This window comes from Dioscorea cayenensis, chromosome 6 (genome assembly GCF_009730915.1).
Source record: "Dioscorea cayenensis subsp. rotundata cultivar TDr96_F1 chromosome 6, TDr96_F1_v2_PseudoChromosome.rev07_lg8_w22 25.fasta, whole genome shotgun sequence".
In the NCBI taxonomy this organism is placed as follows: domain Eukaryota; kingdom Viridiplantae; phylum Streptophyta; class Magnoliopsida; order Dioscoreales; family Dioscoreaceae; genus Dioscorea; species Dioscorea cayenensis.
This window is the reverse complement of record NC_052476.1, coordinates 2,296,648-2,368,736: the sequence shown is the minus strand read 5'-3', so window position 1 is coordinate 2,368,736 and position 72,089 is coordinate 2,296,648. Positions and strand designations below refer to the sequence as shown.

The 72,089-nt window shown below is 34.7% G+C and overlaps 5 protein-coding genes and 1 long non-coding RNA gene across 7 annotated transcripts in view; 2 read left to right on the top strand and 4 right to left on the bottom strand.

Moving 5' to 3' along the window:
* The window catches only part of LOC120263783 (probable bifunctional riboflavin biosynthesis protein RIBA 1, chloroplastic), a 6,417-nt gene extending 3,895 nt beyond the window's left edge, over positions 1-2,522 (bottom strand). The window contains exons 1-2 of the mRNA XM_039271759.1: positions 2,395-2,522; positions 1-374 (exon numbers count right to left, since the gene is read on the bottom strand). The exon at positions 1-374 is cut by the window's left edge and continues 26 nt beyond it. Coding sequence (XP_039127693.1) covers positions 1-374; positions 2,395-2,444 — 424 coding nt within the window. The 5' untranslated portion in view covers positions 2,445-2,522. The remainder of the gene's footprint in view (positions 375-2,394) is intronic.
* A 453-nt stretch (positions 2,523-2,975) lies between these two features.
* On the top strand, positions 2,976-9,563 carry LOC120263023 (2-carboxy-1,4-naphthoquinone phytyltransferase, chloroplastic). The gene is given in 11 exon segments (XM_039270947.1): positions 2,976-3,226; positions 6,842-6,945; positions 7,102-7,173; positions 7,266-7,404; positions 8,148-8,260; positions 8,347-8,449; positions 8,528-8,566; positions 8,662-8,697; positions 8,699-8,773; positions 8,874-8,939; positions 9,023-9,563. Coding segments are annotated over 11 exon segments (1,074 nt in total). The 5' UTR covers positions 2,976-3,001; the 3' UTR covers positions 9,125-9,563.
* A 137-nt stretch (positions 9,564-9,700) lies between these two features.
* LOC120263895 (40S ribosomal protein S6-like) lies at positions 9,701-12,619 on the bottom strand. Its single transcript, XM_039271874.1, has 6 exons — positions 12,506-12,619; positions 12,297-12,361; positions 11,306-11,363; positions 11,071-11,179; positions 10,552-10,824; positions 9,701-10,129 (listed from the first exon to the last, which is right to left on the bottom strand). Exons 1-6 carry the CDS (start codon positions 12,509-12,511, stop codon positions 9,891-9,893), a joined length of 750 nt encoding a protein of 249 aa, XP_039127808.1. The 5' UTR covers positions 12,512-12,619; the 3' UTR covers positions 9,701-9,890.
* Positions 12,620-22,326: 9,707 nt separating this feature from the next.
* On the bottom strand, positions 22,327-25,148 carry LOC120263791 (serine/threonine-protein kinase SAPK2-like). The gene is given in 10 exon segments (XM_039271767.1): positions 22,327-22,725; positions 22,727-22,882; positions 22,956-23,054; positions 23,121-23,225; positions 23,306-23,398; positions 23,476-23,568; positions 23,654-23,707; positions 23,795-23,896; positions 24,023-24,097; positions 24,812-25,148. Coding segments are annotated over 10 exon segments (1,023 nt in total). The 5' UTR covers positions 24,932-25,148; the 3' UTR covers positions 22,327-22,599.
* A 13,437-nt stretch (positions 25,149-38,585) lies between these two features.
* Positions 38,586-44,136, bottom strand: LOC120263549 (O-fucosyltransferase 7). Of its 2 annotated transcripts, none has more exons than XM_039271499.1 (12): positions 43,848-44,136; positions 43,077-43,166; positions 42,751-42,860; positions 42,600-42,667; positions 41,590-41,678; positions 41,330-41,510; positions 41,094-41,222; positions 40,847-40,980; positions 40,551-40,764; positions 39,268-39,452; positions 39,080-39,175; positions 38,586-39,002 (listed from the first exon to the last, which is right to left on the bottom strand). In XM_039271499.1, the coding sequence occupies exons 4-12, from the start codon at positions 42,609-42,611 to the stop codon at positions 38,861-38,863; spliced, it is 1,182 nt and encodes a 393-aa protein (XP_039127433.1). In that variant the 5' UTR covers positions 42,612-42,667; positions 42,751-42,860; positions 43,077-43,166; positions 43,848-44,136; the 3' UTR covers positions 38,586-38,860. The 2 variants fall into 2 exon arrangements, with proteins under 2 accessions (XP_039127433.1, XP_039127432.1); XM_039271498.1 differs by having other exon boundaries at positions 42,751-42,851.
* Positions 44,137-64,910: 20,774 nt separating this feature from the next.
* On the top strand, positions 64,911-67,623 carry LOC120263901. The gene is made up of 3 exons (XR_005537166.1): positions 64,911-64,982; positions 66,791-66,964; positions 67,175-67,623. It is a non-coding gene; the product is annotated as an uncharacterized LOC120263901 (long non-coding RNA).
* The last annotated feature ends 4,466 nt before the right edge of the window (positions 67,624-72,089 follow it).

Here is a 72,089-nt window from a genome sequence, read left to right as displayed (position 1 = left end):
CCTCTTGTATGGAAGAGAAACCTGCCGTTGGCAGATCCAAATCACGTTCATCATCATCAGGAAAAAATCCATCACTTGCGGGTGCCATATCTGCAGCAATTGTTCCAAGCACCACAGATTCTGTTTGAAGTGAGGCATTGGTAGTTAACCGTTCCAGCTCATCATTTGTACTATGCCCCACAGATGAACCATCACTAGGAAAAGACACATCATTGTCATTCCCAGCTCTTAACACAGCCCTAAAGCCATGATATCCTTTCAGATTCAAAGAAGAAGATCTTCGGTGACTATTGAATGGCAAACCCATTGTGTTACTTCTCTCTGCATATGGATTGATAAACCGCAACCCCTTAACTTTCAAGTCATTTTGTCCCCTATACATAAATGCACCCATTAGTCGCTATTAATAAAACATAGAGAAACTAAGGTAGCGTTTGGTTAGATGTAATTGAAAATACAGTAGATTTTCAATCACAATGTAGTTGTAAATTCTGGAGTTGAAAATGCATGAGAGTCAAATTTGGTGTTTGACTGACTGTAATTGAAAATGCTGGATTTCAAAATTGTGTTTGTTTGGGAGGATTTGTAAATCTGGATTTTGAAAACATGTGTTTGGTTGGATGTATTTGTAGGATATAAACACCCTTGCTAAGGATACTCGACTTTGGTCATTATTAAATTTAATTAATTATAAATACACAATTAATTGTTATTAATAGTAACCAAAATAATTATGCATATAATTGCTTAATTTAATATAAATTTATGGTTTCATTACAAATTAAGGATACACTATTTATAATTTTTTACATGTAGTTTTATATCCGGCCAAACAAACACACCCTACATTGCATTTCCAACTACTTTTCAAATTTTCAAATCCAACCAAACAAATACCAGATTTTGAAGTTTTTTGTAATTACAATTACATGTAGTTTTATATCCGGCCAAACAAACACACCCTAAAGCAGTAAGGAAAGTTTGCCAAATAAGTTTCTCAGTACACCTGAGGAAAACCTAAACTTTTTAGAGAAAACATATACAAACTAGACATCATGCAACATTTACCTCCAGAGTTAGACTAGTCTGGACCAAGTGTACACATACACATAGACCTACAAATATAATTTTATTTATAGGACAAACTATCATACGTTGCTTAACATACATAGACAAAACCTTAAAGTTTAAAGAAGACAAGAGAATATACATCAGAAAAACATTTCATTCTGGAATTAGACTTTGTGGAAAACAAGAGCACATAAGCACACTTCTAAATTCTAACTCTATAATAAAAACTTAGGGTGTGTTTGTTTGGCTGGATATAAAACTACATGTAATTGTAATTACAAAAAACTTCAAAATCTGGTGTTTGTTTGGTTGAATTTGAGAATTTGAAAGTAGTTAGAAATGCAATGTAGATGGATTTGGTTGGTTTTGAAACTAAGTCCAAATTGGCCTTAGTTTAATCTTCCGCATTTGGGATTTCCATAGAAAGTCTCGCACGTGGTGTCCCGTGAGACTTTCTAATAAAAATATATATAAATAAAATAAAAAATAACAATAATTTGTAATGAAAACATAAATTTATATTAAATTAAGCAATTATATGCATAATTATTTTGGTTACTATTAATAACAATTAATTGTGTATTTATAATTAATTAAATTTAATAATGACCAAGGTCGAGTATGTGTTTATATCCTACAAATACATCCAACCAAACACATGTTTTCAAAATCCAAATTTACAAATCCTCCCAAACAAACACAAAATTTTGAAATCCAGCATTTTCAATTACAGTTAACCAAACACCAAATTTGACTCTCCTGCATTTTCAACTCCAGAATTTACAACTACATTGTGATTGAAAATCTAGTGTATTTTCAACTACATCTAACAAAACGCTACCTTAGATGTTTTGTAATATTGACAAGAAATTCACGCTATAATAAACAATTCCCGTTTCTTAAACAGTATCACTATGCAAAAAATCCCTAGAATTAACAGAAAAACACAAACAAAACCTCAAGTTCATGCAGAGATTATCATCAATAGGAAAGACAATCCCATCAACACATCAAAGCAACAAACAAACGAAAATTAAAATTTTTTTCTTTTTCCTTATTGGATATAACTCAATTCCAGACAACTCGAGACAAAACAGTAAAAAAAAACATAAGTACTTCCGCTAAAAATCCCATCTTTTTTTCAGAAATTTCCTCTTCTTATAACAACGAAACAAATGAAGAACTCCAACGATAACATAATAACATCCACTCCCACTAAAAATCAATCTTTCCCCAAAACAAAAACTCAAATTCAGTCTCAAAAAAAATTTCCAATCGATCATATCCACCAAACACACAAAATGAGAAAGAGAGAGAGCGTACGGTGGGCAAAGAATGCCGAAAACCAACGAGGCAGTGGCCGGAGGAGCCATGGTAGAGGTCTCTGCGGAGCTGGTGAGGAGACGGAGGCCAATAAAGGATTTCGTTTGGTGGACAAGAGAAAAAGAGAAAGAGAGAGAATGATGGAATAAGCATTCCTAATTAAATATAAAAATTAATACTTTATGGAATAAAAATTCCTAATTAAAAATAATAATTAATATTTAACCTTGAATAAAAATAATTTAAAAATATAATTTTGTCATGAAAATTATCCATCTAAAAAGAATAATTAAAGTTTGACATGAAACTTGCCTTCTTGTCTCCGCATAAATTAGTGTTTGAAATCATGTCACAATTTTTGTAATAAGAATTATAAGTATAATTGTTGCATTAACTATATTTTATTTAAAAATATAATTATATTATATTATGGATTTTTTAGAAAAATATATAAATAATTAGATTTGAGGGGATTGAATTGAAAAACCAACATCCATATGTACTTAAAAGTAAATATATTTTATTTAGGGACTTGCATGAAACTTGCAACTGGAGATGTCATCTCTTTGAAATGTCAAAAAGCTCGAGCTTTTGAGTATTAGTGGCTATGGTTCTCGTCGCGGCTTCGTCCCTCTCGTTCGCCGTCCTCCTCTCGGCGTCTCCGCCACCGAGGCCGAACCGAATAGTATTGAAGATGAGCCGGTCGCGCTGCCTTGCGGTGAGCCGGAGTTCCGCGCCTGGACCAGCGCCGGAGGCGGAGATCTCTAGAGCCACGCTGCTTTGGAGAGCCGCGAAGCTTCCCATATACTCCGTGGCCGTCGTTCCTCTCACCGTGAGTGTATTTAGGTTTTCACTTTCATTGCGAGTTGATTTTGAATCCAAAGTTGGGACCTTGTTGAAGAATATTGCTCTTTGCTAGTTCTTTTAAAATCTTGTTGAGAAATTGATAGGAAATGCATGTTGTTTTTGGTCCTAAAAGTGAATGAGAAACGTACATTCATCTTTGTGAAATACAGAAACTTTGTATCTGAAAGGGATTGACACGAAGAAAGGGATTGACACGAAGAAGATAATTAAAAAAAAACAAACTCTATCTTTTCCTAAAGACTAGAACTTTCTAGAGATAAGGACAAACAACTCAAAACAATTTATTCAAAGTAAATAACCAACAATCCCTCCCTTAAGCTAATTCGTCTGAACTTAGCTTACTTCAGCAACATCAACCACTCCAAGCATATTACGAAGCCGCTCGAATTGCTCCTTTTTCAATGGTTTTGTCATGATATCTGCAATTTGACTCTCAAAGGTGCAGTAGTTTAGCTTGACAACTCCATCATTCACCAGATCTCTAAGAAAATGAAATTTCACATCTATATGCTTACTCTTTCTATGGAAGACTGGATTTTTGGACAGCTGTATGGTAGAGCTATTATCACACATGATGACAGTTCCTGACTTCTCTGCAACTCCAATTTGTTCTAACACTCTTTTGAGCCAAACACATTGACATGCACACAAAGCTGCTGCTATACATTCTGCCTCCGTGGTGAAAAGAGCGACTACTGGTTGTTTCTTCGATGCCCAAGAAATAGCTCCTGACCCCATCTTAAACACAAATCCAGAAGTACTTCTTCGATCATCTAAATCTCCGGCATAATCACTATCAGTGAAGGCCAATAGCTTCAAATTGCTTCCTCCTTTTCTATAAAAAATTCCCATATTAATTGTACCTTTTAAGTATCTTAGGATTCTTTTTGCTGCAAGCCAGTGCGACATTTTGGGACTAGCCATGAACCTGCTTAATAAACTAATACTGTACATTAGATCAGGTCTAGTTATAGTTAAATACATGAGACTTCCAACCAATTGTGCCTGGTACAAAGTTGTGTAAAGATGAAAATGGTGTTAGAGTTGATGAAACTTTATTTAAACAATTGGTTGGAAGTCTCATGTATTTAACTGATATTGTACATTAGATCAGGTCTAGTTACAGTTAAATACATGAGACTTCCAACCAATTGTTTAAATAAAGTTTCATCAACTCTAACACCATTTTCATCTTTACACAATTTTGTACCAGGCACTATTGGATTTTTCACAGCATTGCAATCCTCCATACCAAATCTTGTTAATACTTCTTTAGCATATCTCCTTTGACAAATAAAAATACCATCTGGACACTGCTTTAACTCTACTCCAAGAAAATGCTTCATCCTTCCCAAGTCAGTCATATCAAACTCCAACATCATTGATTTTTTAAACTCTTCACACATGCTTCTATCATTTCCTATAAAAATTAAGTCATCAACATAAAGGCTGACAATTAACAGATTACCTCCTTTTGACTTTGTGAACAGAGTATGTTCACTGGGGCATCTTTCGAAACCTTCTTGTATAAAATAGGCTTCAATTATGCTGTACCAAGCTCGCGGTGCCTGTTTAAGGCCATAGAGGACCTTTTTCAGCTTGTAAACTTTATCTTCTTCTTCTTTCTTTATAAATCCCTCAGGCTGCTGCACAAACACTTCTTCTTTGAGCTCTCCATGAAGAAAGGCGCTCTTTACATCAAGTTGAAAAACTGCCCAACTAAACTCTGCAGCTACAGAAAGAATTGCACGAATGGTGTCAAGTCTTGCTACTGGATCAAACACTTCAGTGTAGTCTATTCCATGGCGTTGAGCATATCCCTTTGCTACCAATCTCGCTTTAAACTTTTCTACATCTTCATTTTCATCAAGTTTCGTTTTGAATACCCACTTGACTCCAATGGGTTTGATTCCTTTAGGCAAGTCGGCTAGCTCCCAGGTTTGATTCCTCTCAATGGCTTCAATTTCTGATGACATTGCTTCTCTCCATTTTTTGCATTTTACTGCCTCTTCAAACGAAGTTGGGTCATCTTCAATCATCATCATCATCACATTCAAATTTTCTTTTTCAGAAAAAACTTCACCTGTTTCATAATCTTGCATCCATGCTGGTGCTCTTCTTTCTCGCACACCTCTTCCTAATCTGTTATCATCAGAGTCTGGATCATTTGGAGTTGAGTTGGAGCTGCTGTTTGAACTGCTTGAGCAGTAGTTTGGATTGCTTGCAATATCCGAACTGCTGCTTGAATTAGTTCCTTCTTCATGCTAGTGATTAGCTTCATTATCATCCTTTCCCCATTCAAGTATTTCATGCCTTATTTCTTCATCAGATCTGCCCCAGTCCCAGCTCTCAACATGTTTCGACCCTTCCTCTGCCTGATCTAACGTCTTGAGTCACTTTTAACACTTGTTCCTCTTCTTGGTAGCTTCGCATCCTTTGTTCATGAACAAGGAGACTCCCATGTACTTCATCAATGTTCATGGTTCTTAAATCATTTGACTCCTCAATCGAGCAAACGACGTAGTCAAAGTTAGGAGTTAATGATCTAAGTACCTTGCTAACGACCATACTTTGCTCCATTGTCTCACCATTTGACTTCATCTTGTTCACCACAGTCAAGGTACGCCCCAAGAAGCTGTTTATCTTCTCTCCTTCTTTCATGGTGAGCAACTCAAACTTCCCTTCTCAAGGCTTGGAGTTGTGCCCTTCTCACCTTTGTGGACCCTTGATACTTTTGTTTCATTGAATCCCAAATTGCCTTTGATGTTCTCTTGTCAAGAATTGTTTCCAGAATCTCTCTATCAATCGCCTAGAACAGAAAGTTCTTGACTTTCAGATCCTTGAGTTTGGCTTCTTCCACTGTTTTCCTCTGTGCTTCACTTGCTGCTGACACCCCAATTGCAGCTGGAGGAATTCCTTCATCCACCAGACTCCACATCTCCTTGCTTCTCAAGAAATTTTCCATTATCATCGACCAATGATCATAGTAGCCATCAAACTTTGGCATTGATGGCTGCACAAGATTCTCAGTGGTGGTGGACATTTTCCCTCGTGTTTAACTCACACTTTCTCAATATCACTCACCCAATTTGGCCCTTTCCTAGCTCTGATACCAAATGTGAAATACAGAAACTTTGTATCTGAAAGGGATTGATTTTATTCATTAGAAAAGAGAGCTATAAATAGCCTTACAAAAACAAGAATAACAACCCACGAACAACATGAAGAAGACAATTAAAAAAAAAAACAAACTCTATCTTTTCCTAAAGACTAGAACTTCCTAGAGATAAGGACAAACAACTCAAAACAATTTATTCAAAGTAAATAACCAACATTCAAAGTAAATAACCAACAATCTTTCTGTTTAGATGAAAAGAAAATGATTTTTTGGAATTGAAGAAAAGAAAGAAATGAATTGTCTTTGTTTCTTCTATTGTTTTCTTTTCCATAATTTTCTCTTTATCCAAACGCCCTCTGAAAGTGAAAGTTACTGTTCCTTAGTTGATATCTCACATGCAATTTTATGGTTTATTATTTAGAACTGATTTCTAATTTTTTTTGTGTTTTGTTTCATTGACAGGTAGGTAGTTCTGCAGCTTATCTTGAGACAGGCATATTCTTTGCCAGGCGTTACCTTTTGCTCTTAATTTCATCGGTTTTGATCATTACTTGGCTGAATTTGAGGTTAGTGCACAACACTAATTATAAAGCATACTAAGACTAGGACCAGGAGATGTAAAAGATTTAATTCTCTGTTCAGAATGCTGTGGTTATGTTGACAAATAAGGTACTAAGATTCTAAAATTTGTAACTTTTAGTGCCTTCTCTGATTATTTGCAGCAACGATGTTTACGACTTTGATACAGGAGCAGACCTTGACAAAAAAGAATCTGTTGTCAATATAGTTGGCAGGTATACAGTGACTTGTAGCTCCATGCTTGTCTTGGTTCAGTGAACTTTGTTTTTGTGATGATAACTAATGTGACTTGTTCACACTTGGGTAGTCGAGAATTGGTGTATTTCGCTGCCATTGTGTCTCTTGCTCTTGGCTTTATGGGGCTCTTTTGGGCTTTTATTGCGGCAGGGGACATTCGGTTCATTTTATTAGTGATGTTTGCCGTCTTCTGTGGGTATGTTTATCAGGTACAGACTTGTCATAGCTTTCAAAAATGAGTCATAGTATTACAAAAGCCACATAGTAGTTTGATGATCCCTGCTTAACTTCTTAATTTGGTTCAACCTTGTCGAATATTGCATTCATTAAGAGCTGTTGGAAACTCAAAGGAAAGATTGGTGTTCTTATCGAATAACAAATTGTTTAGTCTATAGTGTGATATGTCAACACATTCTTTTTATATGCATTCCTTCTAAGTCTAATAAAAAGAAAAGCTTTCTACGTGTTGCTTGTTTTTTTTTTACCCTTTGTTGTCAAGATCATGTATTTGCCCTTTATTTCACCTAAGAAATTATAATGTTAGTAAGAATTATGAGAACATTTTCTGTGCATCAATTATTCTTTTTGCATAAATCTCCATTACAATCACAAATACAAGCTTTAGCTGTAACTTTCTTATGTGGCCTTTTAATTGTCCATTTGTACACACCATTGTGTTTACTTAGCTGTTCATCTCAATATCCTGTATCAGTATGTCAGTTTCATCTTCAGCTATGTATGCTTAAATTCTGATATTTCTTTCTGCAAGAATGCTACATAATTTACAAATTATGAAACACTTGCCTCCATAAGTATTTGAAGGACACTTGAGCAATGTATATATGCATATTGTAGCATTATAAGCATATCTGCAATTTTTTTATGCTATATGTTTTAAGGGGAAAGACTGAAACAAGTTAAGTTCATCATTGCTGAGACTCTATTTTTACAGTGTCCTCCATTTCGATTAAGCTATCAAGGACTTGGAGAACCTTTGTGCTTTGCAGCATTTGGGCCTTTTGCTACTATAGCCTTCTATCTATCACAAAGTGGCAAAACTTTTGCAGGGTTGGCAAATAATAATGTTGCATATTTTTCTATGATAATTTTGTGTTTGAACTCCTGCTTAACATTACTGTCTGCATTTTGCTAGGGAACCATGCCTTCTCCCCGATAAGCAGAACAGTTTTATCCGCCTCATTCCTTGTTGGTTTGACAACCACCCTGATTCTTTTCTGCAGCCATTTTCACCAGGTATATAATCTTGTTTGGATGAGGATTTCCTTCCTTTTTCTTAAAAAAGCATTTCTGTATTGTATCATTCAATCTCAGATTGACGGTGATCGGGCTGTTGGGAAGATATCTCCTCTGGTATAACCTCTAAGACAAGAATGTTTCTTTTCCTTGATAATCACCTTTGTCTGGTCAAATGTCTTAATATTATATGATTTTATGGGCAACAACAGGTAAGGATTGGCACCAAAACCGGTTCGGCAGTGGTGAAATTTTGCTATCTTAATCCTATACATCCTCTTATTTGCTTTTGGATTATGCAAAGCTCTTCCCTTGTCATGCACTGTGAGTTTTGGATAAACAAGGCCTATATTTCCATAAGAACATTAATTTACAAAGGAAATTTTTTTATATAACTTGTGTTTTTTATCAATGTTTTCTTCAGTTACTTTGCGCATTGACACTTCCCATGGCAAAAGCGGTTGTTGATTATGTCGAAAAGAATTACAATGTAATTACCATTCACCACTGAAACCGTCATATATACTTCTTTTTCCTCAAACATAAAAGTATTGTTCTTACCCTATTTTGCAGGATGGTCTAAAAATTTTCATGGCCAAGTATTATTGTGTTCGGTTGCATGCATTATTTGGCGTTGTGTTGTCTGCAGGACTGTTAGTTGCTAGAAAAAGATAATCCGCCGTTACAATAAGAGGTTGCTACAAATGATTGAAGATTGAGAACAATTGTTTGTCATTCATAACAGTTGGTTAATTTCAACTGGATATCAGAATCAGCAGGTGAACTGATGATCCATCACATTACTCTGTTTACTGTCTAAATACTTAACCGGACGGAACTAATCAATTCCCGGGGGCATCGTGCCATTTGCCAAAGTAAACAACATGAAGGCCAATGGATGAACACTGCATTACAAGGTCAATTGATGTGAATCAAGGTCGGAATTGATAATCAGAGGTTGTATATCTGTAAAATTTCAACATTGACTTCCTCTGGCCAAACTTGGCTCTTTTTAGAGTGTGTTTTGAATGCCTTCTAGGCACAGGTTCAAGCAGGATGAGGTTTCCATCCATTGTATAAAACCGGTTTGGAATTAAAATTGTTTTCACAAGTTTCATGCCATTACTGTTATTTTACAACTTAGTTGATCAGGTAAGAACAAATAGATCGCTCATCATTCAAATGTAAGTATACTCAAATGAATAATATGATTAGAAGAGTAGGCTTCATGCACATTCCAAGTTCAGGCAAAAGATTCAAACTGTAAAATAGATTAAGGTCCATAACTCTGAACAATAAGTGCAACAATCCTCATAAAAACAAAATCTCACAAATCATGATAAAAGAGAAAGATAGATAGTGCTCAAAATTTCCTAAACACAGGAAAAGAACAGAGGGAATGTAAGTTCAAACAACAAGCACTCCAATCAAAGAAAAGGTTTTAGGCAGCAACTGATGGTTTAGAGGCAGCCGAAAGTTTGGATCTTCTCTTGGCCAAACTCTCACTGCGACGCTCCCTCTGCTCCTTGAGCCTGGAGGCAAGAAGTTTCTGGTACTCTGCAGCTTCAGACTTGGCTTTTGCAATCCTCTTCTTCTTCTCGGCAATCCTGGCACGCTTCCTTTGCAGGGTCAAGGGAGTCACCAGCCTCTGGATCTTGGGTGCTTTGCTGCACTTCTTTCCTGTAAAAGGGAAACAAATTGTTAAAAAAAATTGATTGATGTCACAGAAAGGATATTTTAAATGATGCTCTAAGACAATGTATGAGAAGTTCAAGCATGCGGACCACTAACAGGAATATAAATCATTACCAAGATCACACACCATAAACAGAACTGGCAGGCACAAATAAATAATGTAAGCTAGGAGTTGGAAAACAAATTAGCACTTGACAGCATCTATCTATATGATATTTAGCTCACCTTCAACACATCAACTATTTTTAAACAAGCACCGTCTCAAGAAACAGAAACATACACTCCCAAGTCTGAGAAATATATCTTGAAATATTGTAAATTAGTCTCTGATGCTACACCCTATATAAAAGTTTACAACGAAGAAACTGGATGTTTGTCCAATGACCGAAATCGGATAGATAACTGACCTGATTTAGTAGTGAAAGTTCGGCGATATGTATTGACGTATTTACGAACATCATCCTCTTTGGATAGGTTGAACAACTTTCTGATTTTAGATGCTCTCTTTGGACCTCTCATTCTTGGCTTCTCAGTGTCAGTCAACCCAGGAAGGTCATTCTCACCTTTCTTCACAATTATCAGGTTGAGAACTGAAAGATCAGGGCTCACAATGCAACCACGAACAGATTTCCTCCTGCGCTCTCCATTACGCCTACCATATCCACGGAAACAGGGAGTACCTGCAAAAATGGAATCATATCAAGAACAACAAATGAACAATTGATAGAAATCCAGTATAATCAGACTCCAAGTTAGATACTCATGAGGAATCACGTATCCCACGCCATAAAAACCTAAATCTATGAGGTTGAATCATTGAATTCAAGTAAATAAATCATATCCAATGCAGGTATATGAATCTAGCCAAAAATATAGACCATATATCACTAATTCACATAAAAAAAGGGGGCGACATTTATACGTGCCTCTATGGAGCAGCAAGCGTACACGGCCAGGGGTAAGCACTCCCTGCTTCATGGGGAACCCTTGTTTGTCACATCCTCCCATGATTTTGAAAACATAGCCCTTAAATTCCTATAGAATTAGAATATTAAAAAAGATGGGTTAACAATATTCATAAGGCACCTTTAAAGTCCATTTTGAGATGCTAGAGAACTTGATAACTAGCCTCATGAATAGCAAATCATGATGTTCACATACCTCGCCCAAAGCATCCCCATTAACTTCCTGTGAGATCCTCTTGTCAAAAAATGCCCGGCTACATTGGGAAAAAATGATTTATCATGTTATAATACTGACAACTTCATTACTCATAACAAATGCTAAAAAATACTAAAAATTGAAATAACTAAAAAGCCCCGGATATAAGGACAGTCTAAATTCCACAAGCATGACATATACATTTATATAACAGTTTAGTAAAAAAATTGCCACAGAAATCTGAGACAGATAAATAGAAATCAATTTCTTTACACCAAAGTAGTTCACAGACTGATAAAATGCCAAAATCCATGAGGCATGTTAGGTTACGAGTGTAGTATGCTCACCGAGGATTTAATGATGGCCTTACAAGTTCACATAATTTGACATCAAGTACATATCTTTATGTAGGATAACAAAGGCATTATCGAGTTCCCATAAAGAACTAGTGCATTCCACAGGTCTTTCTTAGCATGTTCAAAAGATTTAACAAATGAGAGGCCACAATATAAAAATCCATAACTGTTTTTGCCCCATACTAACAGCAAAAAAATCCAATCATATCATGATAGTCCACTAACTCTCCACACCACGGTATCAAATGTCCTCGGAATGCGTAAACAAGAAACTTTGGCACATTTTTCTACATCTATAGAAACGAACTCCGACTATAAATTCAGCTAATTTATAAGTTCATAGACCAACAACACCAAAATTAACAGAAAAAGCCATGAGAAATCCTCAAATTTTTGGGAAACATCAAGCAAGACAACAATAGCATACATAAACAAACTCCTCACACCTCACAAATGAGAAACAGATCCTAACCACATAAGCTCATCAAAGGACGGAACTTCAGATAATTTATAAGCACGCAGACTTAAAAAGAACGAAAATCAACATAAATTGCTAAAAAAATCCATCAAATTGCAAACAAATCATCAGAAAACGACACAATACGATGCAACGGAATGGCCAATAAATTACTCACAGTTTCTGGTCATCATCGATCTCGAGTTTCTTCTGACACCCCGTGGTCGGATTTGCGATATTGAACTGTTGAAAAATTAAGCAAAAGAAAAGGGGAAAATTTCAATCACACAACGAAAATCAGCTATAGAAATTCAGGAAAAACAGAACTAAGATCATTCAAAAGAGAACTACTAATTGAATCTAGGGTTTAGAGGATCAATAGCACACCTTCATTGTGGTAGGAGACGATGTGGAGCTGAAGAAGCCGAGAACTCCGAAGAGCAGCAGCAGCCGTTAGGGTTTTATCTCCTCAAAGAGAAAAGAAGAGAAAGGATATGTTTCGAAATTTATATAGCCTGGAATATCGGGTTAATGGGTTTCGGATCCACCACGCCAAAACCCGGAAATGTAATGGGCCCGTTTTGAGATGGGCTTAGCTCTATTGCAACATTTGGGGCTATGTTTCGAAAATTATAGCCTGGAGTATCGGGTTAACGGGTTTCGATCCACTACGCCAAAACCCGGAAATGTAATGGGCACGTTATGAGATGGGATTAGCCCAATTGCTACGTTTGGGCCTATGTTTTTAAAGAGATAGAAAGAAAGGCTATGTTTCGAAATTTATATAGCCTGGAGTATCGGGTTAACGGGTTTCGGATCCACTACGCCAAAACCTGGAATTGTAATGGGCCCCTTATGAGATAGGCTTAGCCCAATTGCTATATTTGGGCCTTTGATTTTAAAGGAAATTTTGCTTGTGTATTTTAGACGTTTTTACTTACCAGCCCCTGAAAAATAATGAAATTACTTTTTCTTTTTTTATGTGGTCCATGTGGACAAACCACTTGTTAGGGGTTAGTACACATGAGGAGCCTACGTTAGCTCTCGGCAACATCTATGCTCTCACACGAGTCACATCTATTACAACTAAAGTTTGAACCAGCCTCTTTAGTAAGACATAAGCATGTTACATAAAGAGACTTAATACTAATAGATTACATAAGAATCCCTGAAAAATAATTAGTTTATTTTTATTTTATTTTACTCACTGGGACAGGTTTTGACATTTTTGTTTATAAAAAAAAGTCATTTTTATAATACATATAATAAGATTTTTCATTTCTAATTGTTTTTAATTAATAAATCATGGTTTTTTTTATTAAAAATGATAAATAATTAATTTTTAGAATATAAATATGAAATTATATGAAGAGTACCAATGGTTTCCATTATGAAAGAGAGTTTATGTAAAAAGAAAATAAAGGAAAAATCAATTTTAATAAGGGTTTTAAACATCCAAATTGTAACAGATGTAGAAAGCAGAATAAAATAAAAAATAACAAAAATTTAGATAACATTCTGAATTTTCGAATTTATTTTTGTCTAATTATTTTATATAATGCATTTTTGTTTTTGTTTTTTTTTTTTGTCTTTGACTCACCCATTGATTTCTTAAAAACCATGGATTCTAAATTAATCCCAAATAAAAGTATTGAGAGTCTTATAAAGGGTTGACCTTTTAAAAATATTTGAATTCAAAATCACTTACTTAAATAATCGAAGTCTCGACCATATAAATCAACTTCCAGTTGAGAATAAAATGTCGGGAGTCTAATAAGATGACAGACCTCTCTTAAAAGCATTCAAACTCAAAATTATTTATTTAAATGACCAAAGTCTTAATTACTTGGATCAACTCATAATTAGATTAGAGGTATCATAAATCTTATAAGGTAGTAGACTTTTTTTAAGAAATATTTGAACTAAAAATCATTTATTCAAAGGATCTAAACCTCTTTTATTTGGACCAACCACGGCTTTTAAATATTACAAAAATTACTAAATTACGCATGTTTGGGATTATTTACCAAAAATACGCAGCTGGTGGAAAAACTAGAACCTTTCCCCTGCTTTCGCTTTTTATTTTTAATTTAAAATATAGAAAAACGGGAGAGGTTCTCCTGCTTTTTATTTTTTAATTAGGAAATTATGAAAAACGGGAGAAACTCTCCCGTTTTCAAATTGTTTTTAAATTTTTAATAAAATAAAAACGGGAGAGTAACTCCCTGCTTTTTGTTTTAAAGCCTTGGATTCTGTCCTGGTAATGTTGTTAGCTTTTTAAATTTTAAAGCCTTGGATTCTCGTCCCTGTAATGTTGTTAGCTTTTTAAATTTTTTTGTTTAAGCCTTGGATTCCTTGTCCCCGGTAATGTTGGTTAGCTTTTAAATTTGTTAAAGATTCTCATTAAATGTTGGTTAGCTTTTTAAATTTGTTAAAGATTCTCATTACTTACTTTTGACAAAACTGAACACAACTATATTAATCCTTTTACTAACGGATATAAATATATCCGCTGAATTATTTTTAATATTATTTTTTTATAATACCCACTTCCCACTTCCCACGCCACACTTCCCACTTCACACTTCCCACTTCCCACTTCCCACTTCCCACTTCATATCGGGCTCCACTCAAGATCTGGGACAAAGCAGATGATACCAAACTCGCACTCGGCCAAGACGAAGCACGCCGGCCAAACCCGCACCATTCAGCTGATTAGGACAAAGCAGACTGGCCAAACCTCGCACTCAACAAGACGGCACGCTTGGTCAAACCCGCGACCACTCAGCCGATTGGGACAAAGCAGACGAAATCAAACCTACACCACCAAGACAAAGTACGCTGGTCAAACCTCGCACCACTCAGATGATTGGGACAAACCACGACTACCAAACCCGCACTGCCGATGATTGGGACAAAGCAGATACCAAACCGCACTCGGGCCAAGACGTAAGTACGGGCTCAAACCTGCGACCACTCAGATGATTGGGACAAAGCAGAGTACAAACCTCGCACTGCCAAGACAAAAGTGCGGCCGTCAAACCTCGCACCACTCAGTCGATCGGGACAAACCATGACAGCCAAACCCGCACCACTCAGATGATTGGGACAAAGCAGATGAGCCAAACCTCGCACCGGCCAAGACAAAGTACGCCTGGCCAAAACCTCGCACCACTCAAGTGTTTGGCACAAAGCGTGATGACCAAACCTCGCACCTGGGCCAAGACTAAGTACGCTGTCAAACCTACACCACTCGATGTTTGGGACAAAGCAGATGACCAAACCGCACTGGCCAAGATGAAGTACGCCCGGCCAAACCTCGCACTACCAATGATTGGGACAAAGCAGATGACCAACCGCACTGGGCCCCGGACGGGACGCACGGCCAAACCTCGCACCACTCAGCCGATTGGGACAAAGCAGGATGACCAAACCTCGCACTGAGCCAAGACGGCACGCTCGGTCAAACCTGCACCACTTAGTGATTGGGACAAAGCAGGACGGTCAAACCTGCAATGTTCATAAATGAAATTTTCAAAATTCGAGCTCTTTATATAAACCAACATTAGTAGCCCATTTTTCACTCTTGCACACTATTTACTTACTCACTCACTCACCCATACTTCTTTTTCTTATCTTCAACAATGGCAGAGACTTCACTTGTATCGGGTTTACTACAATGGTTCAATCATTGCTAGTGAAGATACAATTATATTTTCGCTCGGAGGATCAATCATATTTGTATGTCGAAGACGACATCTCTTACGAAAAATTTAAAGAGATCCATCAAGAAAGCATTGATACTCGCGACAACCTAAGAGTTTCATATATCAAATACCCGGCTCCCCAATTTCTTCGGGGATCCCGTGAAGATTTGCTATCTGGGTCATTCAAATTGCGTGAATGACCGAGATGTTCGGATGATGTTCGATCGCCACAAAAAGAAATCCAGATATTGGCATTATTGAATCGTATGTGGAGTTCATGGCACGAACTTTCGAGGGTGCTCCTTCCCAACAACAAACCGCCCCAAATGACGAAGTTCAACTCAATTTGAGACGGGAGAGGATTTCATCACCATGCCAAGTTAATGAACCTGAACGGCTTTGTACGGAGTGGAGGGCACATGATGATCCACCATCCAATAATTATTTTACTAATTCACAACATCTACAAGGCGGAACAAGTTCTTTTCATGATACTCATGAAACCGAATTTGGTCAGTACGGCCGATCCAGTGGAGACGATGAGGACGACGATGGTGACAGACTTTCGGGAAGACATCAAGCAAGTGTTGATGACATTCAGTTAGAAGAATGCAATCTTGAAGACGCTCCAACGACCGCCCATAATTTCACTGATGGCACCAATGGAGCCTCCAAAGACATATGCGAACCCTTGATTTGGAAGCAATGTCAAGACAAGAATTTCCGAGTACCCTTTATTGTATGCCGACACATTAACCGGAGCAACGACAAATGGAGATCTTCATGTAGGCATGAGGTTTCAAGCAAAGATGATGTCGCTGACCGCAATTAAGCATTACAACCTACTTAAATCTGTCAAACACAAAGTTATCGAGTCCGATCCGACTCGATACTCTGGTAAATGTAAATCATATGGCGATGGGTGCAATTGGAGGGTTCGCGCATCCCTATAGCAAGCGAAGACGACTTTTGGGAAATTACAAAGTACACTCGGGCCTCACACGTGTTCATTAGCAATGATCTCGCAGGATCATTCAAAAGTCGGATTCAAACATGATTTGTCGTCAAATACAAGCACTAGTCCAACAAATAGCCCAAGCATCAATGTATCGGTTTTTAATAGCGGAGATCAAAAAAATCGATACTGGATACACACCGACATATAGGAAAGTATGGATGACTAAGCAAAAAGCGGTTGAAGCAAAGATTTGGCAATTGGGAGGAATCCTACAATGAATTACCAAGATGGCTATCGGGCATTTGACACATGCTTGTTCCTCGGGACAATAGTTGATCTTGAGACCCGACCAAACGATACAATGGACCTTACCTGGTACGTGATGCTCGAATCTTTCATAGAGTTTTTTGGAGCTTCCCTCACCGCGTGAGGCTTTCAAATATTGCAAACCCGGTCGTCCCGGATAGATGGCACCCATATTTATGGCAAATACAAAGGCACTTTGTTGCTCGGGCTAATCGCACAAGACGGTAATAAAAATATCTTGCCGATTGGTTTTGCCATCGTGGAAGGAGAAACGTTGGGTGGATGGACTTTCTTCTTGCGCAACTTACGTTCTAGTGTAACACCACAACAAGGAATATGCTTTATATCTGATCGCCATGAATCTATCAAATCAGCTTTTAGATCGCTTGGCCGTGAGATGAGTGCTCCTCATGCGTACCATGTTTATTGCATTAGACATATCTCGGCCAATTTCATGCGTCGTTTCAGAAACAAAGAAATGCAACGAATAGTTGTCAATATTGGCAAGTTATAAGATTAACTTTTTTTTTAATCTAACTCTTACATTGTTGTTAATTATTGAAGTTATCTTAACTTTTTAAGTTCACTGTTGCAGGTTATTCGAAAACCATTCAAGATTTTAACTACTGGTATGGTTTACTACGAGACAACGATGAAGAGGCGACGAGATGGTTGGATAACATACCGCGGGAGAAGTGGGCTCAAGCGTTCGATAAAGAAGGGAGACGATATGGTCACATGACAACCAACCTCGCAGAATGTGTTAATTCAGTGCTTAAGGGAACAAGAAACCTTCCTATAACAGCTATGGTTAAGTCAACGTACTTCCGACTTGCGGAGTTATTTGTGAGGAAAGGTGTGTCTGCGAAAATGTCATGTGGCACTTGTGCAATTATCTCGTTCGAATCATAAGGCCGCCATATAAACTGTTCAAAATTATTTACGAAATAATCAATGATTATTAATACCTAAAATATGTGTATGAATTATCGCTTTTTAACAACATTACCCGCATGCATCTCCAACCGATCTAGTAGTCGCCTATATATCTTCACATTAGTGCTTGTTGCTACGGCTATCATCATCCACTTCAATGTGCGCCCACATTAAAATGAGAATGAATTATAATTTCAATGTATTATAATTAAGTGTAAAATGAATTATCAATTTAATTTGCTCTCACCTACGAGCCAGAGGAAAGGATACGATACCACGGGTTTGAGGGGATATACTTGAAATCCTATACCATGCCCATGATTGAAGTAATATCATAGATCTACTAATATTTTTTTCATATCCTTGTTGGATCGACGGCATAAAGACCTGTGACTGTGGGTTGCTAGACATCTCGAACCCCAAGCCCGTATCTTCCCTCGCTCAGAATCCCTCGAGTGGTAACCACTTCAAATGAACCCCTATTCGAGACATATCCGCATGAGGACACAAACCGATAAGCCTTAGGATATAGGCACGTGCATAACATTCTATCCGCTGGTTGACCGCATCGATGTACGACGATGCCAAATGTTTCCTCAAGCCACGTTAGAGTTATACTCGACCTTTCCTTTGCTCTGCCGGTGGGACCACTCCGAGCAACTCTGCACAGACAGCACTTCCTAAGCCGGAAGTCTGACCGATGACTTCGTGTCCGTTAATCGGTAAGCCAAGTAATAGTGCCACATCTTCCAACGTGATTGTTGTCTCACCGCATGTAAGGTGGAATGTGTGTGTTCGATCCGCCCATCTCTCCACTAATGCGCTCACAAGAGCGGCATCAATTCGAAATTAAGATTTGAGCCGCATGATAGGAAACCCAGCCTTCTCTTAAAAGGCCTATGATTTGTGGAGGAGGCTCGCGATGAGACACATGTCTACACCCTAAGAACCCGATCAGGCTGTAGAAAGTTATATATTAATCAATTTCATATTAAATGGAAAAATTAAATATGATTGAAGAGTAAACCATAAATATTGGTGTGTTAATAATATACTAGTTTATCTAAATAAACATGCTTTCGACCCATAATATAACAATTATTAATATAATAAAAAATTAACCTAATAATATACTAAGTTATCTAAAATAATGACTTAATACAATTATTGATAAAAAAAAGCCTAATAATATATTAGGTTATCTAAATAAACATGCTTCAAGGTTAATATAACAATTATTAATACAATAATTAATTATCACATAATAAAATTATTCATAAAACCTAATGACATAATACAATTATTAATAATAAACAAAATTACCTAAAAATATAGTGGGTTATCTAATTAAACATGATTGGGGTGCTAATAAGATAATTATTAATACGATTAATAATTATGATATAATACAATTATTAATATAAAATAATGACTTAATACAATTATTAATAAAAAAATAACCAAATAATATACTCGGTGGTGGCAAATAAACATTCTTCGAGGTTAATATAAAAATCATTAATACAATAATTAATTATGGCATAATAAAATTATTCATAAAACCTAATGACATAATACGATTATTAATAATAAAAATTACCCCTATAAATATAGTGGGTTATCTAATTAAACATAATTGAGGTGCTAATAAGATAATTATTAATACGATTAGTAATTATGACATAAAAAATTATTATGTGAAACTAATGTCTTAATATAATTATTAATAAATAATTAATTTCAAAGTTATCTAATAATACAAAAATATTACCTTTTTCCCGACAAAATGGATGAAATGTGATCACTACGTAATCTTAAGAATGCCATCAAAAATTATCAATGAAATCCCGTATCACGTGTAAGTAAAAACACCCGCACAATTAGAACTCGAGAGAAAATGAGAATGAGGGAGACAATATGAAGTGGGATGTGGGAAGTGCGAGGCTGAAGTGGGAAGTGGGAAGTGGGATATATATATATAATATTAAAAATAATTCAACGGATATATTTATATCCGTTAGTAAAGAGTTAATATAGTTGTGTTCATTTTGTCAAAAGTTAAGTAATGAGAATCTTTTAACAAATTTAAAAAGCTAACCAACATTTAATGAGAATCTTTAACAAATTTAAAAAGCTAACCAACATTACCAGGACAAGAAATCCAAGGCTTTACAAAAATTTAAAAAGCTAACCAACATTACTGGGTGACAAGGAATCCAAGGCTTAAAACAAAAATTTAAAAAGCTAACAACATTACCGGACGTGAATCCAAGGCTTTAAAAATTTAAAAGCTAACAACATTACTGAGACAGAATCCAAGGCTTTAAAACAAAAACAAAAACGGGAGTTACTCTCCCGTTTTTATTTTTTTTATTAAAAAAATTTAAAAACAATTTGAAAACGGAGAGTTTCTCCCTGTTTTCATAATTTTTAATTGAAATAAAAACAGGGAGAACCTCTCCGTTTTCTATATTTTAAATTAAAAATAAAAAGCGAAAAACGGGAAAGGCTATCTGCTTTTCCACTAACTGCTAGTATTTTGTTAAAATAATCCCAAACATACGTAATTTAGTAATGTAATATTTAGCCACCAATCACGAGGTATATAATGAATTAATTGATTACATCAAATATATATACACACACAAGACACACATGGAAATTCAAAAGGAATGAATACATAAAATTATCATTATTTTAGTTTTATATTCTTTGAATAATATATATATATATATATATATATATAATTGTGGCTGATATAATGCCTTTAAGGTTGTGGCATGCATTTGACTAGAAAGGCTAGTGATTTTGATAGCATAAAATAGAGTCACCACCCACTACTTTCAATGATGTGGACTTTATTGTTACAAGCTCTGAAAAGCACTAAGCCTTTGTGAATTAAGTGCCAAAAAATAAATGAATAGTCTAACACCATATCTCCACCAAGAAACATTGAGATAAAGGGGTTCTTAATTTCAAGATTAGACTAAGTTTGACGTTAAAAGTAGTAAATTAAATTATCTAATCAAGTCATTACTTGTTTTACATATATTTAATGGATTCTAGTTATCCATCAAAGATCTACTTTCTTTTTAACTATCTCTATCGTTGGAAAATATGGCATGCTATATCTCATGTCTAAGTGGAATTTAATTAATAGTATTTTTCATCACCTAGGTGATGTAGGGTTCAGGTTTTACAACTCAAACTACAATTACGAATTTATTATTATCATTGTGTTAAAGCGAAATTTAAACTCAGAATACTTGAAAGTTCTATACTATACTATGCTTTTATAATGAGCCAATGCTACTAAACTCATAAATACTTAGATAATTTATTACATCTTTAATCATTCATATATATATAAAAGTAAAATAATTATCATACAAAGAGTGCCTCTATTTCATTTTCATAATTTTTAATCATTCATATTTCTTCCACCGTCATTGCTGTCATTAAAATCAAAATTTTAATTTTTATAATAATAAGAGTGCCTCTATTTCATTTTTTTTTTCTTTCATCCTTCAATTGAACCAATGAATCTAACAATGATTAATTAAACAGAAAAGCTAATAGCTCTAATAGCTAACGAAGGATTACATACAGCAACCAAGAAGTATGAGCAAATTTTATTTAAGATTTGAAACTGTACATTCAAATATATAAAAATTTAATTTTGAACAAATTATATAGAACTAGTTTTTTTTTTTAAAAAAAAAATTATTACACCATTAGAAATTAATATGGAATGAAAAGTATAGATTCAAACATATATATATATATATATAATCGGCACTTTTAGGTCGATTGGAGTCAAGACTTTCACTGCGTTGGGCGTTCGAATCCCATGTCCAGCGAGTGAGGGTATGTGAGGTCGTGTTGAGTATGCTCCCCATACGTCTAGCGTCACCGAAACTTACCCTTAAATGGGATGACTGTCGTCTATTTGTCACATATATATATATATAACAGAAAAGATCTACTTCAAAATTTCAGAAATTTATATATTTTGGTTATGTAAAATAATAATAATTTTTTTTGACATTAGACAATAAACATTTTCATTAAAAGATTTAAATCAGAGACAAATACAGATATAGAGCACTCACAAGCTTGTTCTCGCCTTGCCTAAGTTTCAATTTCCGAACACCTCCGAATTAAAAACTTTAAGCAAAAAGACCAGATACCAACAAACTAAACAACCATTGGATAATAAATGTAACAGTCTCATCAAACAACAACATATAAATATACAATTTAATTTAATAAAATTTTAAACCACAATAATATTGCAAGACTCACAAAGACTTGACAGGGTCAATATACACAAAGACAAGAAAATTGCACATCAAACATACAGCAGAGAAACATCGTAGCTATACAAACAAAAGCAACAAAATAACTTACACTAAACTATGACATAAAATGCATCAGTTCCTCAACAAATTCTCTGAAAAGCTAAGTCAACAACAAAATACGAAAAAACCGAGCACACGATGCAGCTAAACATCTCACACACTAAACAAACCTATGATCAAAAAGAATCTCACAACACACAATCTTGCAAACATTTAGAGTGCACACACAAAGTCCTCACTTGCCTCGAGATCATCCAAGTCGAAATCGGCGTCCATGTCATCGATGTCAGTGCTGCCGCCGACAAAATGACCTCCGCCAAGCTTTGGACCCTCAGCAGGGTTTCCGAGCCTCATGTAGTATCACCATTATGTCTTCGACGCTTTGGAAAAGAGGGTTCGTGTCGTTGTGCAAATTATGTTGATATCCATCGGTTAATTCGACAGGCAGATTCTTTAAAAACCAAGGGTGGTTTTTGATCTCCGGAATAGTAATTCGCTACATGAAAGTAGAAATACGTTACTGAGAAACATGCTGAGACAATACTGAGAGGATGAAGCAAATGTATCACCGTTTCAGGACTTGCAACGAAAATACGGGTAAGAAGATGTCTGCAATCCATTGAGACTCGAACATAGTCGGGAATTGAGTAGTGGACACTAAGTATTCTCTGCAAAAGTATACACATTGCTTGGTTAATAAATTGAAGAAGATTGAGATTCATAATTCTACTCACCCCAATTGTTTTTCTGAAATTTCTTGGATCGTCCGGGTCTTCAAACGGATACGATCCGACGAGCATTACATATAATGTTACTCCGCAGGACCAAACATCAGCAATCTAGTGTGATGCAGAAAGTACTTTAATATCTTTAAATGATAATACGAATGAGAAAACACAATATAAGATATGAGAATTACCTTCCCGTCGTACTCCTTTCTCGATAGAACCTCAGGTGCAATGTAAGCAGGTGTGCCTACCGTGGATTTCGGTTGAGAATGCAACACAGCGGACTGCCCGAACGAGAACAATTAATAATCAAGTGCCGTTAAATGTTTGAAAATAAGGTTCTAAAGAAGTAAAGAATTACCTTGGAATAACCGAAATCACATATTTTGAGTCGAGGAGCAATGCTCCCGTCTAAGAGAGTGTTCTCTAATTTAAGGTCCCGGTGACATATTTGCTACAATAAAAAAAGAAGCTTAATTTAAGCAATCCAAAGAAAACATGGAAATCTGAATGTGTAGTTGAGGTAATTCTAAGCTTACCATTGAATGACAGTAACTCACTCCTGATATCAGCTGTTGAAAGAAGAACCTCGCCTGCCGTAAAATTTCAAGAGAAATTAGAAGAGAGGAAATTAAGAATTCGTCGATTAAGCAATAAAGAAAAACACGAGTATGCTCTACCTCGTCTTCGCTGAATCTCCCTGCATTGCATATCCTCTCAAAAAGTTCCCCACCGGCGGCGTATTCCATTACGATTGCTAGATGTGTAGGTGTTAACAGGACCTGGAAAGATATAGAATTTATGTAAGCATGGAACATCACCAATTTAATGTAAGAATTATGAAAGAACCGACTTCTTTTGCATATAAATGAATAATGATTGAAAAAGAAAATTCAGCAGCGAATTACCTCTTTAAATCTGATAATATTTGGATGTTTCAATGATCGATGATTCATGATCTCTCTCTGCACATGTTCATCAATCTAGACAGATATAAACAAACAGAATAGAGAAAACATTCAGAATTGAATATCTAATTAGACAAAAGGATGCAAACAGAGGTTCTTTGGAACACATAAAACTAAAAACAAAGGCCAATTGATGATGTATGCACACATGAACACATAACAAATGCTTGTCTGCTAAGCATGAATTGTAACAAGTTGAGGATAAGGTGCAAAAAGAGCAAAGGCTGGAGCCTATATATCAATCAAAATGGAAGCTAAAAAGACATAAATCAAGCTTTAATTCTAAACCCAAAAACAATGAAAACCAAAAGCTTCTAATCAAAAGCTTTTCTTTTCTGAATGAAAAAGGATCTCTGAAAAGGGAATCAAAATCAACAACCCAAAACAGTAAATTGAAAGGAAAAAACTGAGAATCCAGACAACAAAACCACAAAGAAACAAAAAAAATCAATGAAACAAACCACTCACAGAACAAAAAAGGGGGCCACCAATCAAGCAGCAAAGCAAAGCAAATCAAATCAAATCAATCTACAACTACAACCAATCTAAAGTAAATCTCCAAAAAAACTGCAACCAAACCCATAAATCTCAAACAAGACCAAAAAGGAAAAGCTAAAAACCTGATCTTTAAGCAAAACCCCCAAAAACCAAACACCAAAGGTAAAGAAGCATCACAAGAAATCCAACCAAAACACCAACTTTAAGCAGAAAAAGAAGAAAAGGAAAGACCTTTTGGCCTCTCTCAATGAACTTGACAGCAAAGAGCTCTTTGGTCCAAACATCCTTGACCAACTTGGCAACACCAAAGTTGCCAGACCCAATATCCTTCAAGACCTCAAATCTCTCCATCCCAACAAAGAAAAAAGAAGAAGAAGTAGAAGAAGAAGAAGAAGAGGAAAGTGAAAGCAAGGAAGCATTGTGAGGGGGTTATAAAGAGTGCCTTGGGTTCTTGTATGCATTGGAAATGCAGAGGAAGAGGACAAATATGGAGGGGATGGAAAAGATTAGAACTTTTTTCGATTGTTGAGTTGCGGACTGCTGACTCTAGCGTATCTATCCATCCAAGCTAAAGTTTCATCAATATTAAGACTTTAAACTAAAACAGTGCCCTCTTGCCTATATCATAAACAAATAAAAACACAACTAAGTTTTATAAATGTGCATGAATATTCACTATTTTTAAAAATAATGATAACAATCAATAGTTTTTTTTTAAAAGAAATTACAATCTTTTTAAAAATGTAATAATATTTAACTAAAAAATTTATAACCTACCATACTTGATTTTATTATCCGATAGTAAAACAATTAAAATATTTTAAGTTTTAGACATATTAAAAACAATAATGATAATAGATAACTAGTTGTGAATGCGAGTTCACAGACGGAATTTTTTATCTCTGGTTAAAATGTTAGGTTGAATGATTAATTATCAGCTCGTGCACGTACCTTTGATATGAATAGTGATTGTTATTTTTAGGAAATAAATAATTAATGGAGTAATATTTATAAAAAAAATATTTTTTTTGGTCTGGATTTTGTGCTGACTGTGCATTAGATGGGCAGATAAGATGCCTCCGACACTCCAAGTTCCTTTTGATGAACAAAATAGCCTATGATTATTGTGATAAACATTAAAAAAAAAAGTCAAGTTAATTTTTTGTTTGGCCAAAAAAATATTTTTTCTTTATATAGACCAAAAAGTTTTTTTTAGTATTTTGCATTGGGACAAACTTGAATCTTGATTTTTCATTTTAAATTAAACTTTATTTATTTACTTTTAGTATGTGTCATTTACCTTATAGATTTTTTTAAAAGATCAGAACCAAGTTAAAATATATATACATAAAATATTTTAAATATATTATACCATATTTTTATTTTACATGGGTTTTAGGGATTTATTTTGGATCTCTTTTAAAAAAAATTTACATGTCTAATAAATTGTATCAATAACTTAAGAAATCGTTGGCTCAATATGATTAAATCATATTGATTAAATTATGTACAAAATCTTTTTTATATAAGAAAATTTATATTTATAGATTTTACATAATAACATTTGAAAATTAAACAGGATTTATTTTTATTACACAATATAATTTTAAAGTTATACTCACAATATAATTTTAAATTTATTCGCATTTTATACTTTAAAAAAACATTTATTAACCAAAGAGTCTTTACCTAGAAATTACTTAAGAAAATAATGATGACTTGTGAGGGCTAAATATTGCAATTTTTAATTATATCCAAAAATAAAGTATCTTTTTGAGATTAATTTACCAAACGCAAAAGACCGCAGAACGACTTTACATGGTACTTTTTCGTGACACTCGATTATATTTAAATTTTTCTTTTTAATTTTATAATAGTTTTTATATAAAATTTTACATTTACTAACCTTACAAATTTTTAAATTAATCACAACTCAATTTTAAATTTTACTAATGGTTTTTATATAATATTTTACGTTTTAGTTCTTATAATAAATTAAAAATTTTTCTCACAGCCCTATTTCTGATTGTCATTGTCGTCGGAATTGTCCCAATACACCGATCCAAGTAGTCGCTCAGTAATACGCGATTATCGTAATCTTTTTATAATATATATTATCATTTTCATCCGTTTAGAAAGATGATATCGCCTTTTTATTACAAAACGATATTTTGTTAGAAAAAATTTAAATTAAAAATATGTATATAAAGGACTTAAACGTAAAATATTATATTAAAAACCATCAGAAATTTTAAATAGGGTATGTGAATTTAATTTATTATAGAGACTAAAATGTAAAAATATTATATAAAAATCCATCAGTAAAAATTTAAATAGAGTTATGATTAATTTAAAGAATTTAGAAGGGTAGAAACGTAAAATTTCATATAAAAACTATTATAAAATTATTTAAATATAATCCCGATGCGAAAAAGATCTACGCAAAGACACTATCACTAGACTTTTCACAAGATTTTCGATAATTAATCTAAAAGATACTTATTTTAGTATATAACTAAAAAAAAATGCAATATTTAAAAAAAATATCCGACTTGTGATGCATATAAATAAACATCATTTTTATAAGAATAAATATAATTTTTTTTAGAGAAATTAGTAAGAAAATGGAACAGTTTAAGTTGCGATGCACCTCGAGTCAACAAACATGGCAAGTGGGAGGAAAGTGCCACATGGAAAGAGAGAGAAAATAAGGAAAATGAGTTGTGGCCGGAAAGTGAGAGACGTGTTACACTTGAAATGGAAAAGCATTTCCATGGGGAAATGCAACTTGGCGGTTTTCAAGAAAAACAGTAAATAACGAGAAGAAACAGTGGAGTTTATTCGGTGGAAGTGGCGGGAAAATCAAGGGGTGTCCATTTCGGTTCGGAGCGGGGATTAGCACTCCTGTTCTAAAATTAGGGAATATCTTAGTTCTAACATATTAAAACTTGATATGTGTCCTCGATTACAATAAAAAAAAATATAATAACATTATATAAGACATGTATCAAAATATGATAGGCTAAAATCAGTGTATTCTTTGATTCCAGAACCAGGGGAGGTGAACTCGATGAGCAAAGGGGCACAACCCCTTACCTTCCTCCCTTTTATATATATATATATTCCTCAATTATGAAATACAAGTTGTTTTCAAAAGAAAATTTTGTTTCCAAATAGTTGTGAGTTTTAAAATATCAAAATAATATTTATTCAATTTTTTTATTTTTATTTATTTTTAATCTCTTAAGTTATATAAATGAATGAAGAGATTAATATTGATAGTCCATATGATTTCAAAGTTTAGTAATTTGCTAATTTTTATGTTAAATTTTAAAAAATTTAATGTTTTTTTAATTCTTGTGTGACATCTTTAAATGATATGTATTTTTGAATTGAGAGAATACATACACATATAGAACAAAAGAGATGAGAGATATGCCCCTTCAAGAACATGTATATATTACATTAGACTATATCATATTATCAAATAATGTTATTATATAAATAAAATTATTAGATATGGTTTAAGAAGTATGACAAAGAAGCCATGGTTCTGATTTTCTATAAATTACTAGATATTCTTAAAAAATTATATTTTTAAAAAATATTTACAATTTTTTTTTTTCACCTTATTCTTTAGGGGCCGTTTGGTTGGCGGTAATGTGAAAACATTACCGCCTGTTACGTGGTAATCCAAAAAGATTACCACGTTTGGTTAGGAGACAATGGTAATGTGGATAGTAATCTAAGATTACCAACATTAGAATATTGATCAAGAAACTTGGTAATCTCATTACCACTAAATTAGGTGGCTATCCGAGATTACCAAGATTCTGGTAATCTAATAAATTTTTAGGGTCAAATATACCCTTGTTTTTTAAAAAAATAATTTTAAAACATAATACGTAGGGTCTAATATGCAAATTTGTTTTCATATGGTGTTTCGTTCTCCGATAGGGTTTCTGAGCGTTTTTAGGTTTTCCTCGAAGCAAAAGCAACCCGATTTCGACAACCATCTAACTTCCTTTCAATCCCGGTTTGTTCCCCAAATACCCATCATCATCTTTCCTATGTTTATTTGATTCGATTCTTTTTTTCTGATAATTTTTTGATAAAATATTTGATTTGAATCTTGCTTCATTGTATTCTTTCTTGTTGAGAAGATGGCCTTTGATTGATGGAGATAGAATATAGCCCTTTTTATATTTTTCATGAATCAATCTCCTTTTACCATACATCATGGTTCGCATAGCCATATAATTGTATACATTGCTCCATATATCTTTCCATCAATCTCCTTTCTGAGTTTGATGAAACATTCTTGTTCATGAGGCATTTGCCATTCAATCCCCATATATCATGATAATCACATGACTATGAAATCTAATCTTCAAAAAAAGCAAGATTCGGGGAAACACTTGAGGCTTCTCAAAATTTGATAGTTAATCTTGATTAAGTTAAAATTCAGGTTAAGAAGAAAAGCCCTTATTAAAGAGGGTATTTTCGGTATTTTTTTATATTTTACCCATTGATTACCATGGCAGAATCAAAACACGAGAATGAATTATTCCCGGGTTATAAAACTTTCTAACCAAACGTGGTTATATCGAGTTACTACAATATTCCCGATCATATAATATTCCCATCCATATTACCATGGTAATCTCGTTACGTGGTAATATGTCATTACCACGAACCAAACGGCCCCTAGAAATATGTAAATAAAATTAAAAATTATGTTTTAAAAAACATTTATAAATATATTGTTTGATAGACTTTTTACAAATTTAAATATATGTAATATAAAAATTTTATATTTTTAAAAATATTTATAAAAATTACTATTTAACCTTTCATGATTTTTTTCACTTGGCACCCCCTAAAAATAATTTCTAGCTTCACCCCTGTTTCAGGGAATGAAAACAAGTGAAGAAGCAAAGGGAGATGAATTGTCACTTTTCTAAAGTGAGAGAAGTGATATTGTTATCAATATTTTTTATATTTATTTGTTAAAAATAAAAATAAAATTTAAAAAGTTCTGGTGTGAGATGAACTTCTACTAATTCAGAAAAATAGTAGAAGTGAGGGAGTTAGTATGTCCCACTCCTCCCACTTCAATAAAAGATTACTAAAATAAAATGGAGGAAATCATACTTCTCCGATCTTCCGAAATGAATGCCCCTTAGTGAAGTATACTTACATCTTCATTTCAAATGGTTATTTACCATCAAATAAAAAAATATTATTATTTTTCATTTTAGCATTTTTTGGATTTTTAATTGAGCCTACTTTGCCATGGTAGTGAAGAAAGTAAGATTTTATATAAATTCATTTCTTTTACGTTTAGATATCTTTTGTTTTTTTAAATAAACATCATAATTATTAAAAATAATATTAACTTTCAATCACTTCAAGGGAAAGATTATTATTGTCACTTCTTCCGTTTGTATCACTTTTTCTAATTCTCAACCAAATGCACATATCACCAGTGGCGGACCCACATGGGGGCCAGCCCGGGCTGAAGCCCGGGTTGGTCGGCCGGAAAACTTTAGAAGAACCATGTCTAATAATATTTTTTTATATGAATATTAATGTTTAATAATATTTTGTTTGTGTTTAACTAATATGTAGTGGGTATGTGCTTGAGTGGTTTGTGGGAGTTGGATGATAAGAGCCCACCATGGTTCAAATCCTAGAATTTGCGATTGTAAGATTTTAATAATTTTAGTAATTAAAAACAATGTTTTTTTTTAAAAAAAATTGTGGAAATTTTAAAAATTATATAACAAAAATAATGATCTAAACTTTATGATTTTTTTAATAATCAAGAAAAAATTAAATTAATAATGTGGCATTGAAAATTTTTTTCTTATTTAAAAATTATTAAATTTTTTTAAGTTTTAATAAAGTTTGAAAAATTATTCAAAACATCCCTCATAATTATAGTAGTTGACTTCAACCCCTTTTACCGATGAGTTCTGGTTTTGCCATTGGTCGTGGTTGGACTGAGGAGAGGTCATGGTTGGGCTAAAAATGCCGGAAAATTAAAAGGTGATGAATATGAGAATATTGACTTTTATTTAAGCAGTTTGAATTAAATTCTCGGGTCCGCTATCGATATCACTTTAAATTTAAAATCATTATTAAACTCTGAATTATAGCGGATTCTTGCTTTTCACCCTTTAATTATGTAGAATATTGACAACAATACGATCAATTGTTCATTTATAAAATAAACTATTTAGAGTTATAGGATTTTTTTAAGTTTTAATAAAGTTTGAAAAATTATTCAAAACATCCCTCATAATTATAGTAGTTGACTTCAACCCCCTTTACCGATGAGTTCTGGTTTTGCCATTGGTCGTGGTTGGACTGAGGAGAGAGTCGTGGTTGGGACTAAAAATGCCTGGGAAAAATTAAAAGGTGATGAATATGAGAATATTGACTTTTTATTTAAGCCCGGGTGAATTAAATTCCCGGGTCCGCATCGATATCACTTTTAAATTTAAAAATCATTATTAAACTCCGAATTATAGCGGATTCTTGCTTTTCACCCCTTTAATTATGTAGAATATTGACAACAATACGATCAATTGTTCATTTATAAAATAAACTATTTAGAGTTATAGGATTTTTTTAAGTTTTAATAAAGTTTGAAAAATTATTCAAAACATCCCTCATAATTATAGTAGTTGACTTCAACCCCCTTTACCGATGAGTTCTGGTTTTGCCATTGGTCGTGGTTGGACTGAGGAGAGGTCATGGTTGGGCTAAAAATGCCGGAAAATTAAAAGGTGATGAATATGAGAATATTGACTTTTATTTAAGCGCATGTGAATTAAATTCTCGGGTCCACTATCGATATCACTTTTAAATTTAAAATCATTATTAAACTCTGAATTATAGCGGATTCTTGCTTTTCACCCTTTAATTATGTAGAATATTGACAACAATACGATCAATTGTTCATTTATAAAATAAACTATTTAGAGTTATAGGATTTTTTTAAGTTTTAATAAAGTTTGAAAAAAATTATTCAAAACATCCCTCATAATTATAGTAGTTGACTTCAACCCCTTTACCGATGAGTTCGGTTTTTGCCATTGGTGCAGTGGGTTGGGATCGAGGAGAGGTCATGGTTGGGCTAAAAATGCCGGAAAATTAAAAGGTGATGAATATGAGAATATTGACTTTTATTTAAGCCCGGGCTGAATTAAATTCCTGGGTCCGCCACTGATATCACTTTAAATTTAAAATCATTATTAAACTCTGAATTATAGCGGATTCTTGCTTTTCACCCTTTAATTATGTAGAATATTGACAACAATACGATCAATTGTTCATTTATAAAATAAACTATTTAGAGTTATAGGATTTTATGTATAAAGTTTTTATTCAGATTTTTAATACAATGAATTGGATGAAAGAACAAGAATGTTGCATAGTGGTTTTTATGTGCTTTATAATTAGAGGCGTTTCAAGTTCAAGCCCCAAAACTTACAAATACACAATGGATTAATCCATCCAATATTATATGATAAAGAGATTTATCCCTATAAAGTAGTTCAAGTCATTGTAACTAGTGTGTTTTCGTACATGTTTCTTTTTGACATTCTTTCATGAGATACATGTTTCTTTTTGACATTCTTTCATGAGAGGAACAAGTAATTCTCAATGATTGTTTAATTATTTATAAGACAAGAGCCAGCAAGTTATTGTACGCCACACAAACTGCACCTAATCAGCTTCACCTAAATCAACCTCCTATTCAAAAGGGAAAAGTTGTCTTTTAAATAAAAATTTTTAGTTGTTTATTTATCATAGAGTAATAACATCACAATGTAAAGGGTAAAAGTTTTGATAAGGCATCAAACTATAGCTTTTTTTTATTTATTTTGAGATCCAAACTTCAATTTGAATCTAAATGATTACCCCAACTTCAATTTTGTTTCACCAAAAGATCATCCGACAGATTTCAGTCTTTTTTTGATGTGATGTTAGAATTTTTTTGTCAGCGAGTGAAATAGAATTGTTAACAATGTAGACAACCTATCATATATATGATGACAGAGATTTTTCGGTATGTACATCATTAAAATAGGCTCTAATCTCTAAGATGACCACTCGAGTGAAACAAAATTAAAACTAAATAACCATTTTAATTCAAATTGAAGTTTGGACCTCAAAATGAAAAATGATCCTAGTTTGATGTTTTATCAATTTTATAAAATTTTTGGTCAAGTATATTTATTAAGCTCAACTTTACAAAAATAACATGAAAGAGAAACAATTACTTAATGGTTCCTCTTATCCAATCTAAACATTTCTAAGCATACATCTCACATTCTAAAGCAAACGTCTCACATTCTTCTAGAAGACAAATTTCTTAATCATCAATCCCAATTCTCCCAGTTTTCATCTTATCTATTAATTCACTCCAAGTCAGAAGCTCTGTCCTCTCAGCTAATCATATGTTTGCATTATAATCCTCTGATTCCCTCCTCCATTCAGCTTCTAGAAATCAGTGACCAATCTACAACTATCATATTAACATGCAATCCATCTCCCAACATAAGCCAAAATGGGTGACCAAAGGTGAAAACTAATCAAGTCTTCATCAATGCCATAAATTTGGCCTTTGTTACCCACTCACCCAAAAACATGAACCTTTCTTTACCAGGATGAATATCCATTCTTTTCATGCCATCTATATTCCATTACAGCCCTCCTCCAATGACATACCTTCTACAGTTATAACCATCCCACTTCCTCACTACACTCCCAGCTTACTTTCCAAATTAGCAGGTAAACCATTTCTGCAGAACTCCACAATCAGCTTCCTTCTTTGTTGTCATAAAGCCTAGATACTTAAAAATCATAATTTCTTTAATCTGGTTGAAAACCTCCTCTTCCGTTATATTTTTATTATGGAATATCAAACAATTCCCTGTCCCTCCAAATTGTGTAAATTCTAGCAACCATGGCTGTTCTCCTCACCCTTGCTAATAGAGATTTTCCATTTGCTTTCCTTGTAAACCAGCTAACTTCTCTTCTCCAATGTAATGGTTTCCTTCTCACATTAACTGCCAATAACACCTTACCCGAAATTGCCTTTGTAAAGGTGCATTCAAAAAACAAGTGTTCAATCTTCTCACTAGCAGATTTACAGAACACACAGACATCCGAGTCAATAATCCTTTTCCTTTAAGTATCTTGTCTTTTGTGAGAAATTTATTATGAAATGCTAACCAAAACACAACTGAATGTCTTGTAATATTACTGGATGACCACACCAGGTTTGCCCAATTAACTTTATCTTGAGGTAGTATTAAAGATCTCATTGCAGATTTAACATCAATATTCCCCTTCTTGTTCAATTTCCCTTCAATGCTACGTGGTTTATTCTCATTCAATGCAAAATTTCCATTAAGAAAATCCATAATTCTAACCATAGTTGAATTCCATCTGGCCGGGATAACCCATCTCCCTTTTGCATATGTATTGTTCTCTGATATTTTTCGCTGGAAAGATGTCTGCAATGGAAGAACCATTACACCATGGGTCAAACCAAAAGGAGAACTTCTTTCCATTCCCAAGCTAATAACTGAATAGAGGCCTAGCCATCTCTCTCAATTTCAACAAAAATTTTCTCCAATTCCAGCTACTGTCAGCTGTTTTTGTTATACCCTAGAAACTTAGCTTTTTCAGTTTTGTTCTAATCACCCAAACTGCCCACAGTGTTTTTTTTTTCTCCTGAATTAATTCCCATATATGCTTCAATTGGATTGCCTGATTCTAAATGTTAACATGTTTTCACTCCCAGCCCTCCCAAAGCTTTTTGCTGGCACACAACAATCCATGCCACTATACCTCCCTTTCTAGGTTCATTAGTACCATGCCAAAAAAATTCTTGCACAGCTTCTCCATCTCATAGATTATCTTTTTGGGTAATATGAATACTGAGCACCAAAGAGGCATACATACTTGATAGTACTGAAATTCACCAGATGGAGTCTGCCTAAGAGTTTTTGCTATCCAGTGTTTGTTATTTTTGAAACTAATTCCTGACAATGTTCATGAGTCTAGTTGATATTAAGGGAAGTCCAATGTATTTAACTGAAAGAGTTCCCTCTTTGAATCCCAAAATTTCCATAATTTGAGTCTTCACAGTCTGCTTAACTCCAGAAAATTAAATTACACTCTTCTGCAGGTTTGTCATTAGCCCAGAGACCTCTTGAAAATGTTTCAGAGCATTTTTAATGATCATAATAGACTTAGTATCACTGTGTGCAATTGCAAAAAGATCATCTACAAAGCATGGGAGACACAATTTGAGGCTTTCACAATCTCTATGAAATGTAAACCATTCCAATGTTATTTTATGAAAGATTCTGGTTAGATACTCCATGCATAACACAAACAAAAGTGGTGAAATGGGATCACCCTGTCTCAATCCACATTTCCCAGGAAAGTAACCCTCCATTTGACCATTGATACTGACTGAGAACATACAAGATCTTACAGAATTCATGATTAGTTTGATAAAATGGCTAGGGAATTTGAAAGCCAGTATCACCTCTTCTAGAAAATCACATGCAACTAAATCATATGCTTTTTGTAAGTCAATTTTCAGAGCACAACATCCAAGCTTTTCCTTATGATACCCTCTGAGCAATTCATGTGCCAACATGATATTATCATAGATCATCCTCCATGGGATAAAGGCTAATTGATTCAAATGTATGATGCCACCTAGAACTCCCCTCAATCTTCCTGCCAGTATTTTAGACACTATCTTGTACATGACATTACAACAAGCAATTGGTCTAAAATTAGTAATCATGTTTGGCGTCAATACCTTTGGAATAAGAGTAATAATAGTGGATTTTGCATGTTTCAACATTTCCCCATTTGAGAAGAAGTCATTGTATTGCAAGAATAACCTCTTTTCCCACAATGTTCCAAGTTTTCTTGAAGAAAAAACTGTTAAACCCATCCGGCCATGGGCTCTTGTCATCTTTAATGCTCCACAATGACTCTTTAACTTCTATATTTGTAACTATTTTACATAGACAGTCCCAAGCCTCAGTAGGAACCACCATATTTTGAAATACAGTACTATCAAAATATCCCTTCTTGGTTTTTTCAGTTCCCAAGAAGTTCTTATTGTGTACCAGTATACCATCTTTTATAGTAGCTTGATCTGTACTCATTTCCCCATTAGGTAAAGTCAACTGAGTAAAATTATTTCTGGTTTTCCTTTCGTTGCAGTATTCTAAAGAAGAATTTGGAATTTTGATCACCTGCTTGAACCCATTGACATCTTGCTTTTTGCTTTAGGAAGCTTTCCTCAAAAGTAATTAACTTCTGCATATGTATAATTTTCTTCTTCTCCTCTAGTTGAATGCCCACATTAAAATGATCGTCAATCCATTTACTTCTTAATTTCTCCAATTCATCCCTGCAGTTTGATACTTGTCTTGAAACATTATCATACTCTTTCCTAATCAATACCCTTAATTCTGCCCTGAGAATTTTCAGCCTTTTGATAAACTTTGTACATAGTTTTACCCTCTAATTGGCATAGTCCATACCTTTTCAACTATCCTGAAAAAGTTAGGATGATCACACCACATATTGAAAAACCTGAAGGGCGTTTTGACTATTCCCATTGATCTTTTTATATCAACCAATAATCCACAATGGTCAAACACTCTTCAGTTGATAATAGAGCATACAGGTTCCCTGCATACCAGTATTGATTTGTTAAGCACCAGTCTAATTTTCTGAAAATTCTATTATCACCCTGTTGGTAGTTGGTCCAAGTAAATTTAGGACCATTGCATTGCACCTCTACCAGGTTTAGACCCAAAATCCATTTCTGAAATTCAGCTGCTACTTCTTCATTAATAGGAATTCCACCAATTCTGTCATCATTACTGCATATAGAATTAAAATCACCTTGTATAAGCCAAGGTATATTCAATGGACTCCCTATTCTTGATAAGTCATTCCATTGTTCCCTTCTTCTTCCTGAATCATACGAACCATACACACAAGTCCAAACAAAACTTTCAGTGCCATAAGTGATTTTACAGTGTATGAACTGTGAACTCATTTTCAGCACTCGCAAACAAACCTGCCGAGTGTCATATAACACCCAAATCCTTCCTTGATCACTCATCAAGTAATTATGCTCCAAGCTCCATTGGTTCAATTTTATTTTTTCCCATATTGTACACATGCTCTCCTTCCTAACCCGAGTTTCCAAAACACCCATGACAGCAACTTTATATTTAGCAATCATACTTTTCACTTCTGATTGCTTCAGAGGACCATTTAGTCCCCTAATATTCCATGACATAATCATTTTTCAATAGCTTTGGTAGGCTAGCAAGGTTGCCTTTCCTACCCTCTTCTAGACATTTAACGACATTATGAGGAATACCATCAATCCTTCCTTCAATTCCTTCCAAAATACCAAAACTATTACTACAACTAGGACCATGTCTCAGTGTATCTTCATGACAGGCAATATGACTTTTCGCTTGTTTAGGAGGTTTACCACCCAAATTAAGATCTTCCTTCATACTACTTCCTGCCTTCCCACTATTAGATTTATCATTCTTAATCTGAATAGATCTTTGTCCATTAGAATTATTTGAACTAGAAATATATTCCTTTCCACATACAGCCTTGCCCTTAACTATCTCTTCCCATTTCTTCCCCACAGAACTCTGCATTACATTGTTCCCAAAACTCCCAAATCTGAGCTCTTAGATTGTCTCTCCAGATCAAGGATAGTACTGTGTTTTCCAATCCCTGACTCATTTGTAGAATTGCTCTTCAATTTCCATATTAACTTCTCTGTTTTTCCTTCCCTACACTCTTGCTTTAGATGCCTAAACCTTTTACAATTAGTGCATACAGAAGGCCTCCATTCATACATTACTTTCTGCTGGAAAAATAACTCTATGTTCATCAACCAACTCAATCATATCTATAAACTCACCAGATGACTCCATTTCCACAAGTATTCGAGCATATCCCAGTTTCATCTTAGATCCTGTGCATTTGTCACAATACAAAGACTTCCCACAAACACTTCCAATCTTGCTAAACATTTTCACTGACCAGAATTCCCATGGCAATCCAGGAAGTTGAATCCAAATAAGTAAAGCATTCATAGCATTGTTCAAGCTCATCCTTGGGTGCCATTTTTTCAAGATAATTAGATGATTGTCAAAGGTAAATGGTCCATCTTTCAACACATGATCACATCCTTCCTCACTAGAAAATTGGATTGAAAATAATTCTGAATTTACTCTAGAAACATTCACAACTCCATATTTTCTCCATCTAGCTTGAATAAATGCATTTAACCTTTCCATCCGTGGCTGTAATCCATAAACACATCCCAGTAATGTGTTCTTTGACCGTTCCTCCTCATAAACTACTTCATTTGAGTGAAATCTCACTATTTTTTGCCCATTTGATACGGATGGTGAGATAAATTCCAACTCACTACCTTTCTCCTTGATGCGATTATCAGCAAATAGAGTCGCCCAAGATTTAGATCCATGACCTTGAGCCATTCCCTCATATTCAACAACAGCCACCTTCTTGCAAACAGAAACCTCTAAACACTCATCATCAACTGAAATCTCATTCACAATCGGATTATCAGTGGATAAAGCCTTCAAATTCTCCATTGATGGCTTTGAGATTAGGGCTTGTTCCTCCATTTCACTTTGATCTCTCAACTCCTTTTCCTCATGGAAATCATCATGGATAATCACAGATCTATCACCCTCAGCCACCACGAAATCTTTCTGAATGACAAGCTTCTGACCTCGTCCTCTTCCCCTCGCCATGAATGCGAGCTTAGCATGCGCGCCAAGAAGAAGAAGAAGCCCTAAAAGTTTAACTTGTCTTATCAAAATTTTTCCACATTAGTAATTTCTGTAATGGCATTGAAAATGAGCACACACACACACAAAAGAAAAAAGACAAACAAATTCACCTCCTTTTATTAATGTTTTCCCAACCCAAAACACAAACTGTGCTTGTTATTATTACCCCCAAAATGTTCAACCAATTACTAGTATACATTCTTGATACTGATCAATTGCATTATCCTCAAAACACCATCTATGTTACAAATAAAGCTCATCAGTTGAAGCTCAAGATATGAAGATAATCGTGTCCCCCCTTGGCCTCGTACTGACGACACAGAATTTACTTCGTAAAGAACCATTTTTAATTACTGTATGTACATGATTATGACCGGTGCATGAACTTAGATTCTTCTTGGCATAAACAATCGGGTAAAGGGTTTTCGTAGAATGCCTCTTCTGATCGGAACCTCTCTTTGCCTCTTGTGCCGGAGATTGGTCCTTTTCTCTTTCTCGGTGAACCTTGCCTGTCAAACACTTGCTCATAAGAACACAGTAACAATAAGGACGGGTATTTTGGTATGTCTTATTAGAATTTATGTACCTTCTTTTATGGAGTTCTATGATTGTTTCAGACAGTTTCCGGCCTTCATTAAGTGAGCCTCGGTCGAGCTTATTGAACAAATGTACTAGTGCTTTTCTGCTCAAAAGAGGGATCAGATACATTAAGTGCTCGGAAAAGATGATTTTGTAGTTGATTTGCTAATAAGCACAAGTGGATTGTTTCGGCACCTGTCAGGGTTGATTGTTTTCAGATGACCCAAGTACCTACGATGACCAGCAACAGCCCTTGCCATGTTCCCTGAATACGAGGGAATAAAAACATCACTTTGCACTGATACAATGTAGTCTAAAGCTGCCATTTGTGACGCGTAGTGACTGAATGGTTCGAGCTCTTCCGATGATGCCAAATTTTCCTGAAAATAATGTTTATATTTAAGTTGTAAATAAGGCTGCAAATTAATAAACTAAATTTCTGCATATCATTGGACACAAAAGAGATGATAAAAGTCTACCTTGCTTTCCCTCAATGATTTAGTTCATTGGTGATACAGAGTATCTAATACATGAAAAATTGCTCTTAGAGCAGTTTCTGATTTTTACTGTTAAATGTTAAATGCAAACCTCACAGCTGAAGAAGAAAATGGAGTACCAACTCATTACAAGGAGTAAAATACCAAAAGCTAAACAACATCCATGGTTGACTTGGTCATAAGGTGAAGTTTAACTTGGGTGATCTTAGAAAAGTATTTGACTCAGATAGATTTTATCCTAGCTTTCTCCATCATTCTGTTACTTGTCCAAGTCGAGTTAAAATCAGACCTAAGTTTACTGGATAAATCATTGTATAAAGAATCCTCGCTGATCCATTCCTGGTTCCCTCCCTACAATTTATGCTTCCCCTCTAAGATTTCTAGTTAAAATCAGACCTAAGTAATTTCAGCAACATTCTAATCAGTCTCTTTCTATGGTTAATCAGCATATAATGAATCATGCAAAAGTACTTAATTCTTTGTGATTGCAGAAGACTAAAATTCTGCACTTTTCATTAATGTAGTTTAATTATAAATTATAGTTTTTTTTAACATTTATGCATTCTTCCTTGAATTATCAAAGATTTATTTCAGAATCCCATAAATTTGAGCAACTAAAACCAAAAACATCCTGACTCTGAGTCACTATTTTGACTCGCCTGAATCATGTTTCTTGGGTTGTCGTGAGTCCCGAGTCAGCCAACTGTCCCAGGAAAAGCTCGAACGACCTTCAACAAAAGGGTACCTGTACCCGAAACCGACACAGGTGGGTAGGTAAAGAATACCTAGGGGCGCGAGACAACGCTCTCTAAGGAACTCGGCAAAATAGCCCCGTGTGGTTAAACATAACTTCCTAAAAGCAAACACAAGAAGATAAAATAATTTCATACAAAAGATTGGTGACAGAAACATTAGACCAGCAGCGTTCAAATAAATATTAATTTATTAAACATGCTAAATGCAGAGGAATGTAACATGTACCTTGCTGATCAATGTAGGAAATCGAGACCTTAGATCGGCCATCTGAGAGTCACCTCCATATATCTCCCCTGCCGCAACATAGATTGGAGTATTGGATGGATAGCCGAGAGCTGAGAGAAGAATTCCAACCTCTTTTGGAGTCAATGGACAATATCCCTTCACTCTCTGTTCTTGGGAATCAATATCTTTCACCTTCCAATAAGAAGTATTCTCTCTGCATAAACCAAAGAAGCATATTCAAAGTTCATACAACTGCACTACACCAACAAGTGAAAGTGACCATCACAATTACTTGCCTGATCTTTGTTAGTTCATCTGCTTCAGCCAGAGACAAACCATAGGTGCACCCACTAAAAGCAAGCATGTCCTTCTCATAACGCAAATGTAAAGCAATATATGGACCGAATGATCTCATCCTCTCAACCAATAACTGCAGGGTCAACAATGCAGTCAGTACATGGATGCATGACGGAACATAAAAAATATAAGCAGATAAAAGTGGAAAATCTATGTAGTTCTACAACTTTAAGGAATGGAAATTACATGTGCTAATGCCTCAATGCGTGGAGAAAATCGAAGTGAATTGTAAAAAGCTCGACAACGAAGTTTTTGAATGTCAGCAGGCAAATTGTTGTTGGCAAGACGTGAATCTGATTTAGCAGCACGAATAACCTGTTACATAAGAGTGATTAAGTCGAGTTCAATCTAAAAACACAGCACTTAATAACATAACACACCGCCGATATAAAATGAACACCCTAGTGTTATAGAACACATACTTGATAATCATCCCACAAGCGAGCAATTTCGCCTTGGTAGTATTCAACACCCGACCAGCTGATAAAATGTTTTACTGCTTTAGTAGCAGTTGCAAATTCCTTTGGCAACTTCTTTACAATTTTTACATCATTCGCCAAAGACTGAATAAAATACTCTTCATCAAAGACATCTGAGAAATTGCTGTTGTTCCAAATTTTCATAATTAACCCATTGGAACTATTGAGTGGAAAACACATAAAATATAACAGAGAAAATTCACCTAGAATCTTGCCAAAATGATCTTTTATCAAGTTCTGGAACAACAAGGGTAGCATTAATAAGACGAGCAACAGCCACCATGTCACATATCTGCCATACAAATTAATATGCACATAAAAATCACAAATTAATTGAATTCTGCCAAGTTCCATTCAGCATACAAAAAGTTGGAAGAGTAATACCCCAATCAGACCTTGCAAGATCAAAGTTGATACACGACACACGTTGTGTGTGACACAACATAGACAACACGTCCCTTCCATGAATCAGAGGACACTAGAAATAAGGAAAGGAATTAATACCTGCCAATCAATTCAGTTTTCTGAACAAAAGAATATCATTCATGATACATGACAACAGGCAAAAAAGTATGTCGAATACCAACTACAAAGAATACTGATGATCTGACCATAGAAACAGAAAAATCATTATCAATAATTCAACATGAAACATTGGAAAGATTTCAGTTTCAAGTGGTCCCCTTAAACCTCTCAAGAAGAGTCAAAATTAATAATTCTTATTTCCATTAATATATGAAAACTAATGTTTTTATATCACAGCTATTGTCAACTCAAGATTCTAGGATACAGTGTATGTTTGAGAAGAAATCAAACACGTGACAAAGGGATGGGAACATATTGATGATTCCTTTGAGATTGCCTAATATAAGAAGGTTATCCAGTTCATAGATACACAATCAAGATTTCACCAACTCTGAAGCACCCAAGTTCACATACAGTAATAAGTTTCCATTTGGTCAACTAAGTTTGCAACCATTTAAAAAAACCAAGCATTAATTACCTTGATGAATATGTTATTGCCATATACACTAATAAACAACCATCAAAGTCAAATTTACATAGAATTACAAAGATATCAAAGTCAAAGTATCAACTAATAAGAACTTGAAAAACTGCAAACCCACCGAAATTCAAAAGACTACCACCAATCAAGGAATTGGCTCTAAAAATTATGGGGATTTAACAATCACAAGAATAGGAGAAAACTCACCCCAGCTCGCATCTGGTTCAACCCACCATTTGTATGAACTAGCAGATAACCCCTGGATTCAACAGGAGCTAAAACAGCACCAAACAATCAATCCAATTTCTCACCACAACAACGAATCAAAAGGAAAAATGTTACATGCTAGTACTCTTACGCGTATATGATGAACTGGGCGCAACGCACTGGACAAAATTGCGTCTTGAAGGTGATTTCCAAAGTTGTTTCAAACTCCACAGTCTCGCTCTTGCCTAACAACTGTCAAGTCTAGAGGAGTGAAACAATGAAAGAGGATGCATGACTGCTTTTGCATTTTAACAAATGACTAGTTTACAGTACATTATACTTAAAGAAACGTATACAAGAAAATTATTTGAATTGGACCTCAACAAACATATGGAAAAAACGAATTAGCATTAAACAACTAAGCTAAACTAGCATGAAAAGTATAAATTACAATGACAAGAAATGAAGGTAGACCACCTTATCTTGCTGTTTAGAGAGCTGGGGAGGAGTCAACTCTTGCGTCCACTGAAGCTCGCCACTCCAACCAAGATATCCGATTTCTCTCAACTGCCAAGAAGAACAGCTCGAATCATAAGTAGTAATCCATCACAGCCAAACAAATTATCATTAGACCAACATTCAAATGTTGAAGAAAGGAAGATTTAAGAAAAGGGAATGTTTCGTAACTTCACATCAACAAATTTTCAAAGAAAATCTCCAAAGTAAAAGGATCAATTGCTACTGTTAACAAAAAAAGGTTTCTTTCAATAAAAAAAAATCAAAGAAAAAGTCTTCAGAAAGGAACCAAAATTCAAATAAAAAAATACAAAAAAATCCAAGTAATAGCCAGTGTCAAAGATGTAGCTTCTTTCCATGATGAAAAGAAAACTGAACACCTGAGAAAAAAATCATAAAAAAACTCAAAAAAACAACAACAACAAGAGTCTCTAAAAGAAAAAAATATTTGATCTCAAGTGAGGGCTATAATCATCGTTGCAATCTCTCAAAATGCCTAACATTTTCATCTCAAAAACAACAAAGAAAAAAAAAAGAATCAAATCAACAAACAAAAAAAAAAAGGAGAGAAACACCAGGCCATTAAACAGAAATCACAAACAAAACCCAATCAAAGAACCATAAAACTAAAAAAATAAAAAATCATCAATTAAAACCACAAATAATCCCCAAATAATAAATCAAACACAACCCCCCAAAAAAACACACACAAAAACATAAAAAAAAGGCCACCTTTGGAACCTCCGACGAACGGAAAACGTGCACCGCCAACAACGCTCCAACAGCGATCGCCGCCGCGGCGACAGTAATCACTCTCCTCATCAATCGAAGGCTCAACCTTCTCCTCTCCATCGCCTTCTCTCTTCCCTCTCTCTCTCTCTCTCTCTCTCTCTCGCACTTTAAAGCGTGTGGGAGTGTGAAAGCACTGACAACTGCGCAATTGCTGCTAGTCTTCCCCAAACGCCCCCGTGAGGATAGAAAAATTACCGCCAACCTTCCCAAAATGTCCCTAAATTAGCGGAAAAATTACCGCTATCCTTCCAAAAATGCTCCTGTGAGAATTAAAACTTCCTTCCTGGAATGTCCCCATCTCTCTTTCTCTCTCACTCCTTCCGATTATAAAGGTGTTTTTTTAATTAAAATGTTGGATTTTATGAATTTTTTTTAATAAAAATGACAAACATTATATTCTTCAACCAACACTTTCATTATTTGACATGAAATTTAGACAATAAATTCATACCTATCACCGTAACTCTAGAACTTCGTTATCATTATGTTGATTTTTTAGTTGTTATATTTTACAGCTATTTTTTATTTTTTTATTTATCACATTAAAAAATTTATATAGCATTAAATAATTTTTTTACAAATTTACTTTTTAATTTGATGTATTTATATAATTTTTAATAAATCACAGTTAACTAATTATTAAATTATATACTCCACTATGAGGGTTAAATAGGAGTAGTTTTGAAAATAATAAAAATTTTTATAAAATATTGGTAACGAACTAATTTTAACTAACTTTTCTTAATCGGTGTGAACTAGGTAAAAGTTGACAATTAGTAAAAAGAAACGAAATAAGTACTGTAAAATTTAGTGTTGGATTTTATAAAAAAATTTTTAATGAAAATAGTCTACATTATTTGAAAACATCCACACGGATTGAAAAATTAATTATCAGACTACACTCCCACTAAAAATCTCATTATCATCATTGTGTCTCATAAGATTTGAAGTTAAGATCTTTTAAATATCTTACCCTCACTGATTTTGCAATATGTGAATATCACTGTTTTTTTTATTCTTTATTTTTTATTTGTTATTTATTATTAAAAAAATTCTTCATTTTATTTCCAATATATTATTATAATAATTCTGTAAATTCAAATTTAGAGAATTTTGTACAAAAAAAAAAGAGAATTCTCAACAATTAGTACATACAATGAGTGGACACGTGACTTAACAGACATTAAATTATTCTAAATACAAATAAATATTAAAATAATTCATTGATTAATTAAGTTCCCTTGACATCATACTTATAACAGACAATAAGAGATATTTGAAGAATCATTGGTTTTTTTAAAAAAAAAATCATATTTGATTATAAGAATTTTTATCTGGATATAACTGAATTAAAATTTAGTTTTTTTTTTGACTGGTTTTCTGAGAGGCACCAAGCCCTATAGAAGTGTTTAATTTGTCATATTTAAATTAATATCTGATTTTTATTATATAAATGCATGAAATTAATTAACAAGCATTTTTATTTATTTATTTATTTATTTATTTATGGAGGGCATAGGGAATCCAGTAGAGTGGGGGCAAATGAAAGACTTAGGAAAGTGAGAGGTTTTGTTTGTAAGTATTTGACAAGATGATGATAGAAATATAGAATAGACTTGTGAAAGCTCTTCAACTTTGATTAAATGATGTAGTTAATTTATAGAGTTATTAATAAGCTAAATACTATTTAATATATATTTTTTTAAAAAAACTAGGTTATTAGAGTTAAATACTAGACCTTGTACCATAGATAATCCAAATTTTGCATTCTAAAACTCAAGATATAATAATAAAATTAATAATAATAATTATTATTATTATTATAATAAATTCAGAGACAAAAGAACACTAGGGCAAAGCTAAAGACTTGTCAAAGATACCTTTAGTCTTTAAATTAGCCTTTTAGGACAAAGAAGCCATCTTAAGCAAGGCATAACTTTTATGTTTTTTATTATTATTTTTAAACTCAAATATATTACTTAAATTTAGAGTCACATGAAAAGTTTACCGTCATCTTCGTATATCCAATTCCATCATATGGTTTATTCGTATTTATAAAAATTAATCTGTAAAGTATAAGTAAACATATAATTACTATAAAAGTTTCATTCAAATTAAGCATAATAATAATAGTAATTTTAAAACACTCAAAAGTAATAAATAATTTCTAAATTGTGAGTATTTATTATATAAACATTCTAAATTATGAGAAACATTGCTAATAATTCATTAAAAGAAATTCTTGAAATAAGAATTAAAATTTTGTAAATGTAAAAAGAAAAAATATATAATTTCTCAAGAAAACACACACAAAACCCTAGTGTAGACACCACCTTCAAAGAGAGTAAATCAGGGAAAATAATAACTTTCCAAGCAAACCCTAACCCTAACACTAGATTTTGCTTGATGCATGGGCAAGCGTGCAAAACAGGCTGGCTAACTTGGCTTTGAGCATGTGCCATGCAAATGCTCAAAAGAAAATTTTCATGCATTAATTATCACAAAATAATACTCCCAATAGTTATTAGTACTATTAATACTAATTAAACGAGTGAAGTGGTTGTTGCCTCGTCAAGCTAAAGTTGTTAATAAATCATTCTTTATTATTTAGAAAAACAATAAAAAAAACATCACAATCTCTATTTGTCACTAAAGCTCATCATTTACTTTTAGTCCCTCCACTAAATGTATCTTCATTTCAACACCTTAAATTAAATAAATTTATTCATTTAAATCCTCCCTTTTCTCTAACTATAATCTATTCCCGGTGTCCACCTTAACTGTTTTCTCTTTGTCCACATAATGAAAAATTTCATAAAAATTTTAACTTATATTTCCCATTTTACTTATTTCTATCTTCATCCACTAAAATTGTGTATTTCAAGTGATATTGATAAATATATATTTAAATATATTGGTAAAGTTGAATGTAAAAATTAATATTTAAGTTATGTATGTGAATATGTAATTTAGAACATGATTTTTTTTTTTTTAAATAGACATTTTATGATGTAACATAGTGAATACTTCTTAGTCACAATAATCATGATATATATATATATATATATAACTACAACTCTATCTCTAACCTCTTTATCAAGTATTTATTATGATAACATCTATCTCTCTAATCACTTCATTAATTACATTAATCATTTTTTTGATATAAATAACAAATCTATCACTCTTTAGGATTAAGTATGATATCTAAGATATAGTATTAATTGGTGGAACTTTGATAAATCAGTCAAAATAGTTGACTGATTTACACATGCATTGCTTGTTGTTTAATGATTCTATGGACATACATAGCATGCCTAAAAAATTATTTAGAATATATATATATATATTTTAAACCATTTGACTTGCTTTGATAAAGTGATCCAAGAATTTCCCATGCTACCCACAATAAATGAAAAGTGTACTTTGGTGAATAGTTACTGATGTGACAAATAATTTAAGTTATCTTATCATTTTTCTAGATGTGTACATGGTTTGAGAGAAAATAATAATAATAATAATAATAATTTGTTTAGTGTTATTTAGTTGCTACGTCCACCACTTTAATAAAACTTGAAAAGAACAAGAACACAATCTTAATTATCAAAGGTAATTATTTTAAAAAACATGAAAATATATTACAAGTGAATTTCAGTAATATAGGGGCGAGTGTGTGATGAAATATATAAATATATATTTTCCACAAAAAATTATTTTAAAATATTAAGTTGGTATTTATTTTGTAAAAAAAAAAAACGAAGTCATTTTCATATTGTACGAGTGGGAATTAGCAACTTTCATTTAAAACAAAACAAATATTAAAATTAAGATTTTAAAAAAAATTAAGAATGAAGGGTTTATCAACCCATTTAATATAATTATTTTGCTATAAATAATAACTTGTTTAACTCAATAACCACATCATTTTAGTTTAATACCAAAACCCAACCCTCTTTTAGCGAACATGGAATATGAAATAATTTTTTTTAAAAAAAATATCAATACAACTAAAAAAATAATTTAATAAAATAAAAATACCACCCTTGTAACTTATAACGGTACAGTTCGTATTTCATTTTTGCTCTAACTCAAAATTTAAGTTTGAACCTATGACATGTCCATATTTATTAAATTAAAAAAAAACACAAAGTAATTTTCTCCTAACTCATAATTGAGAAATCTATTACCTATAAAATGAATTAGTTCAACTTAATAAATCAGATGAAAATGTTGCAAAGAATAGTAAGAAGAAGAAGCCAAGACAGAGTTGACCTAATGTTATGGCAGGTCATGAGTCAAGGTGCTGATTCATGCTTTTCAGGTGGTGAACATACATGGACCACAGGCATGCATGAATCATGCATGACAATTATGATAAATAGATACATTAGATAAGATAGCTGGATTAAAAAAAAGAAGTCATGCATGTTTGTAGTATGTCTTCATTCTTGTGACATCCTTAACTTCTTTTGCCAGAAAGGCACTTCTTTCTCAAGTTTTTTGAAGACCAAAGACGCACCCAACTTGATGATCAAAACAAGACAATGAAGGGAAGAGGAAGTAACTAATATGACTCTTTTGGATACTTACAAACTCCATAGATGATCTCTAGAGTCTTCATAAATTTATAAATTTTCCTTCAAATTAAAAAACCTTTCCTCTTATTCAATCTCGACTTAAATCGTGTTATTTTGTACTGGAAATTAAATATAATCTTGACTTCTTGTACACCTCTCGTAATGCTATTGGAAGTTCTTTAACTAAGGATACAATCAAATATCATTTACGTTTCAGATTAACAGTGAGACTATGGGTAGATAATCCTTTTATACAGTTATTTTTTAAAAGCTCTGTCATGCTCTCCACCTCCTCGTTTATCACTATTAGATCATGGTTTGTATTATGTATTTTTCCATACACTTTAACTTCTTACTTTTTATGATCACTTATTTATACTTATAATCATTTTTTTCTTAAAAAACATTTTAGGTGATTTATTTTTTTAAAAAAATTATTATTTAAGTTGGTTTAGTCAAAATAATCAATAAAAAAAATTTCTCCAAACCTACTCTTCCTAGGGTACTGTTAACTTTTTATATTTTTACATTTATTCTTCATTTTCTATTTTTCATCTTTGCTCATTGGGTTAATTTTTTTTGAGTAGTCCCTCAACTATCACTTTTGTTCAAATTAGTCACCTAACTTTAATTTGAATCAAATTGGTAACTTTAATTTAATTTGATTTCACTTGTCAGTGACCCATGCATTTCCCGGCACCTAATGCTAATGTGGCTACCGGAGAAGCCCAGTCAGCAACTTAATTACATGACACCCACCATCAATTAAGTTAATCCACGTTGGATTTAGCCCGCCACGTGGAGAAGAAGACATCCACGCCAGCCATCTTCTTCATCATTTCGTCCCAAGAGATGGCAATCCTCAATGGTTGTTGACATCGTCGTCTGGCGGAGAGAAGAGGAGCACCAACCATTGTGGCAGTCATCCGCGTAGGAATCAGTAGAGGGGCCACGAGAGAGAAAAGGAGGATGGTGGCCGGAGAAGAGAGGACGGTGGCCCATCATCGGCATCAGAATCAGTAGGGGAGAGCGAGAGAGAAAAAGATGATGGTCATCGGAGAAGAGGGGATAGTGGCCAGAGAAGAGAGGACGGTGGCCGGAGAATGAGTCTAATAAATCAAGATGGCTTACAAGTTGATTCTAAGCAAATAAAATGAAGACTTTAATCTCTTGCATTCATATGAGAGAGTTGATTATTAGAAAATTAAATGTTAATGATTTAGTTTTCATGCATAGCTAATATAATCAAATCAATGACCTTAACCAAAACAATCCATTTAGTTAATGATTTAGTTTTCATGCTCAGCTAATATAATCAAATCATTAACCTTAACCAAATTTTCATGTGTTAGTGCAATTTGCAATCTCATCTGGTATTTCCAAACATATATAAATTACATATGATATATATTCTAAAACCACCATCTACAAAATTACAGTTGATACTAATTGCAATCACCTTTGCATTCAATAATTAAAAAATAATTTGTTTATATTATAATACAAGATTGCTCAGATAATCTGTTAGAAAGTACTAAACATACTAATTTGCCAAGCATCTTCATTAACATAGGAGTTTGTGTCTTAACATACAAAACATACTAGCAAAGGGGAAAAAACCAAAAACTTTAAAAGCCAATGGTCAATTGATCAATGTGAAGACATGCTTTAATTTCTCAATTAGCTCTTCCTGGGGGAGCCACACTCTCCTTCTCTTTGTAGCATCACTCTCTTTGTTACTTTGTCCTTCCTTGTCTCTTCCATGAGCCTTGACACTAATGGTCTTTCAGCATTTTGTGAAAATTTTTTGGTACTCTCTGGAGTATTCCTGGTGTTTTTGCCCCCTCTACTATTAAGGTTTGGTCTTGTAGGAATTGTTTGGTTGGACTGGCCTTGATCATATTCATTTATGACCTATAGTTTTAACCAACAAATATAAATTAGTTTAGAAGAATATGCAAGCATTCTAAAAATTAATCATGATCATAATTGGAGCACACCTGTGACATGGCTTCTTCAAATTCGTTGCCTAGCTGTAAGGTTTGTGAAGGATATCGATCACCGAAGGCTAATGAATCAACCTGTGTCATGTTAAGCATAAATGACTTAAACATTGGATTATAAAGTTGGTGGTTTAGTTTAAAAAATAAAAGAAGGTACTTACCATTGTAAAATGCTCTTGTAGAATTTGGGAATCAATGTTGTCCATGGGATTTTCGTTCTGAACGTCACTTGTCTCTACATTCACCTACCCATGCACACTTTCATTTTTCCTTTGCATTGCACATTGTAACAATTAATTAGTGGTAGCATTTTACAAATAAACAAATAATATAAAGTAAAAAGGATCACAATTACCTGTCCATGGTATCATTTATTATGCCCTACATTTCCACAAATACTACATCTCATTGTAAGTCCCTTCTTGCTGACTTTCCCATTGGTGTACCCTTTACCATCTTCATCTGCTTCCCTTCTTCTCATCATTGTTTTCCTACCCCTTCTCTTATTAATTGGATTAGGGGCAATCATTGGTTCTTGATTACTCTTTGGCCAAGAGTCCCTGCCATGAGTTGGGTTCAATGTGTGGCTATATGTGTTAAGGTAGGTGCTCACCTTGTACTAGTCATCCAAATAGGTTTCAGGTTTCTTCTTATTATAATAGATGGCTGAAATGGCATGACTGCAAGGAATGCCAGTCAATTGCCACCTTCTACAAGAGCAACTCCTTTTATCTTTATCAACTACATATTGGACATCTGGTCCTACTACTTGGTATTGTGACCCTCCTGACCATGCTGCTATATAGAGAAAGCTCATCTCCTTGAATTTTTCTAACTTCTTCAGTATCCTAGGGCAGTGGGTAGTTGTGATTTTTTTCATGAAGTCTCTTCTTCTTTGTATTCTTATCATTAATTGGGTTCTAATTAACTCATTCACAGTAACAAACCCCTTGGTCCTAGCCCCTAGGATGTGGCAATTAAAGCATTCACACATGTTGTTTAGAAGGACATCACACTTGAATTTTGAATGAAAGTGTGATCTGCTCCAATGTTGAGGGTCTACGTTATTCATATACTAAAATGCAACTTCATATAAGTCTTTCAATCTAGCCATAGCTTTCTCAAATGCAGGTATGTTTGTTGCTGTGGCACAACTCCAAAGCAAGATTGTCAGACCCGGACCGGCCCGGCCGGTTCAACCGAAAAAACCGGGAACCGCCATGTGGTCACGGCAGGGTACTCCCATCGACCCGGGTATTAAAAACCCGGTGTTAACCCGGTGATCCGGGCGGTTAAACCAGGAACCGGTTGACCCGGCCGGGTCAATCGGGTCACAATGTTTAATTTTTTTTTACATTATTTAATAATTTATTATTATTTTTCTCATTAAAAAAATCACAAAAATCGTGTATATTTATTAATATTAATTTATAATTTATAATCAATAAATAGAATTACAATATATATATATCATAAGCATACCAACAAAAAAATTAACATTTAAAAAAATAAAAATATATTAATGTGTTATGTAAATACTTTTCTAAAAAAATTTAATTTATTAAGAAAATAAAACAATAAATGAGTGTAATTTTTATTATAAAATATAAAATTAAAGTATTTTAATTAAATAAAAAATATAAGAAAATTTAAAACAAAATAAAAACTCAATTGAGATATAAGAATTAGTGAATTAAATTTCTTATTTATTTTAACAAAATCAACCAATAAACAAATAAATAAATACATAACATCGAGAGAAGTTCGATAATTATATATTAATATATTAAATTTATAAATATTTAAAAAATGTAAAAATAAATGACATAATTAGAAAACTCTATTGTATATAAGGTCATTTATCAATTTAAATATCAAATTTGAGTAGGTTTTTATAATATAATTATGGGTTTAATATTATATTTGCTTATTATTAATTATTATAATATTTTTTATATTTAATTATTGACCCCGGTTCAACCCCGGTTCGACCCGGTCGAACCCATTGACCCCTGACCCCTGGGCTTAGCCGGGTCTGACAACCTTGCTCCAAAGTTGGCCTTTAACAACTTTCACCCTAAAGTTTTTTCTAAAGTTGGTATGGATATGTTTAACGCAAAAGTTGGCCATAGCTTTCTCATATCACTAAGTTCCAACATACCCACTACTCTGGATATGCACTTAATGCTGCTAATCCTTGCATTATAAGACACCAAAGTCAAATAAACACAATTAGCTTAGAGAAAATACATGCATAATCTAAGAAGTTTTTTTTCACTGACTCCAGGTGCCGATTCATTAGAAATAGTCATCTTTTCACTAGCTTCCAACATGATTATTAGCGTGTACATACACTTAGTGTTGCTAAACTAAACCTTTTTTTTCTGATTGACTGCAAATGAAAGACTACCATTAATGATTAATGTGCATATTATTCTTACACCAGGTACTAACACTATAATGCTTCTAAATTTTTATTCTCTACCAACCATGCCATTGTTCTTATCCTTCATACATTCATATCTAATGTATTGATAGTACTTCTCACTAAAAAAAATTAAAATAGAGTGTATTGTTGGATACAAATTAAGAAATGCTAGACAGGGATTCATCTTGAGACCTGCATTGGAGGCAGGCCTGAGGCCTAACTGTTTGTCATTCTATAGAGACTAATAAATTTGGTTCCAGTTCCTGCCACTGAACTCCAGTACTTTTCTTCTTGCACACTGTGCCTACCTTTTATGTTTTTATGATTCCATGCTAACTTTAACAACAAAATAAAAGTACAAAAATGGCACCATTTCTATTTTCTAACAACTCTAGTGATGTATCTAGCCACGAAGAACACATACATTACAAGTAGTTTTTCTTATCCCTTACTAATCATTGTCATTCATTTAATCCATGAGGATCATAACTAAACTTTGGTCCTCTAGAACTACATTTGAATGAATGCCCATGAGCCCATGGATGAAACCAGAATCATAAAAAATCTAACCATTATAGAACTACTGAATACAAGGTCTGATGTTCACAATTTGAGACCAGCTACAACTTTAATCAATTTTCTTTATAATACCCAAGATTTTTATGCTCTGTAATTAAATTATTGATATTACAAGGAGACAATCATCTTGGTTGCCACATGTTACTTACAAGGAGTGCCAAAAAAATACTCATACTCATAAGTATAGAATTAATTAGTTACCTTATGTTGTGGAACACATACAAGGAGACAATCATCATGTTGAGGGACCAGACCTCTGGTTGTCCCTCCTTAAAAGACATATCTATTTACTTAAAATGCAGAACAACAACAATGCAATACTCTATACTTTAAATGTAGAACAACAACAATACTCTTACTTCAAATGCAGAACAAATACACCGTCCTTACAATAAAATGGTAAAAAGAAAAAAAAACCTACAACTGAGAGTTAGGGTTTCCAAAGATTATCTTATAGTACTAGGGTGGTTCCTCATTTGCAGCTCGTCTCTTGCAGTTAATAGCCATCACTTCCAATTGCTTGGCCCTTGCTTGAAACCCTCACCAGTTACGAAACTCCTACCTTGTCTTCCTCTTCTTGAGATTTGGTGAGGAAACCCAAATCATCTAGGGCATCGGCCTTCTCGCCCTTGTCTTCCTCTCATGAACAACACTGTCCCTAGCCAACATGGATGCTGGTTGACATGGTATAATGCTGGCATGGAGGATGATTGATGTGGAGGGTTCATTGTCCATATGGCAAATTTTGTCTATGGAGGCATGCCACTTATGCTAAATGATGTGTGATTAAGTTGCTGACTGGGCTTCTCCTGCAGCCACATTAGCATTGGTGGCTGGGAAACGCACGGGTGACTTACCGGTGAAATCAAATTAAATTAAAGTTACCAATTTGATTCAAATTAAAGCTGGGTGAGCAATTTGAACAAAATTGATAGTGGAGTGACCACCCAAAAAATTAATCCCTGCTTATTCTCCATCTTCTCTATTATGTATTTGCTTCTTATTATAATTCTTCTATTTTGGTTATAATTCCCTTAAATCTATTTTTTTTATGATGTGGGCAAACCACCCCACACACTCTCTTTGTTATTATTTGACTTCAACCATACATTGGGAAGAGTCAAATCCTCAACCTCCTATAAAGAAGTTAAGTATCTTACCACTAGACTATTGTCGCCGTGACCTAAATCAACTTATATAATTTTTCAATGTTATATTTTTATTTTAATAATTTAGAGTCTTAGACATCTGCTGAATATTATTATTGCTATTCTTTTTTTCCTTTTTTTAACTTTAGCAGAACAATGTTTAGAACTTTTTATATTGTAAAAATAATAAATTTAGTAAAGAACATGACATGTTGAAATAAATAACATCCTAAGTCACAAGTGCATACACGCAAAAAAAAAGAAAAAAAAAAAAGAAAAAGATTACCTTAGCAATCGCTGCAATTTTGATTGTATATATCTCACAGGGTAATTCACATGCTAGCATGGAACCAACATACATGAAGGACCTGTCAAAAAAAAAAGGATGGCTTTTATATAACAGGTGAATAAATAAGATCTCATACATGCATTCTAAATGCCAAGCTTGTGATTCTGTGTTGTTTGACAAATTAAATCAACAAATAATTTGATCTACCTAATATGTGATTTTATCTACAGATGCAAATTATATGTTAATCTCAGCAACCATATAATCTAATTGAAAACTTTCAGTGAAATTGGAAAGTTGATATGACTTACAACATGATAGAAAAACATGTATAGAAGATTGGCAACTTTCATATCCATTTTAAAAATCATAGAGCATGCGTACAAATTTCATCTTATGTTGGAATTTTGTATCAAAATTAGTTCTTATATTTTTATTGTATTCCCCCCCAACTATGATGATGGATAATTGCAAGGGAAAAGTGACTCTGACGTGTTTTTCATTTTTGTTGAGTAGTGGTGTGTGTGGTCTATGCTTCCCCAAGCATAAGAAAGGAAAGGATATGAATTTATTTTCTTAAACATTGTATATGGTTTTGCTTGGAGTGTTTTGTTTAACCCTAAATTAAGTTACTCTTCCCTTGTCTTGTTTTATTGTAATAATTATGTTTGCCAATTTCTAAAAAAAACATACATTACTCTTTTAAATACACAATTTATGTTTTATTTTTTCACTAAAAAAACTAAATTAATTAATGGATTACAAGGTTGATATGAGGATAACTTTTGGTTCACATTTGCACATTAGGGGATAAAGTATGTGTCTATAATGACAGCATATGAATTCAAATGTTGTATAGTTAAACAAAAATTTCTTATAACAAATTGAAAACCTTTTAAAAAACCATCTTTCAAATGGATTGGCGAAAGGATGACATGAAGAGTTGTATTGAATCTCACCAAAAAAATGAGATGCCAAGCTTTGTAAAATCTAAACATCCATTCATGAGAAAAGGATACCAAGCATGTAAAAATCATTGTGCTTGTAATGAAAAGCTTCATATGGACTTGCTTCTTTGTCCAAACCTCAGCAACTCAAAGCATGTGAGGAGAACAATACCTGGACATGGGAAAGAGAAGAGAGGAGACGAGAAGGAACCTTAGATCGGCTGCTAGAGCTGTCAAAACGGGCCTAACCAGTTGGGCCGGCCCACCCCCCAACAAAAAAGTGGCGGGTTGGGCTGACCTTTTCTAGGCCCGTTTAAAATATGGGCCTAGGCGGGGAGGGGCTGGCTGGCCTGCCCTTTTAATTTATTAAAAAAATAAATATTTTAAAAAATCTTTCTCAATCATTGAACCCTAACATCTTCGGTCTTCTTCCCTTCGCTTTAGACTCGAAAGCGGGTCTTCCTCCCTTCATTGTAGACACCATCAATGACGCTTCAAACACCGCTGTGATTTGAATTCTTTTTCAAGTGAGGATCCTTTGTTCTCGATGCTTTGAGATCCATCGATGGAGTTGATGATGAGGATTTGTGATGTTTTTAATTGTTGAATTATTTCGTAAAGCAACTTGGAACAAGTTCCCACTGTTGTTCACCAACAGCAAAGAAGTTCAAGATTTAGCTTCTACTGCAGTTTACTATAATATTATTATCTGCATTCAATCTACATTGATAGGTAATTTAGTTTAACTAATTATCATTATATTGTTTATATACACCTCTGTAAATGATATTTACTTGTATGCTACTATATAATCATCCACCAACATAAACTAAAAGAAAATTATTTTAACTCTGTTTAAAACATCAAAAGTTATTTTAGGACTTGGTGGCAAATTAAAACCTTTGTAAAATCTTTTTTTCCTTCTCATGCATTGATTTAATTCAATTGATGAATTATGAGCAGGAGCAATCACTGGAACCGGATGGCAAGGTCATGTTGCTTATATTAACTTAGGTTGCTATTATCTCTTTGGTCTTCCTCTTGCTAGTGTTTTTGGATTTCTATTTCACTGGGGCTGGCAGGTGTCTTTCTCTCTCTCTCTCTCTCTCTCTCTTTTTCTCCATCTTGGCTTTTTAAACCAGTTTGGTATTGTTCTGACAAGTTTGGCTAGATTAAGAATTTATCCTAAATTGATATGAACCAATATATATGAGCATCTCTATCTAATGACATGTATACTTTGGCTAACATATATAGCATTATGCATACATATGCTATTTATTTTATCATGGAGATTGGTAAAGTGTTCTATATATTTTTAATTATTACGTGAGCTCCTAGCTATTATTTTCTAGAATAAGTTAGTCATTTATTTGTATTAATTAAATGAAATTACACATAATGTGGAGGTTCAACCTTGCAACTTGCTATTGCACTCCTTTTCTTTATCTAAATTGTGGGATTTTGTACTTAGGGAATATGGACTAGAGTTGTCAAAACGGCCCACATGAATATACACTTGTAAAGTTATGAAATAGAAAAAAAAAATCAAGGTTTGGTAAATATCTACACTCATGATTAATAGCTACTTCATTTTTTTTTTCTTCATAATTAATTCTGTTTATGAAACTTTAATCATATGAATATGAAAATATCTCAAGGTATTAAGTCAAAACTTTAATAAATCCAATTTTAGATTATTACTTGAATATTTGTCGTTTTGTTATACATTGCTAAGTGATGTAGTTATATTTAAAATTATATCTTATCATCTTATCATGTATGATATTTGTTATATTTTTCGTACACATTAGCAGAATAAATAAAAAAATCATGAAATCCGCCTCTTTGAATAAAAGTGTGAACTTAAATGAAGAAGAATTGGAAAGCACTAAATCTGGTAAAGAGACAACTAAAAAGGCGAAATAATTTTCAGATGTTTGGAATTTTTTTATAAAGAAGGGGGTGGATTAAGATGGCATACAAATAACAAAATGCAAGAGATGTAAGAAAGAATATAAATGTGGGGGTAAAATGCATGGGACTTCTTCTTTGAGATGCCACAAGGATAACTGCAAAATGATTAAAATGAATGATGTGGGACAAATGTTTTTTGATCATAAAGGGAAGATGAGGTCTAAGAAAGTAGATCCAAAAATTGCACTTGACTTATTAGTTGCAACAATTATGATACATGATTTGCCATTTTCATTTGTTGAATATGATGACATTAGAGCTTGGATGAAATATGTAAATCCTGATCGTGTTTGCATTTCTAGAAATGATCTTGTTTCTGATATTACAAGAATATATATGAGAGAGAAAGAAAAACTTATGCATATTTTGGGTAATATTCAAAACAGAATTTGCTTAACTTTAGATTTGTGGACTTCATGCACTAGTGAGGGCTACATTTGCTTGACTGGACATTTTGTTGATAAAAATTGAAAATTGATAAAATAAAATTCTGAATTTTGTTGAAATACCTCCTCCACACTCGAGAGTTGAATTGGCTGCAAAGTTATTTACATTTTTGAAAGAATGGGGAATTAAGAAAAAAGTGTTTTCTTTGACATTGGATAATGAGTCTATCAATGACAATATGCAAGATATTTTGAAAGAGCAGCTGTCTCTGCATGATAGTTTGTTATGTGATGGTGAATTTTTTTCATATGCATTGTTCTGCTCATATATTGAGTCTTATTGTGCAAGAAGGTTTGAAGGTAGCTTTTGAAGCTTTGCATAAAATTAGAGAATCTGTCAAATATGTGAATGGTTCAGAAAATAAAATGAAAAAATTTGAAGAATGTGTGGCCGCAGTTGGCAACATCGATACTAGTATTGGCTTGTGATTAGATGTGTCCACCCGTTGGAATTCGACATATTTGATGTTGGATAGTGTCCTTAAATATAAAAGGGCATTTTTTTCTCTTTAATTGAATGATAGAAATTACAAGTATTGTCCTTCAAATGAATAATGGAAAAGAGGAGAGAAAATATATGAGTTCTTGGAGCCATTTTATAACACTGCCAACTTGATCTCGGGATCTTCTTATCTTACATCAAACTTGTATTTTATGCAAATTTGGAAGATTGAAGTTTTATTAAAAGAAAATATGTCAAGTGAAGATGTGGTGATTAGTGACATGTGTAGAAGGATGAAAGAAAATTTTGATAAATATTGATGACAAATATAGTATGGTGCTTGCATTTAGGGCTATTCTTGACCCAAGAATTAAATTGTCAATGTTGGAGTATTTTTATGGGAAGGTTGAGAGTGATTCTACTAAATGCCAAAAGAAGGTGTTACTTGTGAAAACAAAGCTATACAAACTTTTTAAGCATTATTCAAATGCTAATAAGTCAAGTTCTTCACAACCACAATCTTCTTCTATCATTACACCTACATCTATGTAAGGTGGTGAAGGAATTAAAAGTAAAGGCAAAAGAATCTTTGATGTAAGTACTATAACACTTTCTTTTTTTCTTTTTCTATTTCTCTAATTTGTTTATATTTTTTTATGATAACATATGCTAGTTATTAAATGAAGGAAATTAAAGCATTTGAGAGTCAATCAATTACAAGAGCGGGAAAATCTCAATTGGATCTTTATTTGGAGGAGCCAAAGCTTGAATTTGCATATTATGAAGATTTGGATGTGTTGAAATATTGGAAAAACCATAAGCATATGTTCTCAATAACAATTATTGCATTTGAATCGGGTTTTTTTATTGGTGCTCGTGTGCTCAACAAATATAGAAGTTGTACGCTTCCTGAAAAGTACAAGCTCTCATTTGCACCCGTAATTGGTTGCATGGTTGTAACATTGGTAATTTACTTAAAAGTTGTTAATTTAAATTGTTTGCTTGGTTGAAATCTTGAAGTATTGGTTTATTTTAGATTTAATTTTTAACTACTTTTCATATTTGGGGTTTTTTATGTAGATAATGAAGATAAAGCAATTACTAAGCCAACTATATCGAGTGAGGGTTCAAACATTTTTGAAGTTATTGATGAAGATAAAAGGGAAGGAGGAGATGGAGAAGAGGAAAATTTGAATGATTTAATAGTTGATGAATTTTAAATTTTTAATGAACTTTATTATTGTATGTCTCTTAAAAGAGAGATGAAGAATTATGAAATATATTTTTGTCTTATGGTTGATGGACTGTTGCATTATTGATAGGAAGATGGCTTTAATGAACTCTATTATTGTATGTCTTGAGAGAGAGAGAGAGAGAGAGAGAGAGAGAGAGAGATAAAAATTATGAAATATATTTTTGTCTATGGTTGAAGGATTATTGCATTATTGATGGGAAGATGTTTTTTGTTGGAATTTTAGAAGATGGTTTTGCTTATGAATAGGAAGGAGGACCGATTTTCATCATCAATTAGCAATTTAAGTTGTCATGTGGATGTAATTTTTGTTGCTTTCAATGGATGATAAATGAGGGTAAATGTTTTAGGTGCTTTATGTGGTAGTGCCATGGTATTTATATTTCTCTTATCTATGGCTTGTTGTCTTGTTGATGTGGGAATTTTTGTAATGTTATGCTAATTGGTATTTGTGGGTATTTTATTAATTACTTCTTTTGTTATTTTAGTTGTGTGAGATTTATTGTGCCTCATATGTAGAAACTCTTTTGTTATGTATTTTTTGTATTATGTTTTGGGCTTTAATAGATTTTTTTAGTTTGGTTTAATTAAAAATAATAATAAATATATGAAATATATAATTTTAAAATTGTTTTATATTTTTGCCGGGCCGACTCGCTCAACCCGCCAACCCAAGGTGGGTCGGGTTGGGCTGGTATTTTGTTAGCCCACCAAAATGGCGGGTTTTGGCGACCCGCGAGCTGGCCCACCCCGCCAACCCGTTTTGACAGCTCTATCGGCTGCAAAAGGAGGAGATCAAAAGAAGCTTAGCTTCACGAAAGAGATCGAGATCGCAGTGACACCTCGATCATATAACTTTCATAATGATCTTAACCTCATAAAGCTTCATTAGGATTTGCTTCCTCGCTCCAAACCTCAACAACTCGAAGCATCTTTCTCTCCTCTTTCAACTCCTCCACCTTCTTATTAACCTTTTCTTGAAGCTTAACACGAAGGCTCTCAGTCTCTTCTCTGCCCTGCGTTCCTCAACCTCTTCAACAGATGACAAGGTGAACGAAGAAGAAGATGAAAAGAAAAAAGAGGGAAAAAGGGTTTAAGGGGGTAAATACCTAACTTATTACGCCCCGACCCACGGGCCCAAGGGACGTGACAACCACCATGACAACCTGAGGAGGGATACCCCACTACTCAACCCTCGAGTCGCCGCAATACTAACCAACAAACATGAAATCAACAATAATATACACAAGAACAGAGTAGAGAAATACAAAAAAACACACAGTGGAAGTAACAACAATAACAACAATGAGTACCGAAATAGAGTGGTTCACAACCACGCAAGGAAGCAACAACCACAATAATAGCAACTACTTATACACAAGAGTTTAAGTAGGTATTCAAATATTCAACCATGCAACAGAGTTTTCAACATACTAGTGGATCCAAGACTCATTTAACATGTTCATGACCAAAACAACATGAATTAAAAGAGAAACATAAAAGATAGGAGGCTAGCATATGCCCAGCACGCTACCACACAGTCGCACTACTACCTGCAACAACCTAGGAAAAAAAAAGAGGGGTGAGCAACCTAAGTCACTCAGTGATGGATTAGTATAACTCTACAAGAATATACCAAAATTATAAACATATCTTATCAAAATAATGTTTTACTAATAATACAAACAATTTAGAACATAATAACATAAAATATTAATCCTCAATATAGAATAACAAAAGATAGTGTCAAGAAAAGTGTTTACAACATCAAATCCATGAAATATTGTACTCGGGGTAGCTGGGTTCGTCCTCTCACCACAAATTTAATATGACACTACAAAAAAAATGCAACATGGTCTAAAAACCTCTCTAAATCTTCGCAGTAGCCGCGGCTAGGTTCAGAGTTGTCAAGGTATTCATGTTCTTGACATTGACCCATCGGTCCACCCGTGTGGTGACCCTGGCTTCCTGATGAACATCCACTTAAGGCTCTACACTCCCACCTGAACTAGACCAATAAGTCTGCTGGTCTTCCACACTACCTCATCAGGCTGGCCATAGAAACTGCCTACTGTAGTAGGATATCACCAACCAAATAATACAAACTTGTTTTTCATAACAAAGGGTCCATATCTAGAACAACAATCACAATAGAACAACTGTCATTTCCATACAAAGGAAATGAAAAAACACTAGCATACCCAAAGCTTTGCAAAGTCAATAATTCACAACATTACAAAACATGCATCATCATGAAAATCCTTCCTTTTTAACAACAATACTTGTAAACATGAAGTATGAAATAAATAACTCATTTCAAATCAAACAAACCTCAATTCAAGTATAAAACCAATAAAACTTTACTCAAGTAAAATATATATATATATATATGTATTCTTCTAATAGATTTATGCTTAATTAATCCCACTCACAACTTAGATTATTTCACTTCCCCGAATGTTAATCCTCTGCAAGTTCCTTGCCTCGAGCCAAAGCTCCACCTACTTGCCAAAGCACAACAAAGCATCAACAACAATTAGCACAAAATAAATCAAACCCTAAGTTTCTCTAACAAACAACCCTAAATCGATCCTAGGGTTGCCTCAAACTAGATCTAAAGGTTATCAATGAATTTCTAAGGGTCTAAACTTCACTCTAAACCAAAAAAACCAAAGAAATAACTAAAGTTCACTGGTGTTACAGTACTGCTACAGTAGCTAAGACCTGATATAGTAAGCCGGCCCTAATACAAAGGTTTTCTCTCGATTTACATCATTTAACCAATAAGTTTCTTCACAAACATTCACAAAACTAAATAACAAGAACAAGGGCTTCAATTTGAGCCTACAATCATCCACATCAAGATCTAAATCTAGGATTTACAAATAATCGAAAAATGATTAAATACAAGTAAAATACGGAAATAAAAACTTAGATAAAGCTCTTAGGATACTCACAAGTAAGGGAGGAAGAAGTTTCTAGCTCTTGGTTTGCCAGAATCAGGTCACCAGAAAAATTTAAAGGAAAAAGGTTGGTTCGGCCTAATGAGAGAAATGATGATGATGATGATGATGATGATGATGAAGAAGAAGAAGAAGAAGAAGAAGAAGAAAGATGGAGAAAGTAATGAAAACTTGGGTTGCTACGATACCAGGCTGCTACAGTACTGAGATGGAAAAACTACACTGATGGACTGGTTTTAGCTACAGTACAAGCTAGTTATAGCATAACTTACCTTTAATAAAATGTTAAAAAAAAAAATGTTTTTTTACTGTAGATATAAATCGTGTGAAGCTTATTCACACATGTCTCTATTCTATCTTAAATCCCACGAAACCGAGCTCGTGGGATCACCACTCTTGCTCTGTGCATGTTCTTGATTTGTCTACTTTGTCTTAAAAAATAATTATAAAAAAAAAACCAAGTGTGCAACCTAATGAATTCATCTGATAACTTGTCAACTAATTCTCTGGAAAAAAAAATGACCGTAAATCAGTAATGGCACTTTAAATTTTGTAACTGAATTATAATTAAAAAAAAATTTAAGATTGGAGGAATGTTGGGATTATATATTAATATTATATGAGCACCGATCTTTTATGAACGTTCGTATCAATCATTGGATTTCAATCCAACGGTTGTGCATTGTTCATTTAATAGAACTACTGTACTAAACTCAACGCACATTAAACCAACCCATTTGATGCTGGTACAAGGATTCTGTTACTATTCAACTAACTGTTTGTTCAACCCTTTTTCTTGTCTCACTCATTCAAATAAAATCAAATTCCCTCTCTAGGTCGGAGATGATGTATTACTATATTATATATATATATATTATACATATATCATATTATATAATATAATATAATATAGTATATTTTGGCTGATGTGGCATGGCGTGTCCGTTCGACTCAGTTAGTGCTGGTATAGCTCAGGGCCTATCGTAAAAAAGTACACCCACTTGCCAAACTTCTTCACCGTCTCCGATTCCAACAATGATGTCCGACGAACTCGTCGGACGACCAGCAAAGAAGGCTCTCGAGAGGTAGTGCAACTCCTTGAGAGGGTGGAAAGGAAGGTCACACACGTTCGTGACGTCCTGCCGAATGCTCATGCTCCCTTCGTTGTCCATTACCACCGCAAGGTCATCAACGCCTACACCCGCGTCGCCGGAGTTTGGCAAGATTACTTCCCTTATCGGCCAGGTCTAATGTTAACTCCAAGACTGGGAATTGACGAAGACGCTTGTAGATGAGAGAAAAACACAGAGAAATAGAGAAAGAGAATGGGTTGATTTAAGGTAACCCCGCCTCCTAATACTTACTTATTTTATTTATTATTTATTTAATAAAGCACGAGAGACATTTCTCACATATTTCTTCTTTACTTTTTTCCATTCCCGATGAATTACTCTCCTATACTCCTCCAAATCAAAACATAGTTTTTCTTCCATTCCTAATCTATTCCCCCTTATTCTCATTTCTATCTCATTCCTACTCAATTCCATTCTTTGCAAACAAACGGCACCTTAATTGCTCAAAAGGCTTGCTTATTCATCCCCCAGACTGGTAGTTTTATACAACGCATAAATAACTAACCACTTGTAGAATAGCACCTTAGATGCCCTATTGTTCAGGCCCACAACTCCCACAAACATTAACTACTTAAGACCCATTCAAACCACACTAATTCAAACATTTATTCTGACTTGTAACCTATAACATCTGATATGTCCAATACCTCAACACCAATAAGGCTTGATTCCTCCTTGAAAGCTATGCTTTTATGGTGCAATACTTAGCAAGGGTTCCTTCGAGGTGGAGCTCGGTGGCTCATGCTATATGATCATGGGCTTAGGTTCAAGCAGTTGAGGTTTCATGTGAGGTTTTTAATTGTTTCCATGCTTGTGAATCGTGGTGATGTGGTTAGGGATCTTACCGAGAGGTTTGAGAAATTCATTGTGGATTCCAAATCTTCATTTTCGGTAACTCTACAATCCTTTTTTTTTTTTATCTTCTAATTTTTTTTATTAGTTAAATGTATGAGAGTTTGAGCGTTGATCCTTAATTCATAGTTGAATTTCATTGTCACATTGTAGTTTTGAATATCAATCAAATGATCACCAAGACTTTTACCAAGTTATTCACTTGCAAATTCCTGTATTTGCAGGTACTTGCAATGATCTCTAAAGACTTGTCTCCAGATAGCATTAATGCATTATACTAATTTATTTTTTCGCATCAAGTTTGATATACATGCTCGATTTTTATTTTTATTTTTTAATTTGTGGATGTATTGTTCTTGCTTACCAGAAAGAAATTCCACAAACTTCTAAAACAAGGTAGTTCATTATATCTAACTACTGTTTCTGATAGGCTGAACTCAAGTGATTGTCAAGGAATTTATTTGTGTTTCAGTTCTTAATCAAGTCTAGGTATGTCCATTTTCTTATTGAGATCAAGTGGATCTAGCTAGAAGTATGTCATTGCCTAAAATATGATTAAAAATCTGAGAATGCTAATTCTGTTACTCTCCCCTTCAACACGAGATACTTTAATGCTAAGATATGTTTATTAGTCTCCCATCTCACTTTCGCATTCTATTTTGATATCAGGTTTGAGCAATCTATAACCTGATGATTTAATTGTATTTACATGAATTCTACTTTTCATGATTATTGATAGTAATAATAGCCAAGCATTCAAGTCAAGTTCGTCAAAACTTATTTTAGATTTGATATTTGGTTTTTTTCTCCTGAAATAGAAAACACCTTGTATCTTGTAATTTGAAACCATAGGGAGAGAGTAAGGGCATTTGACTCTTATAATTAAATCCTTTTTGTCTATATAGTACTAGAGATGGTGGTTTTCATTAGAACACTGACTTCATATTTATGATAAATCTTTCATCTGCTCTGGATTATACTTTTAGATTTACAACTTCCTTCATAATCCATCCACCTTTCATCTGATAGGCTATATAATCAAGAATCTATTCATACTCATGAAACTTGACTCAGTATATCTTAAATAGCCAGCTTTTACATTATTCTACCCATCATCACCGGCTGAAGTTTCAATACATTTTGATGCTTTACTTTACTCTTATTTCATAATGGGACCTTATATGTAATTTGAGCCGATACTGAAACTTGGTGCAATCCTATGAGATTTGCAATTCATTTAGGCTAATTCCCCGGACGGTATCATTTCTCTGAGGTATATATGATGGCCACTGATTTTGAAGGAATTAATGTATTAACCTTGTCAAAATCATGTTCATTTCGGTATAGCCAATTGAAAAATTTACAACCAACACTATGATTGTGATCTTTTGTACATATTTTAGAGAAAATAATGTCATTAATATCATTTCGCTACATAATTCCCCAACCGTTGTGGCATATTGATCTTCTCTATATTTGAATAAATGAATGGTTTATCACTTGCAATTTTGCTACTTTTCATGCTTATTTCTTCCACTTCTTTAAGGCTCTCCTACTTTACTTTCATTATAGTTAATTTTATATGTGAGTTACATTTGGGTGATGCATCATCACTGAGCTTTATGCAGTATGAGGTGGCAACTTCTGACTAGTTTTTAGTGTCTTTGTCATACTCATTTCTTGTTAGCTGACCACCTTTCAACCTTATTATAAAATAATTTGTTATTGAAGGCATTACCCAAAGCACTAAAAGGTTGCCCTCGTCTATCTTTTAAAGAGAAATATTCTTTCTTATATATATATAACATTGACCCCTCTTACATTCTTCTACATTTTTAAAATTCCAGGCTGTACATGGTGCAGAGAGAAAAGAACCAACTTCCTTGCTATTTTCTCCTCAAAGATTATCATCATTATTCTTTGGTGATCCAACACAAAATGGAAGTCAATTTAATTATTTTCTTACAGCTCCATTGCTTGTCTTCTGTCAATTACTTGGTCAATCTTTGCATATTGATGCTGTAAGTTGAACCTAAGCTTAAAGTTCTTCTACTTAGCTTTTGAGACACCTGGCTGATGCATTTGCATGTCCAGGATTTGTACAATAGTATGAAGTTTATGTTTTCCTCTGCCATATCTGAATGGGAAACAATGTTATGCACATTAGATTCCCTAAATTAGGTTTGGGCTCAAGTTGTACTTGAACCACTTCTGAGGTGGCTTTGTTGCAGGAATGGACAATGACAATCAAGGTGCAGGCCTGAGGAGAAGCCAGCGCAGCAGCAAGGGGGTTCAAGGAGAACGGTTCAGGGATTTTGTGCCGAAATGATGGGGAGTATCAATTGGATGATTAGCTAATTAGTATTATAATTAGTTATATAATTAGAGTAATGAATGAATGCCTTGTAATGCAAGCCATTAAGGTTGTTAGAAAGGCATGGATTTCTGGGTAACGTGTCCTGGCACGTGATGTGTTTGAGAATATGCCTCACTGAAGAGGTTGTTACAAAATCATTGTAGAAATCCCTATATAAGAAGGGTACAGCTAATGAGAAAAGCAAGGAATCTTTACTCTAATCCCTCTTTTCTCTCTCTTCCTCTCTTCTTTTTCCTATGCTCTTCTCCTTCTCCCCCTTCTTCCCAGCCATTTCCTACTAAATCACACAGAACTGGTGCGGATAACGCATCAATTTGGTGCTTTCATTGAGCCATGACTGACGGCATGGTGACTCGCGCCCGCGCGATGGAGGAACAATTGACATCTATGGCGGATCAGCTAGCTCGGCATGATTCCGTTCTTGCCAAACTTGATTCATTATGTTCGACGGTCCAGCATCATTCGGAATCCTTTGAAGCCATCCGGAAAAGCAACTCTGAATCATTTAATCTGCTGCGAACCTCGATGGCGTCTCAACAGGCCGTCATGGCTGAGATGATGACCAAATTACAGCAGTTGGATCGCTCTTCCAGTTCATCCTCACCCCAACCTCCACTCCCCCCACTTCCAACCTCTCCTCCCTTACCACTATTCCAGACTCATACACCATTAACTCCATCTCCGTTCCATCCTCCTAATTCCACATCCACTCCTCGTTTACCAAAGATTGAGGTTCCTCTGTTCTCCCGGCGAGCACGTCCCTCGCTGGTTGTTTCAAATCAACCACTTCTTCCACTTCCACCGATACTCGGAGGATCAACGAAGTTTCTATTGCCGCCTTCTACTTGACCTGGGTCGGGCACTTCAATGGTTTCAATGGTTGCATTCGACTTCTCAATTGTCTCATTGGGATGATTTTGTTCGGAAATTGGAGTTGAGATTTGGACCATCCTCCTTTATCAATCATGATGCTGCTCTCTTCAAGCTCAGGCAAACATCCACCGTCTCTGCATACTTGTGCGAATTCGAATGTTTATCCACCCGTGTCACCGGGTTGAGCGAGCTGAAACTCCTTAACTGCTTTCTCTCTGGTCTTCGTGATGAAATCCAGCGAGAATTATATTTGTTGAAACCAGAGACTCTTCATGAAGCGATGGGGATGGCGAAATTAGTGGAAGATAAGTTCAATGCTGCCCGATCGGCTGCATCACGGATTCCTTTCCCGCGTCCATTAGCACTTCCACCACCTCCAACCGCTCTTCGAGCACTTCCAGCGCCCTCGACCGTTTATCGAGCAGCATCACTACCAATCAAACGGCTATCACCGCAGGAGATGGCCGCTCGTCGGGAAAAAGGCTTGTGTTTCAATTGTGACTCTAAGTTCGTTCCTGGTCATAGATGCAACCCTGCCTTGTTTCTCTGTTTAATGGTTGATCAGGAGAATGATGATACTTCAGAGGAGGATCCACCATCGGTCCAGGACGCCATAGTCACTGAGGAGGGTGCTGCGGATATATTGCAACAGGACATTCCATCCATTTTGTTTCATGCGCTGATGGGGCATGTAGTACCATCCACATTGAAGCTCGTTGGTTCCATCAATGGCCAAAAGGTCATTATACTGGTAGATGGCGGTTCTACGAATAATTTCATTCAATCTCGCTTGGCATCACACCTGAATTTGGTGGTGACGCCTTCTCCTCACCGGCGAGTCACTGTGGGCAACGGGGAGACACTCCAGTGTGGAGGTGAGTGCTCGAGCGTGCCGCTGAAGGTTGGAGACGCAATCTTCACCGTTGATTTCATTATGTTACCCATCTACGGTGCCGATTGTGTTTTGGGGGTACAATGGTTATTACAACTGGGTCCAGTGATATTTGATTATGGGAATCTTTGGATGGAGTTTGATTTCAAGGAGACCCGAATGAGGTTACATGGTGTCACTCAACCACAGTCTCAGGTGGCTAGACCGGCATCGCTTCATAAGGACTCAGATGGCACCCAATTCTTTCATTTATCAATTGAACCGATTGAGTCAATTGAGTCGGAGTCGAGTCCAAAAGTGGGTCCAGATGCACCCATCGTCTTCCACAATGACTTCCGGACTCTTCTTCATCGTTTCAGAGAAATTTTCCAAACTCCTTCGGGGCTTCCACCATCGCGCGGTCGGGACCATAGAATTTCACTTCTTCCTGGCACGGCACCAGTAAACGTCCGACCGTATCGGTATCCCCATTTCCAAAAGTCGGAGATTAAAAAGCTCGTAGGAGAGATGCTTCGGGAGGGAATCATCCGGCCCAGCACAAGCCCGTTCTCATCGCCAGTTCTTCTTGTCAAAAAGAAAGACGGCACATGGCGTTTTTGCGTCGACTATCGCGCATTGAACGCGGTGACTGTGAAGGATAGATTTCCAATTCCAACCGTCGACGAGCTATTAGACGAGGTCGCTGGCTCCAAGGTGTTTTCCAAACTCGACCTACGCGCTGGTTATCATCAGGTGCGAATTCATCCACATGATATCGAGAAGACGGCGTTTCGCACTCATGAAGGGCATTATGAGTTCCTTGTTATGCCGTTTGGCCTCACCAATGCACCGTCGACCTTCCAATCTTTGATGAATTCTACTTTCAGGCAAGTATTACGCAAATTTGTTTTGATATTCTTTGACGACATTCTTGTCTACAGTCGTGACTGGAAGTCCCATTTGGTGCACTTGACGGATGTATTTGAGCGGCTGCGCGATCACCAATTTTTCGCAAAACTTTCCAAATGCGAATTTGGGTGTTCGACCATTGGATATCTTGGTCACTTGATTTCAGGAAAAGGGGTGTCGGTGGACCCGCGATAAAATTCAAGTGGTCCGTGATCGGCGCAGACCAACATCGTTGAAGGCTCTGAGAGGATTTTTGGGGCTCTGTGGTTACTACCCGGCGTTTTTGTGCCACAGTCGCATCTCCGGCCACACCATTAACGAGACTCACTACTGGGAAGGATGCCTTCATTTGGACACCAGCGGTGACCCAGGCTTTTCAGGCATTGAAAGAGGCAATGATGACAACACCGGTCTTGCAATTACCGGATTTCACTGTTCCTTTTGTCATTCAGACAGATGCTTGAATGCGGTGTCGGGCAATTCTCCCTACAGTAGCAGTCGCCCTTAGCTTATTTTTAGCAAGCGACTCTCCCTAGATTTGACGCACGCGTCCACTTATGCTCGCGAGATGTTTGCCATCACAGAGGCCGTGAAGAAATGGAGGCAATACTTATTGGGAAGATGATTTACTATTCAAACAGACCACAACAGCCTTCGTTCCTTGTTACATCAGACCATACAGACGCCGGATCAACAAAGGTGGTTGTGCAAGTTGCTGGGTTACGACTTTGACATTGAATATAAACCAGGACGCTTGAATGGTCCTGCTGATGCTTTGTCGACGGTAGGCTCTTACTCTGCTCTGTTTGCTAATTCAAGTCCGCATCCAGCCCTGTGGGAGGCTTTGCGCAGAGATTATATGGCTCATCCAGAATCAGCACAACTAATCAGGGCGGTCACAGATGACCCAGGACAACACCCGAACTTCCTCCTGCGGGATGGCATTCTGTTGTTCAAAGGGCGGGTGTGGATACCAGCCAATTCAGCTCTCCAACCGTTGTTGCTAACGGAATTCCATTCTACACCAACAGGGGGGCATGCCGACATAAATCGAACATTGATGCGCTTAGCCAGTATTTTTTATTGGCCTGATCTTCGACGCTCTGTTCGCGATTTCGTGGCTAAGTGTGTCATCTGCCAAACTACTAAGCCCTTTAACAAAGCTCCCCAAGGCTTGTTGCAACCATTGCCAATTCCTGGTAAGATTTGGCACTCTGTTTCCATGGATTTTATCACTGGATTACCACTATCCAATGGCAAGGCGACAATTCTTGTTGTTGTGGATCGGCTCACAAAGCATGGTCACTTCTCTGCAATGGGGCCTCGGGTTACGGCATTACAGGCGGCGGAGACACTAGTTCGGGATGTTATAAAACTTTATGGGGTTCCAGCACAAATCATTTCAGATCGTGATCCCATATTCATGAGTGAATATTGGCGGGAGCTGTTCAAAATTCAGGGGACCATGTTGGCCCATAGCAGCGCATACCATCCTCAGACGGATGGCCAAACAGAGGTGCTTAATCGCTGCTTGGAGGAATACCTGCGGAATTTCACTGCCGACAATCCTCGGCATTGGACGCGATACCTACCTTGGGCCGAGTGGCACTATAACACAGTGTGGCACTCATCCATCAGGATGACTCCATTTGAAGCTGTTTTTGGTCGCGCTCCGCCATCGCTCGCATGATTATGTCTACGGTGAGTCGAAATCGTAGCCTCGGTTGATGAATTCTTGGTCGACGGGCGACAATTCTTCGAGACACGAAGAATAATTTACTCAAGGCTCGGCGAATCACGAGATCGAGGCCAATGCTAGAGCGAGCGGACGCTTTCGGTTCGGGTAAATGGCTGGTTGTTGTTGAAGTTGCAGCCGTATAGACAGATGTCACTACTCAGGCGACCTGCTAATAAACTGGCATGAAGATTCTTTGGTCCATTCAAATCAACGAGAAGGTGGGGGTCCGTGGCCTATAGATTGAACTTACCAACCACTGCAAAGCTGCACAATGTATTTCATATCTCCAAGCTGAAGAAATTTATTGGAGATCCTGCCGTGGAAGTTAATCCATTACCATCAGATTTCATGAATCAGAACCCAATTCTCCAACCGTCA

Excerpts from the sequence above, each read along its gene's own strand:
- LOC120263895 (XM_039271874.1), bottom strand. Across the intron at positions 11,180-11,305 it reads ATGGGGATGCTTTGGGCGAG|GAATTTAAGGGCTATGTTTT; the intron begins GTATGTGAACAT and ends CTAATTCTATAG. Across the intron at positions 10,825-11,070 it reads ACGCTTGCTGCTCCATAGAG|GTACTCCCTGTTTCCGTGGA; the intron begins GCACGTATAAAT and ends CCATTTTTGCAG.
- LOC120263549 (XM_039271499.1), bottom strand. Across the intron at positions 41,223-41,329 it reads GCTTGTGGGATGATTATCAA|GTTATTCGTGCTGCTAAATC; the intron begins GTATGTGTTCTA and ends CTTATGTAACAG. Across the intron at positions 39,003-39,079 it reads ATAGAACTCCATAAAAGAAG|GCAAGGTTCACCGAGAAAGA; the intron begins GTACATAAATTC and ends AGTGTTTGACAG.